General features: G+C 40.2%; 1 pseudogene; it reads right to left on the bottom strand.

Moving 5' to 3' along the window:
- Nucleotides 1-24,517: 24,517 nt before the first annotated feature.
- On the bottom strand, nucleotides 24,518-45,247 carry LOC145040734 (importin subunit alpha-like; annotated as a pseudogene).
- Between the last annotated feature and the right edge of the window lie 26,842 nt (nucleotides 45,248-72,089).

Below are 72,089 nucleotides of genomic sequence, written 5' to 3'. Positions count from 1 at the left end.
TCTTAAAACCAAGATTTGTATGGGTTTTTCTTTAGATGGGAAAACCCATCGACAATTAATATAAAGTTTTCCAACATGTTCTGAAGTATTTTGATGTTGGTATATGTAATATGTCAGTTTAAATAGTTAGATAAGAGATTGTAAATATGAATGTAATTGTTTGATTTGAAATGATCAAATGCTTTGTTTGTGGTCTCGGGTTACAATAAGTTTTTGCTAATTTTCTTCTATTTTTTGTGTTTGTTACAATATCTTTAAAGAACATATGCCGACAAAAAGATCAAGAAATTGAGTTCTTTGACATGGATTTGAATGTAAAGTTCACATTTTTTCGTATTCACCTTTATCCCTTTTTTATCTATGAAAAGCAAAAGTAAACAAAGAGAGCAGTAAGAAGTGTTGGATTTTCAGATCTTGATTAAAAAAATAAATGTTTTATTGTTTTAGTGTTTTAAAGTTGTATGTAGCGATAGGTTTGTATTTTAAATATTTTATATTTTTAATAGATTTGATATTTGTAGATGATTTCTTTTATTGTTATAATTTAAAGCTCGATTTTTAGGATCATTTATTTTGTATGTAAATTTTTGCAATATCAGACTTCATAAAAAAATATAACATGGCTTTACGTTTGTAGTCATACCTACATAAGAAAAAACAACTTCTTGCTTCTTGCATGTCTTTCAAAATAAAAATAAATTACATGTTAATCACATAAAAGGTAAAATTTGCTTATATATTATTATATCAAGTATTTCAAATCGTAAGTTATAACAAAAGTGTGACATCCCTAATTTCACGGCCAGAAAAGACCGATTTGTTTATGCTTTGTTTTATAAAATCAGAGTAATCGTTTAAAGAAAACGGTTGCGGAATTTGTTCCCAATACAAGATATGATAATAACTTATCAAAACATTTCTCAAAGAGAATGTATTTTCGTTTATTAATAAAATCTTGGGATGTCATGTTCCGATACAGATATATAAGCATAAACAGAACTTACATTCAATTACACTAATGATTTATATCTCCTTCAAATCTCTCTATGAAATATGCCTTCGTATTGATACATGTGATACAAAGGAAACTGAGTGGGTCAGGCTTGGGAACCTGGTGAGCATATAGGGTTTTCAACCCACAATAATATAATTATTATATTCAACCATCAAACAATCAACTCAATTACCCATCCCTATTATCTTCCTTAGGATTTTACCTTAGGAATTCAACTACCCGTCATTCTTTCATTCCTAAGGATTGACCTAAGGAATTAGCACAAACTTCCATTGCTACATAAGGCGCATCTGCCAACATTATCCTTTAAGCGCCTCTGCCAGGATTACGTCACTCACTATTAAGCACATCTGCCGATATTATCCTTAAGCGCATCTGCTAGTATTATGACATTCTCTATTTGGTGCATCTACCAATATTATTCCTAAGCGGATCTGCTAGCATTATGGCATGCTATTTCAGGTTCATCTACCAATACTATACTTAAGTGCATCTACTAGTATTATGTCATTCTCTCTTTGGTGCATCTACCAATACTATGCTTGAGCGCATCTGCTAGCATTATGACATTCTCTAATTGGTGCATCTGCCAATATCATTCTTAATCATCTTTCATACCTCATCATTTTGTCACATACCAACTATCTCATCTACCCATGTTCTACCCAACATATTTGTAGATATAAATACATATACAATTTAACCAATTTTAAAAACTATATAAAACATCCATTCCACACTCATCTCAAATAAACAACAATATATATAAAACCATAGCACGTGTTTTATAACAAATACTTCATATTTATGCGTTAGAAGAAAGTAACTACACACTCACACATATAAACAACAACATACTTAATACACTTAAACCATACTTGTATTATTATCGTGTTTACGAAAGGTAGTATACACTCACTTGATTAGAAGATGATCGGACAACACTACGGCTCGTAGGAGTAGTATTTCTCAGTAAATCTGGAAGATCTCTACAAAAACCGGACTCCTCGCGGGCAGAGCTTCGGCTCGGGAATCACACTTCTCGGGATCTTCGGGGCCTCGGGACTTGCTTCGAGGCTCGGGAATATTACCGGGGCTTTGGGGTACTTCTGGCACGCAAATTGGGGTAAAACAGGAGAGAGAAGAGAGAAAAATAGCAATTGAGTCGGCTGCCCTCGCATCCTATTTATAGGAGGCTGGAGCCTCGGAGTACGCGGGGCGTACAGGTCCGAAATCGTCACTGCGTTCGTCATCCGAAGCCACTTGATGCGAGTTTCGACATCCTCGGTGTACGCGGGGTGTACTTCGGATGAGTCCGATGACTCGTCCTCGGATAATACCGGATTTTTCAATTAAATTTAAATACAAATTATTTAATAAACTTCGGAAATTCATATCTTCTTCATACGAACTTCGTTTTCGACGTTCTTTATATCCACGCGAAGGTGAGACTACGCTCTACAACTTTCGTTTAGACTTCGTCGGCTAATTTTGACTTTATTTTTATTATTTATTTTTAATAGGCCGGGACAAAAACTTTCGTTATAAATTCATAACTTCTTCGTTTGACGCCCGTTCTTGTCTAACTTTTTATCGTTTTACTACAATTAATGAGATGTTCGATTTTTATTTAGATTGTTTCGGCTAAATATCGCTCTAACGTAAAATCACTTTTTACGTCGCGCTGTGTCGTGCCGGTTCTGTCGCGAAACTTCGACAGGTCATAACTTATTCGTTATAACTCGGATTTCGGCGTTCTTTATATGCACGGAAACCTTGTAACATATACTATAACTTAATTAAGATTATTCCTTCAAAATAATCTTCCATCAAAAAGTCATTTTTGACGCTTAACGTCTCTAAATTGACTAGCCCTGATATACGGGCGTTACAAAAAGTATAAACATATATAATATAAAATAATAAACGTTGTGAATGAATATTAGAAACAAATGTGATTGGGGTTATATACAATTAATTTGTGTGTATTTGTTACAAGATGATTGTATTATAAAAACATGATAGTATTTTAGTAATTAAAAAGAAAAGTTATATATATATATATATATATATATATATATATATATATATATATATATATATATATATATATATATATATATATATATATATATATATATATATATATATATATATAATAGATGTATATGAAATGCACGCATAGATCCCTCTAGCACCTAGTTTTTTTTTTTTGTTTTTTTTGTTTTTTTTTTTTTTTTTTTAATACCAACTATTACTTGATAATTACGATTTATATTTTTGAATTGATGTTTTTTTGTTTCACAACTAATTTAGGATTTAATTTTTATTTTTCTTTAATTGATTATTGATACAAAATTAAATATTGTATTGTTATTATTATTTATAAATATACCAAATTTATTATCAATCTCATTTCAAATACGAATATTAAAGATAGTAAGCGAAAACTTACGATAAACAAATTATTATCTGTTTTTAAAGTATGAGAGGTCAAATCTACAAAACATAACTTTTTCGGCCAAAATATAAATATAAATAAGAAAGTAAATTTGCGGTAAAAAATACGAAATAAAACTATTATATCAAAATGTAACATCCGAAAAAATACAACCAATTTAAAATTTTCAAAATAACCCGATTTTCATTAAATTGTTTACAAAAAGGTTTTCAATACAAATCATTTAGAGTATTCTCAGAATCACATTGCTACAAAATCATGAGGAGCGGTACGAACGCGCCTTCGCCTTGCCACAGTCTCCTGAAGAACCTGAAAAACATTAAACCACAACTGTAAGCCCGAAAGCTTAGTGAGATACCCCCAAAATACCAACCACGTATACGCCCTTCCAGGCTGCGACCTTCCGGTCCAAAACATATTGCCTTCCGGCCAAAAACATATAAAACATACATAACATAACAGAACATAGAACAGCCATGCATATCGGGTCTACTGTGTGACTGGTCCGCCGTATTGGGCCTTCAGTCCATCGGATCCATCCTCCAAGTCTAGTCATGTCCTTCGAGTCTACAGTGGGGTTGGTCCGCCCGCATCGGGCCTTCAACCCACCTGGTTCACTCTCTGAGTCTACAGTGTGACTGGTCCGCCCGTATCGGGCCTTCAGTCGGCCTGGTCCACTCTCCGAGCCTCGACACGTCTGGTCCGACCTCGTGGGGCCTACAGCCTATCCGGACCGCTCGCTGGGCCTTCAGAATGACCGGTCCGCCCTGGGTATCTTGGCCTACAACACAAAGCAGGACCCGCCTCAACCCATCTCCAGTCAAAACAACCATGTGCACAAAACATACAATCATATAACAGTCATAGTCAACAAACCGAGCAAGCAGATCACATAGCATATCATTACCCTAACCAGGTTGCCGACCTAACCGGTCACTAGCATAGCATCACTCTATATGTCGGGAAACTGACCTTAACAAGGTCTCCTAACATGTACCATCCTAGCTACCAGGATGCAGACACATCAAACAATAACATAATAACCATATCCGAATCTCAATCCAATAAAGGGTCGGCCTTGGTGCCTTAGACCCTGTTGATATAGTGAGGATAGCTCACCTCGAAACTGCCGGCTGAAAGGATAAGATCCCGCTGCTCCGAACTCTGACACGAACTCCTCCACTGAACATCAAAACATACAACTCAATAAATACCCTTGGAAGACAACTGGTCAACCTTGGACAAGTCAAAGTCAACCCCTGACTGACCCTACTCGCCGAGTCAACCCGATGACTCACCGAGTCCTTAAGCTCATAACTTCCCTCAATCAGCGACCCAACTCGCCGAGTCACCCCAAGACTCGCCGATTCATCGACTCAACCAGAAATATTGGGACTCCTCGACAAGACTCGCCGAGTCCAAGGCTATCTTCAACCTACTCGCCGAGTTGTTCTTCCAACTCGCCGAGTTCCAGGCCATCTTCAAGCAACTCGTCGAGTACCACCGGTCTGAATCCATACAGAAGCATCTCAGGCCATGCAATTGATCCAAAACATAGATCCAACCTCCTACAATCCATCCATCACTTAAAGTGGCAAACTTTACGTGAATCTAAAGAGATCTAGGCCTTATTCACCTTAGAACCAAGGTTTGGGACATGATAGCTCCATTAATAACACAAGAACAGGGGCTTTAATGCTCTTAAGATCTTCTCCACTCCAGATCTGAGGTAGCAACCTCAGATCCATCCTCCAACATCAAGATGCCACACAACTAAGCTCCCCACACAACCCCAAAATGAGAAACTAGGAAAACACAGCCCAAGAACGAAAGTATTACCTCCAAAGGATGCCTCAACAACAATGAAACTCGAATCCAAGCAAAGCCCTTTGATCCAAGCCACTTCTCTTCAAGATTTCTTCAACCAACACCTCTCCAAGCTCTAATTTGCTCAACAATGGGGCTCTCCACGAAATTAGGGTTTCTGGGACTCAAGGGGGGAATAGAGGAGGCTGTGGAGGGGCATAATGATCTTTATATAGGGCTCAACCCCGAAAATTAGGGTTTTCTCCACACAACACCTACTCGCCGAGTCCATCTTTGGACTCGCCGAGTAGGCCACTTGATACGCGACCATAGTCGCGACCTGACTCGCCGGGTCTATCCATGGACTCGCCGAGTCGCCCTCTGAAACTTACACTTTTAGCCTTCAACTCTACTCTTGCGATTCCGGGATGTTACAATTCTCCCCCACTTAAATTAGGCTTCGTCCTCGAAGTCTACGACATCTCATCTTCAAATTTCTTCCCACGACGCGCCACCTGACCTTGACCGAACCAAGTCCCTCAAGGTACAACCATAGAAACCAAAAGCTCACTTTCTCCTTCCATACGGTGTCCCAACCACCTACTCAAACCGGGCACCAGCTGTACCCTCCGATAGCCGCACTCAACAACTGAGAATTACCCATGATGCCTTACTACTCCAATTCTCATCTTTCACTTGACTCTTATGGCTAGAAAACCATGAACCATCGGATCCCCGATCCGAATCCCACTCTATCCATTCCATGACGACAAAAAGACCCATTCTTCAATTCCGGAGCAACTCCCCCGAGTTCTCCGCTCGCAATCACACCTGCTGATCTAGCTCTAGCACCCTCAGGTTTGGAAAACCTGATACACTGATGATATCCTCAAACCTCCTTCCAGGATGAACCGCTAATACATACCCAAAACCCTGATCAGAATCTCACTGAGAGCCCAAGACTCTCTCCCTGCATCCCTTCCGAACCCCTCTCCCTGGCTCTACGCCTGCGGAATTCCTTCCGCGCCCTGAGCAGACATCTCAAGTCGAATGAGCTTTTATTCCATTGCCGCAACACGCTACTCAAAACCATCGTCGGACCACTCCAATCATAACTCCACATTTCCGCTTTCACTTCCGTGAGTTGCACTTCCTTTCGGAATTCCATTCCTCCCTCTTTCCTTACCAAGGAAACCACTCGTCCGCCCCATCACCATGACAGGTACTATGGTGCTCACCCCACGCTACACCATCTCCTTAAAGCGCACCCGACATCCATACATCACCACTACTCTGACTCTCATCGCAGGGACTCTCAAGCCCATGTACTACCTTCACTGCTCAAGATCGCTAACCGGGGCCAGACCTCCCAATGTAATCACACTGCAACATACGCAACCCATAACCTCGAACCGATCTAACAGTACTCGCAGAGTCTTCATCATGACTGGACCGCCTCCCCAAGCCTTCAGCCAATCTGACTGGACCGTCCTCCGAGCCTTCGGCCTGACTGGTACGTCTACCGGCCTTCAGTCTATCCGGACCGCTCAACTAGCATTCATCATTCCGAGCTATCCCTTCGGGAAATCCTCCCGTGCATACCGTTCTAGCCCTCTAGGGGTTCCGAACTCTATCTCCATCATACATACTCGATCCCGACCTACTCCCATGCCTTCCACAATCAATTGCTCTAGGTCTGTATTCCGCCCCGCACGCCTGTTACTCACCCATACGAGCCTGCTCTCGGCTAATAGAAATACCGTTGAATTCCCCAAGCAGCTAAACAACCTCTCAAGCCCAACGATCATCCGGAGAATTTCCAATTCTCCCCCACTTAAGACACTGACAATTAATCACCGGTCGCCATCACCGATCTCCCAAAGCAACCTTACAAAAAAATCAACACTTACACGCAAAATGTTTCTCACCAGCGCTAACAACTTTCACAAAAATCATGTTTCCACACTGAACAACCCGCTCGAAAGGAACCCAATCTTCAAATATCCATCCCTCAGACTGCAGAGGCTACCTGACATTCAAACCAACGCCGCATCCGCCACTAATCCTCACAGAGATAATCCACAATAGCTCGAAGTACTAATCCATAACCATATCGATCCTTCAGGGAACAAAGGATACCAAAACGAAATCTCGATCAAAACTCGTCAAACCCTCAAGGAACAACGGATACCACACGAAAATCCGAAACGCAATTCCATAACCAACCAACGAAACTAGCAGATAACAATACTCCACAATAATCATAAATAATCAAAAACAACAGAAAGAAACATACCCGCAGCAGCAAGCTGAAAAACACAACCCTAAGCTCTTGGGGGCTCCGCTCCACCCTGACCTCCACCTGTGATCCTCAACGTAGCCGGTGCTGGAGCCTGCACCGGTCCAGCAGCAAGCTGTGGACAGTTGACCTTCAAATGTCCAACCTGATGACAATGATAGCATATCCTCAAATCCTGAACCGGCACTGACTGCCGACAATCCCTCGCATAGTGTCCCTCCTTTCCACACTTGCGGCATGCTCCACCGGACCGACAAACTCCGGTGTGACCCCTTCTACACTTTCCACAGACGTAGCTACCCTGATCTCCCATCCTGGAATCAACGGTCTTAGACCGTTTCGTTGCCGGCTGCGACTGAACCGGAGCTTGCCTCAGCTCACGCATCTGTAACTCAATCTCTAACTCATGCCGCCTGGCGGCCTCCTGCAACTCCAGCAAAGTCTCGCACCTCTGCGCAGACACAAACTGCCTGATGTCTCTCTTTAACATACTCAGATATCGGGATATCTGAGCCTGCTCTGAAGCGAACTCAGGGCAAAACATCACCCTCTCAGTAAACATCCTGGTGATTTCCATCACCGACTCCGAATCCTGTTTCAGCTCCAAGAACTCCTGAGCCAACCTCTCCCTCTCGACATGCGGAACATAACGAGTGCTGAACATCTCTCTGAACCGAACCCATGAAATCGCAACCCTCTGCGCATCCGAGTACGACCCCGTGGTCAATCACCACCAATCCTTTGCCCCGAGCCTTAACAGGTTCAGATCGCACCTCACCCTCTGATCAGTAGGGCATGAACACGTGAAGAAACATCCCTCCACATCTGATAACCATCTCATAGCAACGATCGGGTCCTGAACTCCATCAAAAGTGGGAGGCTTCGTATTATCGAAGTCCTGATACTGAAAACCTCTACTAGCTCCTCCCCTTGCCGCTGCTACAGCTGTTGTAGCCACCGCGGCAGCCGTCTCCGTGAGAGCCGCATAGTGCTCATCAAAATTCTCCACCATGGCGGTCTTGATCGACCCAAACAACTCCGGCAGCTCAGCCCGAAACAATGCAGCAACCTCATCATGCAGGATCTCACAAATCCTCGCATCCAACTCGTGCATACTCATCTGACTGACAACCTCGGGCTGTAAAGACCCACCCGGAACTCCCTCTCCCACTCCTGATCCTGACCCGGATCCACTCCCAGCGTGCCCTGAAATCTCCATGCTGAAAATAAAACACCAAAATCTCAAACATTTTCCACTATCCCGGGATCCAGCTCTCATCCCAACCCTAGAGGTCATGGTTTCCCTGATACGCGTATGAGTCCGTGCTTTCGGTAGTACGGGCCCATACTACCTTCCACACCTACCCACATTTGTATGAAGTACTTCCACAACACCCTAGCGACATACATAACAACACTCTATCCTCACAACTAGAGGAACACTAGAAATCTCTCACAAGGAACCCTAAGCTAGCAGGCATCATAAATCAGGCAACTCATCAAGAAATCCTGAAGATCCCTAGCCTAACTCTAGCATGCTGTTCTATCAAAGCTCAATAAAACAATTGTCATGTATGGTATTTTGGGGTTACTTACTGGCTCCGGCTGATCATACCTCCGCGTCCTCCTTTACTTACTTTGAAAACCATTTTAAATTTTCTTTTGAAAACCCTCCTCGATTTGAGACTGGAGTCACACAAGTGTTCCTCCAATTCACTCAAACCAAGGCTCTGATACCAACTTGTAACATCCGAAAAAATACAACCAATTTAAATTTTTCAAAATAACCCGATTTTCATTAAATTGTTTACAAAAAGGTTTTCAATACAAATCATTTAGAGTATTCCCAGAATCACATTGCTACAAAATCATGAGGAGCGGTACGATCGCGCCTTCGCCTTGCCACAGTCTCCTGAAGAACCTGAAAAACATTAAACCACAACTGTAAGCCCGAAAGCTTAGTGAGATACCCCCAAAATACCAACCACGTATACGCCCTTCCAGGCTGCAACCTTCCGGTCCAAATCATATTGCCTTCCGGCCCAAAACATATAAAACATACATAACAGAACAGAACATAGAACAACCATGCATATCGGGTCTACTGTGTGACTGGTCTGCCGTATCGGGCCTTCAGTCCATCGGATCCATCCTCCAGGTCTAGTCATGTCCTTCGAGTCTACAGTGGGGTTGGTCCGTGTGACATCCCCAAAATCACGGCCAGAAAAGACCGGTTTTGTTTATACTTTATTTCAAAATCAGAGTTATCTTTTAATAAAAGGGTTGCGGAATTTGTCCCAAAACAATAATATGATAAAGATTTATCAAAAGCATTTCCATAGAAATGTATTTCATTAAAAGACTCGGGATGTCATGTTCGTACAGATCAAAAGTATAAACAGTACAATATAAGCCTTACTACATTATTTCATATCTACAGGCCTATATCCGTAATCCCTCGTCCAAAACATCACACCTATGCTCATGCGCCACTACCTGTAATGCATAAAACTGAGTGGGTCAGGCTTGGGATCCTGGTGAGCACATAGGGTTTTCAACCCACAATAAATAAGTTTATTAATTTCATCAATCAACAATAACCCGATTACCCGTTCCCGTTATCCTCACTTTACGTCCCTAAACACCTATCATAAGGGACCTAGCCTAAGGATTATCATCGGGACGGACACTACTGCTAAGGGGATTCCTCAGCAATAAATGTCCTAATAGGCAACCATGTGGGGGATGGAGTACACCGGTGAACACATCGTTCACAACACCTACAGGTTGCGAACCTGCTAGTGTTCCACTGGACTGTCTAGAAGAGTCCGTGGTCGTCATCTATACTCCGCTAGATGACTGGATCAACAACAACAACATCGAGGCCTCTCATCATTTTATCACACATCACCTATTACATCTACCCATGTTTTACCCCAACATTTTCGTAGATATAAAATACATATACAGTTTAAATCATTGAAAACATGTATAACAACGTTCATCTAGCATAGATAGCAAGTATTCAGATAATATGCACACATAGCACGTAATTTATATAAAATACTTCATATCTATGTGTAAGTTGAAGGTAACTATGCACTCACAACACGTAAATTATATAATAAATACTTCATATCTATGTGTAAGATGAAAGGGACCATGCACTCACCGGAAAAGGTGGTGATTCCGAACTCAGACAGCGCTTCGCTTCTTAAAAAGAATTTTTCTTCGACGAAACCTAGTATTATTACCACTAGAGTTTAGTTTATTATTCATCGAGACTAATTAATAGTCTAGCTATTATTATTATTATATAAGCGTCAAAAAAATACTTATATAACCCATAATAATAGCCCAAGTATTTATTATAAGTTCCTAATAACGTTACTATAATTAAATAAAAGTTATATTAAAAATAGCGTAGGCGTAGCTCACTTACAGCGGGTTTTATAGAAAACCGGGCTTTGCTTGGAGCAGCGTTCCCGAGCCGAAAAGATATTCTTCTCGGAGCCTTCAAGCACTCCGGGGCTTCCGCCTCGTGCTAGGGAGGTTCCCTAGGCTTTTCGGGGGATTTCGGGGCTAGAGAGAGGTTCTAGAGAGAGAGAGAGAGTAAAGAGAAGAAAGAATGGGAAAGGTGTGAAGAAAATGAGGGTGGGAGAGGTGGTATTTATAGGGTGAAATGTGGCTGAACTTGGTGCCACATGTCACCATCTGGTGGCAAGCCTTGGGGAGAAAGCAATGGCCAAGATTGTGCCACATCACCCATTTTCGCACAGCACACTTCCGACTTCTAAAATCCGTAACTTTCACATACGACCTCCGTTTTTGACGTTCTTTATATCCACGCGTAGGTAATAATAAGATCTACAACTTTCATTTTGACACCGTCAGCTAATTCTCGACCGATCTTAAATTTAACAGTACAAGGAGATTATACTGTTAAACGTCTGCGTAAAATTAATAACTTCTACATACGGACTCTGTTTTTGTCTGTCTTTTTACCGTTGATTTCCTATTAATGAGATCTTCAACTCTCATTTATGTTGCGTAAGCCAAAAACCGCTCGAACTAAAATTCGAGTTTCAGGCCGTGCACTGCTAAGCCGAATCTTAGAAAAATCATAACTTCTTCATACGAAGTCAGATTTGGGCGTTCTTTTTATCGATGTTCTTAGTTTAACATATTCTACGACTTTTGTTTAGATTGCTAAGGCTAAAAAGTCTTCTATCGTAAATTCACTATTTACGTCTCCCGGTATCGTGCCGGTTTTGTCGTAAAACTTCGGCGGGCCATAACTTCTTCTTTATAGCTCGGATTTCGGCATTCTTTATATGCACGGAAACCTTGAGACATATTCTACAACTTTATGTAGAGATATTGGGATTATCTCACACTTTAATTTTGACGCTCATTTTTTATTCTTTATTAATTATACAATAATAAACACATAAACACACATAATTCACATAATACTCAAACATTTCTTATTTATTACTTCAAAAAGAGTTACAATAGTTGACCTAGACTATTACATTGACAAAAATGCTTAGCCCTGAAAACCCGGGCGTTACAATTCTCACCCCCTTAGGATGATTCCGTCCCGGAATCATGCATCAGCAAACAGATGTGGATAGCGACTCATCATGTCATCCTCTGTTTCCCAAGTGAGATTCGGCCCATTCGAATGTTTCCATCGGACTAGCACCAAGTCGACCATCTTGCGTCGTAACTTCTTAGTCTTACGGTCAATAATTGCCTCAGGCTCTTCGATCAGCCTTTTATTCTCATCCATCCTTAATTCCGAGATTGGAATTATGTCGGGAACATCTCCCATGAATTTCCTCAAATAACACACATGGAAGGTGTTATGAATACCATTGAGTTCTTCGGGCAATTCCAGCTTGTAAGCTTGGTTCCCAATCCTCTGAAGAACTTTGAATGGTCCAATAAACCTTGGACTCAACTTTCCTCGTTTCCCAAATCGTATAAGTCCCTTCCACGGTGAGACTTTAAGTAAAACGGAATCCCCAACTTCGAAGGTTACCGGTCGTCTTTTCTTGTCGGCATAGCTCTTCTGACGATCCTGAGCTGCTAACATTCTTTCCCTAATCACCTTCAATTTCTCAGCAGTCTCATGGACTATCTCGGGGCCCATAAACTGCTTCTCTCTGGCTTCAAGCCAACAAGACGGCGTACGACACTTCTGCCCATACAAGGCTTGATAAGGAGCCATCTTGATGCTCGAGTGAAAACTATTGTTGTAGGAAAATTCTACCAGAGGTAAGTGCTCGTCCCAATTCCCTTGGAATTCGAGGGTACATGCTCTCAGCATATCTTCCAACGTCTGAATCGTTCTTTCACTCTGACCATCAGTTTGCGGATGGTAAGCAGTACTCAAACACAACTTTGTACCCAACTCCTCTTGTAGACTCCTCCAAAACCTCGATGTGAAACGACTATCACGATCTGACACAATAGTAAGAGGGACACCGTGAAGTCTTACAATTTCCTTCACGTAAGCATTTGCGAGCTTATCCATAGACCACTTCTCGTTGGCTGCTATGAAGTGTGCACTCTTGGTGAAACGATCCACGACTACCCAAATCATGTCGTGACCATTCTTCGTTCTGGGCAGTTTAGTCACAAAATCCATGGTGATGTCTTCCCATTTACCCATGGGTATAGGTAAGGGTTCTAAACTCCCATACGGTTTTTGATGTTGTGCCTTAACCCTCGCACATGTTACGCACTCAGCCACATACTTCGCAACATCGAGCTTCATCGTCGGCCACCAGTAGTAGGGTTTTAGGTCCCTATACATTTTAGTGCTACCGGGATGAATCGAGTACATGGTCTTGTGTGCTTCTTCCATTAGAAGATCTCTTATTCCTCCCGTCTTAGGTACCCAAATTCGATCTTGGAATACCTTTAGTCCTCGACTGTTCGTACCGAACACTAACGTTTTTCCCAAACGTTCTTCCTTTCGGTCATTCTTTTCTAAGGCTTCTTCTTGAGCTTTCCTGATACTTTCCACAATCGTCGAGACGACTTCAATTCTTAACGCTCTCGGCCTTCTTCTTTCAAGATTGACTTTCCGACTGAGAGCGTCAGCAACAATATTTGCTTTACCTGGGTGGTAAAGTATCTCACAGTCGTAGTCCTTGAGAAGTTCTAGCCAGCGTCGTTGCCTCATGTTCAACTCCTTCTGATTAAAGAGATACTGGAGACTCTTATGATCAGTGAAGAGCTTGCACTTCGTGCCGTAGAGGTAATGCCTCCATATCTTTAAGGCGAATACTACCGCTGCCAACTCCAGATCATGAGTGGGGTAGTTCTTTTCGTGCTCTTTCAATTGTCGAGATGCGTATGCTATCACCTTTTCTCTTTGGGTCAGAACACAACCTAACCCGACTCCAGATGCATCACTATAAACTGCGAAATCTTCGACTCCATCGGGTAGAGAAAGTATCGGCGCTTCATATAACTTCTTCTTTAGCTTCTCGAACGCCTCATCATGTTTCTCACTCCATGTATACGTAGCTCCTTTATGGGTCAAAGCTGTTAATGGAGCAGCTATCAAAGAAAAGCCTTGGATAAATCGTCGGTAATATCCGGCTAATCCTAGAAAGCTTCGAATCTCCGTGGGATTCTTCGGACGTTCCCACTTCATTACAGCTTCGATCTTGGCAGGGTCAACCATTATTCCTTCTTGGTTAACAACATGACCCAAGAATTGGACTTCCCGTATCCAAAAGTCGCATTTGGAGAACTTTGCAAAAAGCTTCTCCTTCTTTAACACCTCCAACACTTCTCGTAGATGCTTGCCGTGCTCCTCCTGGCTTTTCGAGTATATGAGAATGTCGTCGATGAACACTATCACGGATTTATCGAGGAATGGTTTACAAACCCTATTCATCAAATCCATGAATGCTGCGGGAGCATTGGTTAGTCCGAACGACATAACCAAGAACTCGTAGTGTCCATATCTTGTTCTGAATGCAGTCTTCTCAATATCCTGCTCTCTCACCTTCAGCTGATGATATCCTGACCTAAGATCGATCTTTGAGAAGTAGCTCGAACCTTGCAGCTGATCGAATAGATCATCAATCCTCGGTAATGGATACTTGTTCTTCACCGTTGCCTTATTCAACTCTCGGTAGTCTATGCACATCCTCATGCTTCCGTCCTTCTTCTTCACGAATAACACCGGAGCTCCCCAGGGTGATGAACTAGGTCGAATGAAACCGCTATCCAACAGCTCCTGAAGTTGCATCATGAGCTCCTTCATCTCCGTCGGTGCTAATCGGTAAGGTGCCTTTGCTATCGGTGTTGTTCCTGGTAATAAGTCTATACAAAATTCTACTTGCCTATCAGGTGGTAATCCAGGAAGATCTTCGGGAAAGACTTCCGGATAATCGCACACAACCGGTATATTCTGCACCTCTTTCTTTTCTTTCTTAGCATCGATTACGAATGCCAAGTACGATGCACATCCCTTGGACAAACATTTCCTAGCTTTCATCAAGGATATGATTCCAGAACTCACTCTGCGTTTGTCCCCGTACACCATAAATGATTCCTTTCCGGGTGGGTTTATCCTAACTATCTTCTTTCGGCATAATATCTCGGCATCGTTGGCGCTAAGCCAATCCATACCCAAAACGATGTCGAAACCGTTTAACTCTATGGGTAATAGTTCCTCCTGGAATTCGTTTCCGTTTAGGTCAATGACGATGTTCCTAATACGATTACTAACAGGTACGAATTTGCCACTGGCAACTTCTACAATTAGGGCGTTATCAAGTTTTTCTACAGGTAATGCTAATTTCGCACTAAATTTATGCGACACAAAGGAGTAGTTGGCTCCGGAATCAAACAGTATATTTGCAGGCAAACCATTTACAAGAAAGGTACCTAAAGCGACGTCTGCTGCCTCCTTTGCAGCCTCGAGCGTCATCTGGAAGGCTCTCGCCTTCGGCTTTGGTGGTATGTTGGGTCTTCCTGCCTCCTTCTTCTTCGGGCAGTCCTTCAAAATGTGCCCTTCTTCATTACACCCATAACAGGCCTTCTGGTTAAGGGTGCATTCGTTGGCATAGTGCCCAGGCTTTCCGCATTTGTAACAAGTGACCCCTCCATCACACTTCCCAGAGTGCTTCTTCTTGCACTTGTCACACCACTTTGCTTCTGATCCTCCTCCTCTCGAACTAGACTTCGAGAATCTACCTTTCTTACCGGACCTCGAGGATCCGTCAAATTTCCGTTTCTCTCCTACTTCCGCTCTCTCCAGACCCTTTTCTCGTATCTGGGTCTCCACATTCTTAGCAGCCCAGATGGCAGCTTTTAGAGTGGTAGTTTGCTTGACCATTGGACCGAAGTCCGCTGGTATCCGAGGGCAAATTTGTTAACCTTGGAGAGTTCAGTTGGGACGAGGTGAGGAACAAGCTTCATTTTCTCAGTAAAGCTTGCAGCGTATTCAGTAACGCTCATTCTTCCCTTCTTCAGATTCTGGAATTCGTTGCTGATCTCCAGAAGATCCTGCTCAGAGCAGTATTGCATCTTCAACTGTACCAGAAAATCCTCCCACGACATTTTGCTTGCTTCACCTTTGGGCATTGAATCAGCTAATAGCTTCCACCAGCTTAGTACTCCAGATTTCAATAGAGGAACTGCAAGAGCAGTCTTCTGCCTATTGCTACACTCGCAACTCTCAAACATTGTCTCCATCTCAGAGATCCAGTTCATGACTTCCACCGGCGTCGGGCTTCCGGATAGACTCGGTGGCTTGGATGCCATGAAATCCTTGTATTTGCATCCACGTCCATCATTTCCTCCATCCTGGTGGTTTTGCCTAACTATCGGTGGGTTGGCTTGACCAATAGTCCCACTATAGTTTCCTTCTTCAGTCTGCCCTTCGTTCAACTCGGGCTGTTCGAGCTGAATAGTCGCTTCCTCTCGATTTTGCTGGAGCAAACGCCTGGTTTCCTCCATTTGACGATCCAACATTGCCTGGATCATCGCTTGCACTCCGGCCATCGTTATTGGTCCGGCAGCGGCTTCCACAACTGGTATTTGCTCGATCACGGGGGGTTGGTGTCCGTTCCCATTTGCGTTTACGTTTCCGCTACGGGTCCTTACCATCTTGATCTATATACCGAATAAGGTGGATTTAGATCTTTATTTAGGAGAGACGTTTTAAATCGTCCTTATCACTCCGAAACGTTTACATGCTAGTTCTAATATCGTAGTCGTACGTTTAGAATCCTAAACACATAAGGTTCCAGATCCGGTCGGCAACAGACCATAGATCCCGAACAAAATAACAGCATATCATGCATAAAACATTTAGCACATAAAAGCATTTTAGGCACAATTCCTAAAATAATCTAGTGCTCACACCTCACAATCATCGCTTAGCATTCTAAGTTTAAGTCTAGAAATCCTACAAATTCCTAGTTCGCTTAAACTAATGCTCTGATACCAACTGTGACATCCCCAAAATCACGGCCAGAAAAGACCGGTTTTGTTTATACTTTATTTCAAAATCAGAGTTATCTTTTAATAAAAGGGTTGCGGAATTTGTCCCAAAACAATAATATGATAAAGATTTATCAAAAGCATTTCCATAGAAATGTATTTCATTAAAAGACTCGGGATGTCATGTTCGTACAGATCAAAAGTATAAACAGTACAATATAAGCCTTACTACATTATTTCATATCTACAGGCCTATATCCGTAATCCCTCGTCCAAAACATCACACCTATGCTCATGCGCCACTACCTGTAATGCATAAAACTGAGTGGGTCAGGCTTGGGATCCTGGTGAGCACATAGGGTTTTCAACCCACAATAAATAAGTTTATTAATTTCATCAATCAACAATAACCCGATTACCCGTTCCCGTTATCCTCACTTTACGTCCCTAAACACCTATCATAAGGGACCTAGCCTAAGGATTATCATCGGGACGGACACTACTGCTAAGGGGATTCCTTAGCAATAAATGTCCTAATAGGCAACCATGTGGGGGATGGAGTACACCGGTGAACACATCGTTCACAACACCTACAGGTTGCGAACCTGCTAGTGTTCCACTGGACTGTCTAGAAGAGTCCGTGGTCGTCATCTATACTCCGCTAGATGACTGGATCAACAACAACAACATCGAGGCCTCTCATCATTTTATCACACATCACCTATTACATCTACCCATGTTTTACCCCAACATTTTCGTAGATATAAAATACATATACAGTTTAAATCATTGAAAACATGTATAACAACGTTCATCTAGCATAGATAGCAAGTATTCAGATAATATGCACACATAGCACGTAATTTATATAAAATACTTCATATCTATGTGTAAGTTGAAGGTAACTATGCACTCACAACACGTAAATTATATAATAAATACTTCATATCTATGTGTAAGATGAAAGGGACCATGCACTCACCGGAAAAGGTGGTGATTCCGAACTCAGACAGCGCTTCGCTTCTTAAAAAGAATTTTTCTTCGACGAAACCTAGTATTATTACCACTAGAGTTTAGTTTATTATTCATCGAGACTAATTAATAGTCTAGCTATTATTATTATTATATAAGCGTCAAAAAAATACTTATATAACCCATAATAATAGCCCAAGTATTTATTATAAGTTCCTAATAACGTTACTATAATTAAATAAAAGTTATATTAAAAATAGCGTAGGCGTAGCTCACTTACAGCGGGTTTTATAGAAAACCGGGCTTTGCTTGGAGCAGCGTTCCCGAGCCGAAAAGATATTCTTCTCGGAGCCTTCAAGCACTCCGGGGCTTCCGCCTCGTGCTAGGGAGGTTCCCTAGGCTTTTCGGGGGATTTCGGGGCTAGAGAGAGGTTCTAGAGAGAGAGAGAGAGTAAAGAGAAGAAAGAATGGGAAAGGTGTGAAGAAAATGAGGGTGGGAGAGGTGGTATTTATAGGGTGAAATGTGGCTGAACTTGGTGCCACATGTCACCATCTGGTGGCAAGCCTTGGGGAGAAAGCAATGGCCAAGATTGTGCCACATCACCCATTTTCGCACAGCACACTTCCGACTTCTAAAATCCGTAACTTTCACATACGACCTCCGTTTTTGACGTTCTTTATATCCACGCGTAGGTAATAATAAGATCTACAACTTTCATTTTGACACCGTCAGCTAATTCTCGACCGATCTTAAATTTAACAGTACAAGGAGATTATACTGTTAAACGTCTGCGTAAAATTAATAACTTCTACATACGGACTCTGTTTTTGTCTGTCTTTTTACCGTTGATTTCCTATTAATGAGATCTTCAACTCTCATTTATGTTGCGTAAGCCAAAAACCGCTCGAACTAAAATTCGAGTTTCAGGCCGTGCACTGCTAAGCCGAATCTTAGAAAAATCATAACTTCTTCATACGAAGTCAGATTTGGGCGTTCTTTTTATCGATGTTCTTAGTTTAACATATTCTACGACTTTTGTTTAGATTGCTAAGGCTAAAAAGTCTTCTATCGTAAATTCACTATTTACGTCTCCCGGTATCGTGCCGATTTTGTCGTAAAACTTCGGCGGGCCATAACTTCTTCTTTATAGCTCGGATTTCGGCATTCTTTATATGCACGGAAACCTTGAGACATATTCTACAACTTTATGTAGAGATATTGGGATTATCTCACACTTTAATTTTGACGCTCATTTTTTATTCTTTATTAATTATACAATAATAAACACATAAACACACATAATTCACATAATACTCAAACATTTCTTATTTATTACTTCAAAAAGAGTTACAATAGTTGACCTAGACTATTACATTGACAAAAATGCTTAGCCCTGAAAACCCGGGCGTTACAGTCCGCCCGCATCGGGCCTTCAACCCACCTGGTCCACTCTCTGAGTCTACAGTGTGACTGGTCCGCCCGCATTGGGCCTTTAGTCGGCCTGGTCCACTCTCCGAGCCTCGGCACGTCTGGTCCGCCCTCGTGGGGTCTACAACACAAAGCAGGACCCACCTCAACCCATCTCCAGTCAAAACAACCATGTGCACAAAACATACAATCATATAACAGTCATAGTCAACAAACCGAGCAAGCAGATCACATAGCATATCATTACCCTAACCAGGTTGCCGACCTAACCGGTCACTAGCATAGCATCACTCTATATGTCGGGAAACTAACCTTAACAAGGTCTCCTAGCATGTACCATCCTAGCTACCAGGATACAAACACATCAAACAATAACATAATAACCATATCCGAATCTCAATCCAATAAAGGGCCGGCCTTGGTGCCTTAGACCCTGTTGATATAGTGAGGATAACTCACCTCGAAACTGCCGGCTGAAAGGATAAGATCCCGCTGCTCCGAACTCTGACACGAACTCCTCCACTGAACATCAAAACATACAACTCAATAAATACCCTTGGAAGACAACTGGTCAACCTTGGACAAGTCAAAGTCAACCCCTGACTGACCCTACTCGCCGAGTCAACCCGATGACTCACCGAGTCCTTAAGCTCATAACTTCCCTCAATCAGCGACCCAACTCGCCGAGTCACCCCAAGACTCGCCGATTCATCGACTCAACCAGAAATATTGGGACTCCTCGACAAGACTCGTCGAGTCCAAGGCTATCTTCAACCTACTCGCCGAGTTGTTCTTCCAACTCGCCGAGTTCCAGGCCATCTTCAAGCAACTCGTCGAGTCCACCCATGTGACTCGTCGAGTACCACCGGTCTGAATCCATACAGAAGCATCTCAGGCCATGCAATTGATCCAAAACATAGATCCAACCTCCTACAATCCATCCATCACGTAAAGTGGCAAACTTTACGTGAATCTAAAGAGATCTAGGCCTTATTCACCTTAGAACCAAGGTTTGGGACATGATAGCTCCATTAACAACACAAGAACAGGGGCTTTAATGCTCTTAAGATCTTCTCCACTCCAGATCTGAGGTAGCAACCTCAGATCCATCCTCCAACATCAAGATGCCACACAACTAAGCTCCCTATACAACCCCAAAATGAGAAACTAGGAAAACACAGCCCAAGAACGAAAGTATTACCTCCAAAGGATGCCTCAATAGCAATGAAACTCGAATCCAAGCAAAGCCCTTTGATCCAAGCCACTTCTCCTTCAAGATTTCTTCAACCAACACCTCTCCAAGCTCTAATTTGCTCAACAATGGGGCTCTGCACGAAATTAGGGTTTCTGGGACTCAAGGGGGGAATAGAGGAGGCTGTGGAGGGGCATAATGATCTTTATATAGGGCTCAACCCCGAAAATTAGGGTTTTCTCCACACAGCACCTACTCGCCGAGTCCATCTTTGGACTCGCCGAGTAGGCCACTTGATACGTGACCATAGTCGCGACCTGACTCGCCGAGTCTATCCATGGACTCGCCGAGTCGCCCTCCGAAACTTACACTTTTAGCCCTTCAACTCTACTCTTGCGATTCCGGGATGTTACACCAAATTAAAAAAAAAAAAAAAAAAACTATACTATTTTTAAAGAGTTTATATATATATATGGGGCTCACTAAATTTTAAGACCAAAGTCTTAACAACAAAGAGTTTAATATTTGGTAATCCATGTGAAATGAAATTGACCAATAAAAAATAAGCTTCATTAGTTAGATTTTCTTATAATATGTTCTTAACCTACTTTTTTTTTTTTTTTTTTTTTTTTTTAATTTTCTAATGTTTTCTTAACACCTAGATTTGTATGGATATTTCTTTGGAGGGGAAAACCCCATCGACGATCACTATATTGTTTTTGCTACATGTTCCGAAGTATTTTGATGTTGGCATATGTAATATGTTTCTTTTAGTAGTACAATAAGAGATTGTAAATATGAATATAATTGTTTGATTGGGAATGATCAAATGCTTTGTTTTTTGTTTGGGGGCACAAGAAGTTTTTGCTAATTTTCATCTATTTTTTTGTGTTTTGTTATAGTATCATGGCAGAACACATGTTGACAAAAAGATCATGAAATTGAGCTCTTTTATATGGATTTAGATGTAAAGTTCAAATTTTTTGTATTCACTTGTATAGATCTATGAAAAACAAAAGTAAACAGAGAGCAACAATAAGTAGTGTTTGATTTTGTTTATTGTTTTAGTGTTTTAAAGTTGTATGTATACATCACTCTGGCAAAGTAGCGATACGTTTGTATTTTAAATATTATTTATTTTAAAAGATTTGATATTTGTAGATGATTTCTTTTGATGTTATTATTTTTTTATTGTTATAATTTGAAGCACAATTTTTAGGATCATTTATTTTGTATGTAGATTCACTACTAGAAAAACAGCCTTTTACGACGCTCATTGCGCGTCGTAAAAGGCTCAGACGACGCGCAAATGCGCGTCAAGGAAGGCCCTGTCATAAAGAGAGACGACGCGCTTTTGCGCGTCGTCTATAGACGACACGCATTTACGACGCTCATTTACGACGCGCATTTACGATACGCAATGCGTATCAAGGAAGGCTCTGTCATAAAGGAAGACGACATGCATTTGCGTGTCGAAAAGGAAGACGACACGCATTGTGTATCATTAAAGCCCCTGTCATAAATAAAGATGACACGTATTTGCGTGCCATAAACTTCAACAACCATTTACGATATACATTTGCGACGCGTCTTTACGATAGTCATTTACGTATAAGACAAAAATGTGGAAACAAATATAGATCAAAACAATCAATTTCATCCAATAACATCATATCAAAAAATTGTAATACATTAGTATTAAGGGGATCTAATTGTACATTGTTATTAAGAGGTTTTCCCTAACTATATAACCTAATACTACATTGCTAAGGGACACCTTGTTTCTACTTCTCATTGTTATGCTTCTGTTTCCACATGATACCTGTTTTCATAATTAACACATTAGTATTCAGAATAGAATTAACAACTCATTCCGTTACCCCTTTCATCATAATTCCATTCAATCCAACCAAACGGTTCCCCAAGTAATCAACACTTTCATACCTCATTCAAAAGGGAGTTTGCATCACAATGATTGATGGAGCACAACTGATTTGTAGGTCTTGATTCTGATCGAACTGAGAAAACAGAAAAAATTAATGTGAAAAAATAAAACTTTTAGTCTACATTACAAGTTGAAATGAACTTCACCAGAAGTGTGCATTAAGAAGAAAAGAAAAGTATATCTGTAATTATATTTTTTCACAACAAAATATAGAGGTGGACTAATTCTGAGATACTCTGGGACATTATTAAAATAACCCTACAAAAGAAATGATATTTTAAAAATGTTTTAACTGTTGACATATTACCACATAAGCTCAAATTTTTATAAATAGTTGTATCAGAAGCTTATCATACCTGAAGATATGAGTCTCGAGGCAGCAGAACTATTTGTTGTTCTCAACCAGGTTGAATCCTTGTACATAATACCTTATAAGTAATTAAGATGAAAAATTGAAAAATATTAGAGAGGTGTGAATTGAAAATTTATTTGAAAACAGACTAAGAATATTCGAATAAAAAAAACTTACAATGTTGGCCAATGATAATGCAACAAACAAAGCAATGACTACAAGTTTGACCACCCATAGACCTAAGATGGGTGGATGACCCCAAAATAGAAGTTTTCTTCACCAAATGACATGACCAAGTAGAGCTGACGATACAAATCTAACTCTTTCCAATATTCCAGCCGTAATTTGTACATGCCCTAAAAAAACGACATTATCGTAATTTTAGTATATGGAAAGGGATTTAAACTTCACATTGAAAAAAATACTCATCCCATTGGCCATTACCTGTATGAAATTGGGCATTAGGTGGTTCTTTATCTAGATCTGTTGTGGAAACAAAGACATCTACCCTGGAAGATTAGACTTTCCATGAAGAAACAATCGAAGAACGTCCATTTGAACCAAAACTAGAAGCCTGCATTAAGAATAATTTTCAAAATAATAAATAAATAAATTAAAGTTGGTTGCTATTTCTTGCATTTAAACACATAGATATGGACTTATAATAACAACAAATGTTTTGAGTTTACGAGTGAGAGGACGCCATCGAGTATATTCCCATCTATATTTATCGCAAGACCATCAATATATAAATCCCATCCACAATTGACAAAGATGAAAGATTGATTCCAACTCCTGCCATACAAAAACATTTTTGAAAGATTTTGTGAGGGTAAAACGGTCATTTGAACCTTGTATTGTGGTGCTGCTGTGGGACTGCAATCGATGTATACAGAAACGTTTCCTTTGTCAGGGGTTGAACAACTTGGTCTTCCTAATGTAGACTTCTATCAACAAAGTACAAACATAACAAAAGCTGATTACAACCTAGATAGAATTAATATCTAGTTATTTTCAGAAAATAATATTGTAAATCGATAAAAAAAAAAAGATCAAAAATATTAAAAAACTAACGGAATAAAAGAATCATCCCCAACTTAACAAAATGGAAAGCATTACCTTCTATAAAAAAAGATCAAATTCCATTCCATCAAGAAAAAAAACTTATTTTTCATTCCAATGGAATGAACCATTTTATTATATACTGTATATGTTATTTCAAATAGCAAATAAAAAAGCTCTTAAATGTTTATAAAAAAAAACTATATACCATAAAATCTTAACATAACATAATTAAATAATTGTTTTGACGTTAATTAGGAAAAAGATTGATTTGATTGAAACTTAAGAAGAAATATAAAAAGATTTTTCTTATTGAAGAAAAATAGATAATAGAAATAAAACTAATTTTTAAGTATAACATTATCATTCCTTTCCTTCAATGTATTAAAAAAACACCCCTCCCTCATGGAATGAAATTCAAACCAAACATGATGTTTTTTCAATTCCGACGGAATCAGTCATTCCATTCCAAAGGTATTCAAAATAACACATATTATTATTACCTACCTCAGTTAAAGTTGAATCCACCAGAAGGAACGGAAAATCACCACCTCCAAAATGGAAACCAGCAGGAGGCTGAGTTGCAACTGCATCGCCAAGTGGAATAGCATCATCCACTTCCTCCAACCAATAAGTCTCAAGAAGCTTCACTGCTTTCTCATAAATCTCACTGTTATCATGACTCTGTAAATTCTCAATCTTCTCCATCATCAATCATCTGTGCATAAAGATTCACATCCCCTGATCTTCCCAAATTCTTTTCTTCTTCACCAACTTTTAATATATTCTCGAGCCCCACTAAACAAACTGTCAATATTCTTGGGTCTGGACATATCAGTAAATCACACAAAAGCTTAATACATCCCTCACTTACCAAATACCTGCATCCACCATTTTATTATCAATAAATATATAGCTTTTGAGATGTAAATACTAAACAAATTATAATGAAAATTTAAGTTTATGAATCCCACTTGATTTGGTCATGGCTTCCACCAGAAGTAGCATTTGAGATAGCTGATGCAACCTCCTTTTTGATGTCAAATTCTTCATTTTGAACCAGATGAATAAGAGGGCCAATGATATTTGCTTCAATGAATGTCTGTAAAAATCATAAAGTAGATATATCAGTCGAGAAAATAATGTTTGATGTTTAAATCTTGATGAAAATTTCAAATTATGACCTGAATCTTCTCCTTGTTTCCAGCAGTGATGTTTGATATGGTCAACAAGTTGAGATGACAAGTCAAAGGCATGACTTCAGTTTTACCCATCTTCACTCTTGCTGAACCATATGCCTGTCATTAATTAAGCTCATTAAGAAGATAAACTAAGTGTTTTTATTAAATAAAAAATAATTTGAAAAGGTTTTTACCTGAGCAATGACTCCAGTTTCAACAGATATTGGGCGATAAGTTAATCTTTTACCAAAATCTATACATATAACTTTTTATCAACATAGGTTTCATCCAAATCAAAATCAAAGCATTAGAACAGTAAATATAAAAATTATACTTGACTGTTAAGAGAAAAAAGATAGAAAACCTGGTGATTCAGAAGGTAGATTGAATTTGTACATACATGGTATTCAAGAACTTCATGGAAACACGAAAAACAAAATAAAAATGATAAAAACACAAAAAAACATACATTTGATAGATTATATGTAGCCAATTATACATGCTTGTGCCTGTATTTTACTAGTTCTTCCTTTCCTCTCCTCAGTTTTCTGTCCCTGTTGCTTTGTTGCTGTCAAAAAGCTTACACGTTACACTTAGAGCATAGCATTGTGAGATTTTGCTTTTTACCATTTTTGGATGAAAAGCTTTGTGGGGACTAAGTTGTCGAAACGTATACAAAGTGGCCCACCATTATGGTTAAACTGTGTGTACATTTTTATTTTAGTATCTCCATCTTTTCTGATAACAGGGTCTTCTAAAATGGTATATAACCCTGCAAAAAGTTCGAATACAAAATTGCCTGCATGATATATTGTTCTGTTTTAGACATTTTATTCTAAATAAAAATCATATATACCCTTGACTTCCGATGTCAAACATAGGTAGTCAGGTATGTAATAGTGTATGGCGTTTTCTCAAGTTTTATTTAGTTTATTTCGTATTGATTCTTATAATTGGTTATTTAGTTTTGATTACTATGCTTTAGAAGTTTCAGAAATGATTTCAGTGTTTATGTTCAATGTTGGTTCATTTAACCATCAAAATTTAAAATCTCTTCCTTTTAATTTGGCGAATTCATTTGATATTTTTGTTAGAAAAGACGAACTATATTTCCAAATGACCAATTACACACATGTAATAACACAAAAGTCAGAGAATGTGAGATACGTAGGTCTTACCTGACATGAAGAAGTAACAGAAGACAGTCGATCCCCATATATTGCCAATCATCCGAAGATCTTGAGAGGTTACTGATACTTTCCATAACCTCTTTAGATTCTGAAACTCTTGTTCTTCCAACTGGGGTGTTTTGCACGATGTTTTGCATAGAATTAAGCCAAAAGAATTAGCTTAAAATATTTTCATGTACTTGGACCTGAGAAAACTTATCAACATCTGTGCCAAATGTAGAAAAGAACATGAAAGGGAGCAAACGATATACACATATCTATATATAAACATTCAACAACTAATTTCTGCATAAAGGTAATGTTTCTTTCACCAAACATACATCTGCTTTCAGAAAGAAAAAAAAATAAAGGGCTAGAAGAGTACCAGCAAGGGGGAGGAGAAGGGGTGGTCGGCAAGAGGGTTGGAGGAAAAAGAATTCGTATATGGAGTAACAGAATGCGTGGTTGGTGCTGCTTGATGTTGGAGAAGAACACGCCTGGTGGGCGATGGAGGAACTAATTAAGACGACGACGACTTAGGGTTTCCAACGGAAGGGTTTTTTGACCGGCTTAGGGTGGTCGGCGGAAGAAAACATGAAGAGGATAAGAATATGATGATTTTGTGTTTCTTTAATAACTTCCAGGCTCTAGCAACCAGAAGATATGAAATAGGGATGGCCCTAAATCGCCGGTGTGAGAGGAAGAAATAGAGACGCATAGTAAGCGTGAGAAGCTGCTGTGAACACCAAGGCTTTTGTGAGGTCCGGTTCAAAGCCCTAGTATCTTTGTTGATTATGTGAAGATGGGCCATATGTGAAGATAAAAGATGAAGGCACACCATATCTAAAGAATTTTGGGCAAAGGTATCGTTGGATCCGATTCAACTATAGATTTTAAAGTGGCCATAGAATTTGCAGAGCTTGATAAATTAGGTCAAGGAAAAGAAATGGGGCTTTCCGCTGGTAGGAGATGAGAAACAAGGCGGGGGTTTTAATTTTTTGGGATTTGATTTCCCCCTCATCTGTTAAAGATGGAGAACGTGTGTTTGATGAAAATTTTATAAAACGACATGCTTAGATGATACGCCTATTATGCTGAGTGTCTTCTGTGTTTTTAATTTTTTTTGTTCGTACACTAATTTTAAGGGCACGCAAAAATGCGTGTTCTAAATCCTTTAAATTTTAGAAGAGATGACATTATTTTTAGAACACACGCTATTGCGTATCGTAAACCACTGAGTGTCATGATTTGCGTATCATTAAAGGCCTATATTCTAGTAGTGATTTTGGCAATAATAGACTTTATAAAAAATACAACATGGTTTTACGTTTGTATTCGTACACACATAAGAAAAAAAAAAACTTGCTTCTTGTATGCCTTTCAAAAAAAAAATAAATTAAATGTTAATCACATAAAAGATAAAATTTGCTTATGTATAATTAAATCAAGTATTTAAAATTTTAAGTTATCACAAAGGTTTAAACATATATAATATAAAATATTAAAACCGTGTGAATGGATACTAGCAACAAATATAATTGGGGTTATATAGAATTAAAAATGTCTGTATGATTATATTATAAAACCATGACAATATTTTAATAATTAAAAAGAAAAGTTATACATATACATGAAATAAAATAAAAAGGTAAAAACACAGTTTCGTTTATTTAGAATGATTTTGTAGTTGGCCTATTGTCAAATATATAGTTATTTATTAACAGAAATGGATATATTTGAATTCAATTATATAGTTTTAACAGATGTTCTATGTATATGAAATGTATTCATTAATTTGGTTGGAGTTGCACGCATGGTTCCCTGCACCATGTCTAGCACCCAGTTTTTTGTTTTTGATAATTGTGTTGAATACCAGGTAAAAACACAGTTTCGTTTATTTAGAATGATTTTGTAGTTGGCCTATTGTCAAATATATAGTTATTTATTAACAGAAATGGATATATTTGAATTCAATTATATAGTTTTAACAGATGTTCTATGTATATGAAATGTATTCATTAATTTGGTTGGAGTTGCACGCATGGTTCCCTGCACCATGTCTAGCACCCAGTTTTTTGTTTTTGATAATTGTGTTGAATACCAACTATTTCTTGATAAATGTGATTTATATTTTCAATACAAAACGAACTGATGTCCTCGGGTTTCACAACTAATATCATAATTTGTCACACCCCCAAACCAGAACGGCGGAAACGTTCGGGGGCGGAGGATGTCATATTCAGTATCATAACAGTTCATAGTAAGGAAAATACACACCACCATACATATAAAGGTTTTAAAATGTTTACATAATTGTATTTGTTGCATGTTCAAAATATAAATACATAAACATCTTTCAAAAGAAGTAATTAACGTTAGAGATTTAATCCCCAAAATTTGGTTTCCAAACCTGCTTAGCGTTTCCCTGAGAATACAAGTTATTTCAAAGAAAAAGTGTCAGCAATTAAGTTGGTGAGTTCGTAAGCGGTTTTAAGAAAAATATAAGCCATTCCAAAGTTCGTGCGTTTTCCAAGAAAATCTCTTATTTTCTTATAAAAGTATGAAATGCATATGAATGTTCATGTTGTGAATTGTAAATAGTTGCACCAGGAAAATCTCTTATTTTTCTATTAGTTGATTGTTTTGGATACAGGAAAATCCCTTATTTTCCTAAAGTAACAGGCAGTCTCTAATGTCCAAGGCCGAATATCGCAAGCAACTGACGTGCTTAAAGGTTGAGGTATAGTTTTATATAGTAAAGTTATAAGAACATCACACTCGTTAGATAAAGAATAGTTTTAATAGTTACTCCTTCATAAATTCAGAATACCATAATAATTGTCTATCCGGTGATTTTTATAACCATACTAAACATAATATGCCTGTGGCGACGGTCTTCTGGCATGGAAACGTTATGACATACTGTCACCCAAAGGACTGTAGATAACAGTCAGGGCGCGGGATCATGATTTCCCGTATAGATTTATACACATTTGACATGCTCTACCAACGGGAGACTCTGGTTATAATAGACAGGACTACATGTAGTACATTTTAACAAAAAGGTAGCAATGAATATGTAATCGTCTCACGGATTCTCAACTAAGTCTGTATTTAAAGTGATAGTTTTGTATGCAATGTTTATCCTCTTTCACAATGTTTGACAAAGCATTAAAATCATAAGTTCTTTGAATGAAAAAAATAGTTTGATAAAGATGGCTACCCTGGATACTAAGCATTTTGTATAAATCTAATGCATGCAAGGTATAACAAAAGTTTTCATGTTTTCACTCGGGATTAACCGGGTGTTTACTTGTATTCTCCCCCAAAATGTATTAAAGTACATTATAAAGTATTTGAAGATGTATAAAAGGGGTACGAACTCACTTGATTGGAGTGGTTGTTTTGAAGTAGTCGAGAGAAGAATCGAGCAGAACTTCGACTAGAGATAGTTGAAATCTCGGGATTCTCGGGGATCTCGGGAGTGTAGAACTTCCTTCGGGACTCGAGTATGAAAAACCAGGGCTTCGGGAAGGCTTATCGAGGTAATCACGCAGAGTAACAACACTTAGATGGAAAGAGATGAGCACCAAACCCGACACACTTAAGTTTCTATTTATAGGGGCTGATTTGGGGTCTCACATCGTGAGTTTTGGATTGCTCACTGGTGGTTGTCGAGGCCAACACAAATAATAACCCTAAATGTTACACACTAAAATAGTGTATAGTGGTAAAGGGATCGAATCCACGGAGATTGGTTCAATTTCTAACTCTATGAAAAATCTCTTTGTAAAAATACTTGTAAAATAACAATAAAAATAAAATGGGGGGTTTTGGTGTTTTGAATACTTGATGCTAACTAGAATTAACTATGATTTAAATAGACAATTGCAACAAAAATAAGAATTTGATGTAAAATCAATAAGGGAAAGATGGTTGACTTAAAGTTTTCTCACTTTGACTTTTGATGAACATATCATTAGAATTCAATGGTGCAATACTTGTTTTAAATCCTCAATTTGGCTATAGTAATCCAAGGAGCTTGAGATTACCTAGACTTTTCTTAATTGTTGAAATGGCTAGAGAAGCTCATAACAATTTCCTTAGTCAAAGTCACTAATTCCAAATAGCATGTAATTAGTGAAAGTCAACTAGCATTAAGAACCAAAAAGTCACCAAATCCAAGAGGGGTCAAATGCTTTCACCACCATGTTGGAGGAAATGTTTTTATGATTGTGTGAAGTAAAAACAACACAAAAATCATTTGTTGCTTGCTAATTTGAGGATCCTTTACTTAATCAAGAAATTAGCCAACTAATCACCACAAACACATTTAAACTCATGAACTAAAACATACAAGTAATGATAAGATGTTAAAACACAAAACATTTCCATAAAGATTCAAGAACATGTTCATGGATTCTTCAACATTCAACAAAAGTTCAAAGGATTAAACAAAAGTCAACCAAGATTAGTTTAGCCAAGCATGGCTAAACACAAAGAAACAAGGTTAGAGAAATTTGTACCAAACATTAAGCAAGAATCAAGAGGTAAAAATATGATGTTCTTCAAGGGTTCTTGGCCTTCAAAAGTCCCCAAAACTCCAGAGAGAATCTCCAAAAATCGGGTGTGCAAGTGTATGCAAAAGATGGGCACCAACCTTCCTCAACTAGCTCAAAAGAAGGAATTCCGAAATTGCCCCTGCAGGGCCTTGCGCGACCCGCGTGCTGGTGCGCGGGTGGGTTGCGCGGGTGGTCCCTGGGTGTAGCATCTTTGAAGTTTTGGGCCTTCATAGCTTAGCCCACTTGGCCCAGGTCGATTCCAATCACCTCCTAGCCCATTTTCTTCAAGTTTTTCTTCATTTAAAGCCCAATTTGACCTCTCCAAATCCTCCAAAGCTCGTGAACTCGCCCGATTAATAATTTTCATACGCTTGAATGTTCCCCCGCATCTTTCAAATTTAAAGCTCAATTCTTCCAAGCCTTCAAGCAATTGACAAGTCCACCCCATGAATCACCTTCATAGCCATCAAGCATGAAATCTCCAATTCCCTTCAAGCCCAATCGCCTCGCAAGAGTGCCGCCCCGCTAGTTTCCAAGAAAAACTGCAATAATGCTCAAGAAACTAGAAAGTACCCCGAAATGGTCATAAAAATAACAAAAGGGAAAATATGCATGAAAGTTAACTAAAATGAGAATGAAATGTACTAAAATAAACTATAAAAATAAGTAAATAAAATGAAGCTATCAAATCACCCCAAGCTTAAACCTTACTTGTCCTCAAGTAAGACAAGACTAAATGAACTTGGGATGAACTACCCTAGAAATAAAAAGAATGGATAGAACCATGGAACCTGTTCGACGTTAGTCAACATGGTCAGAATTGATTTCGCTGCTATCTCACAACTTTTTCATCCGATGACAATGGAACCATAAACCACAGCCAGGACAACTCCTTTAGGTGAGTAAGGAGGGATGAGCAGTCGCAGCCTCAATGGAACATGTATACAATGAAGAACATCTGTAGTAGGGAGAAAGCAACTGGATGGGCTCGGGTGGAGCGCTTCTTTAAGTGTACACTCTGATCTCACATTTGCTGGTTTCTCTCATGTGTAACTAGGTTTAATCGCTCGGGCACCGTTGTAGGAATCAGTTCACTTAGTGTTGGCCCAAACCTCCCGTAGTATCCGACTCGACAGTCTCTCTAACATCACCAATTTGTGAGAAAGAAAAAAAAATAACAACTCGATCTATATACAATAAAACAGATCTATACAAATGAATATCAAATGTCGGGTGACCAAGATGTTGGGAAATTTGTTCAATAATCGAACCGGCCACCTATCTAAGATAGTTGCAACTGAAAATTTGCATGCTTCATTTTGTTTTTTTTTTTTTTGTTTTGTTTTTTTTTTTTTTTTTTTTTTTTTTTTTTTTTTTTTGTTTTTTGTTTTTTGTTTTTTGTTTTTTTTTTTTTTAAGATGTTAAAACCCTTTGACTCAAAATTTGGTTCCCAAAGGTGTGTAGGTGGAACCGAAAGGGTAATGATATAATCCGAATGGCCTAAGTGTGGAAATGACCATGTGTGGAGCATAAAGATGTAATGTAAGCTCCTTTTCAAACTTGTGGTTTTTCAAAGATAATGAAAATGTCCAAGTGTGGACTAAAAGACTCTCTAAGCTCTAAGAAAATCGCAAAAAGATATGGTGATGTAAAGAGACCGGATATGGATTCTACTCGGGGACAAGCACCAATGCTTCATCCTAACAGTTCAAACATGATCAAGTGTGATCCTCTCCGCGGTAGTGACCGCAAGGCTAAGAACACCCATTGCTATAGTATATCCTACAGTTGTTAGTATTGTATGCATAATTCTTCATGAAAACTACCTGTCCATGATCACTTACCCCTTTAAGCTACCAGCATCTGATCCCAAGTATGAAATCCCAAACTGCAGCTAGTGGTCCCAGTTCGATGGGTGAGATAGCAACAAGATCCTGGACCAATAATGATACAATAACTATGAACCTGTTCCATGGCATCCAAGAGAGGTGAGAATAAACAGACAACAAAAATGCATGAATGCTAATGTCTTAAGCTAAATGTTATGCAAAAAATAAAAAGTAGAAAAGAAGAAAATAAAATCTTTTTAAAATTTTATAAAATAAAAAAAAATGAATGCAAATTAACTTAAACTAATATGTTATGCAACCTAACTAAAAATGCATGAAAAAGAGTAAGAAAAAAAAGGGAAATGCCCCACCCCAAGCTTAAGAACAAGCATTGTCCTCAATGCTTAAGGAAAGGGCGGAAAGGACCTAAATCGGAGGGTCGGGCGGCGGGAAATGTCTGTGGCGGTGGTTTCGTGAAATTACGACCGGTAGAACTCCGCCAATCTTGAATTTTCAAGCAAGGTGGGTGCTGGAAGGTTATATGAGAGGAATGGAGTGGGAGGTCAAGATGATTAAATGAAGAAGAAGAGAAGCTGAACATTTTAATCTATGGGTCAAAAAGGGTCAATTTCGGTCAATGTTGGTCAAGAAAAGTCAAAAGGTCAACTCATTAAAACCTTTGGTCAACACCTGGTCAAATAATAGCCAAAAATAGCCCAAATTGCCCAGCACAGTGCGCGGGTCGCGCAGTGTAGCACGCGGGTCGCGCAGACCTTGCAGTTAAGTCTTGGGCCAATGTCGCTTCATCACACCTGGCCGCGCAACCCACCCGCGCAACAGCACGCGGGTCGCGCAACCCCCTGATCCTGATCTTCATTTTTGCTTCATTTTTCTTCGTTTTTCACCCGTTCTCGCTTTGGAAGGCCCCAAAAACCTAGAAACTCTTGATTTCTTCAAAAACAATTCTTTTGAATCCCAAAAGCATCTTCAAAAGTCATTTATTCAAATTAAATACACAAAAACACAATGCTTTCCAAAAATGCCATTCTTTAACGTCTTTGGCGAGACGCCTCCAAACTTCACTTTAACACTTTGGGGCGTCCAAATGGACGACATCTTGGACATTTGAATCAAAAACTTCATTGAATGGCTTCAATCGATGTCCATTAACCTTGTAAATTTTCCCCGTGTCGACATTTTTTAATTTCCACACCTCCATTGAGACTCTTTTCTTGTATTTGACTTTCTTTTTACGGGAGAACCATACCGGACTCAAACCTTTGATAATAGCAATCATCCAACCATATTTTTTCTTGTACTTGTTCATTAAGGTGACCAACTCTTCCTTCTTTGACATGGTTTTTGAGTAGGTGACCGGTTGGGCGTCTTCTTTTTTGTGATACGTATCCTTTGAAGAGTCCGACAAATTTATCGCTTCCATCTCTTGTGGTTGGTCTACCAATGGAGTTAGTTTCTTAATGGTAGTGGGCGGCTCAACCTCTATTTCATTAACCCCTATCACTTCCTCTATAGTTTCATTGTCAGCTTTTTCAATTTCTTCTTCTTCTTTGACAACCTCTTCCACTTCTACTTCTTCTTCCTCTTCTTCATATAACACTCTTGGGCCATCAAAAATTTTCTCATCATTCAAAGGAATGGAACATGAACTATGCGATGGGCTCTTTTCGGATGGTAATTTGTCTTGAGCTTCCATTAAACTAATTGATTGAGCAATTTGTGTTATTTGTTGCTCTAAGCTTTTGAGGCTAGCTTGGGTTGTTTCCTGAAAAATGTGGGTAGAAGTGGCAATGCTTTTAACAATGTCCTCTAAGGACATGCTTGGCGTTTCAGTTTGTTGAGGAGGGTAAGGATAGGGTTCTTGGAATAGTGGAGTTGGTGGGTATTGGTTATTTCCCCAAGTTTGGTATGGGTTTTGGTATTGGTTATTTCCCCAAACTTGGTTGTTGTCCCACCATTGATCATGTTGAGGTTGATCATAACTCGATTGGTTTGACAAATAGTAGCTTCCCTTCTCTTGCACGTCTCCCCATTCTCTTTGTAAATATGAACACATGTCGGAATGATGTCCATTTTGGGCACAAAAATCGCAAAGAAGAGGTGTGGGCTGCACACTTTGGTCACTTTCAATCATCATAACTAACTGAGCTAGCTCAGAAAGTCGCTCTTCGGTGCAAGGAGTGTTCATCTCCGAACCATACTTCTTTTTTTTTTTTTTTTTTTTCAGGAATTTAAATTTGAGTACCTGCACAATGAGATCTAGGCATAGAGAAACAAATTGATTAAAAATAAACCAATCCCCGGCAACGGCGCCAAAAATTTGGTGGTTGTCGAGGCCAACACAAATAATAACCCTAAATGTTACACACTAAAATAGTGTATAGTGGTAAAGGGATCGAATCCACGGAGATTGGTTCAATTTCTAACTCTATGAAAAATCTCTTTGTAAAAATACTTGTAAAATAACAATAAAAATAAAATGGGGGGTTTTGGTGTTTTGAATACTTGATGCTAACTAGAATTAAATATGATTTAAATAGACAATTGCAACAAAAATAAGAATTTGATGTAAAATCAATAAGGGAAAGATGGTTGACTTAAAGTTTTCTCACTTTGACTTTTGATGAACATATCATTAGAATTCAATGGTGCAATACTTGTTTTAAATCCTCAATTTGGCTATAGTAATCCAAGGAGCTTGAGATTACCTAGACTTTTCTTAATTGTTGAAATGGCTAGAGAAGCTCATAACAATTTCCTTAGTCAAAGTCACTAATTCCAAATAGCATGTAATTAGTGAAAGTCAACTAGCATTAAGAACCAAAAAGTTACCAAATCCAAGAGGGGTCAAATGCTTTCACCACCATGTTGGAGGAAATGTTTTTATGATTGTGTGAAGTAAAAACAACACAAAAATCATTTGTTGCTTGCTAATTTGAGGATCCTTTACTTAATCAAGAAATTAGCCAACTAATCACCACAAACACATTTAAACTCATGAACTAAAACATACAAGTAATGATAAGATGTTAAAACACAAAACATTTCCATAAAGATTCAAGAACATGTTCATGGATTCTTCAACATTCAACAAAAGTTCAAAGGATTAAACAAAAGTCAACCAAGATTAGTTTAGCCAAGCATGGCTAAACACAAAGAAACAAGGTTAGAGAAATTTGTACCAAACATTAAGCAAGAATCAAGAGGTAAAAATATGATGTTCTTCAAGGGTTCTTGGCCTTCAAAAGTCCCCAAAACTCCAGAGAGAATCTCCAAAAATCGGGTGTGCAAGTGTATGCAAAAGATGGGCACCAACCTTCCTCAACTAGCTCAAAAGAAGGAATTCCGAAATTGCCCCTGCAGGGCCTTGCGCGACCCGCGTGCTGGTGCGCGGGTGGGTTGCGCGGGTGGTCCCTGGGTGTAGCATCTTTGAAGTTTTGGGCCTTCATAGCTTAGCCCACTTGGCCCAGGTCGATTCCAATCACCTCCTAGCCCATTTTCTTCAAGTTTTTCTTCATTTAAAGCCCAATTTGACCTCTCCAAATCCTCCAAAGCTCGTGAACTCGCCCGATTAATAATTTTCATACGCTTGAATGTTCCCCCGCATCTTTCAAATTTAAAGCTCAATTCTTCCAAGCCTTCAAGCAATTGACAAGTCCACCCCATGAATCACCTTCATAGCCATCAAGCATGAAATCTCCAATTCCCTTCAAGCCCAATCGCCTCGCAAGAGTGCCGCCCCGCTAGTTTCCAAGAAAAACTGCAATAATGCTCAAGAAACTAGAAAGTACCCCGAAATGGTCATAAAAATAACAAAAGGGAAAATATGCATGAAAGTTAACTAAAATGAGAATGAAATGTACTAAAATAAACTATAAAAATAAGTAAATAAAATGAAGCTATCACTCACGTCATGAGGCTTGGTCAGCTTCATCCTCTTCGACGAGTGGAGGTTTCTGACACTCTAGAACCCATCAGTCACGATCTCACGTCGTGAGCATGGTTCCCTCACGTCGTGAGGCTGAGTCAGCCTCAGGTTTTGTGTCCCAAACTTGTAAAATCCATAACTTTCGCGTACAAGCTCCGGTTTCGACGTTCTTTATATGCATGTGTAGGTGTGAAAAGGATCTACAACTCTTGTTTAGATTTCGTCGGCAAATTTTGGCTTTATTTTTATTATATTACTTTTAACAGGCCGGGTCTGGAAAAGTCCGTTTAAATCCCATAATTCCTTGATCTGATGTCTATTTTCGTCAGACTTTTTACTGTTGTACTCCTATTGTCGGGGTCTTCAACTTTCATTTAGGTTGTGTCGGCTAAAGACCACTCGATCTATATTTCGAGTTTTTAGTTGTCTACTGCTAGGTTAGAAACTTCGAAAATTCATAACTTCCTCATACGAAGTCAGATTTGGGCGTTCTTTTCATGTATGTTCGCGGTTTAATGATATCTACGACTTTCATTTAGATATCTACGGCTAAAAAGTATTTTATTGAAATTTCTCGTTTTATGTTTAGCAACGCTTTACCGGTAGTGTTACGAATCTTTGATTGGTCATAACTCCTTCGTTATAACTCGGATTTTAGAGCTCTTTATATTTTTGAAACCTTATCACGACATCTACCACATAGTGTAATCAAACAGAGCTTTTCGAACATTTCATTTTCGATGATATTCTTATTACTTCACAAATAGATTACAAGACACGATTTTTAGACATTACATTAACCTGAAATAACGGGTTGTTACATAATTGTTTTAAGATTTAATTAATTTTTTTTTTTATTATTCATAAAAAATTAAATATTATATTGTTTATATATATATATATATATATATATATATATATGTTCACACACACACACACTACTTTATAATACATATATAACGTAGGGATCACCAAATTTTAAGACCAAAGTCTTAAAAATAAGGAGGTGAGATTTCATCCATCAGATCAAATTTGAATGGCTAGAGTTAATATTTGGTAATCCATGTGAAATCACATTGACGAATGAAAAATAAGCTTTTGAAAAAATGAGATGTATAAATTAGACACTCATTTCAAACCATAAATCTCTCTAAACATTCTTTCAAACCATAAAGCTCTCCAAATATTTTACGCATCTAAAAACCCTAATACCAACCGCCATCCTTCTCCACAACCATTCTAGCTACCGTTATTGTCGGCCACATCTGAGACCTTCATTCTGCGATCTACTCCAACCCTAGTGATTATACCTCATCGACAACTTCATCCGTACCACTTTACGTTACAATCACACAACAATTCGACCCCTACCGATCACCACCATTGCAGCACCAACGCCGTACATTAGGCACATCGCCCACCGTCGCCCTACCTATTTCCCGGGTATCCATAACATACGCAACATAACCTGCGCAACCTTGCTGCAGGTAACTTCTAGCTCTTGCTGCCAAACATAAAGTTGGTCCTCGTTGCGGCCACTCGCCCTGAATCACCAGCTCTCCCCCACTTGGGGTCCTGATTCACACCAACTGTTGCGCGCAGTCAATCACTGCCCCATTGGGGCTTAGCGAATCCATACCAATAATAACCTTGTTCCCTCGCAAAGGTATGGGAGCCAGATCCACCAGGTAGCGCTCCTCGAATAATCGCAGCACACAATCTCGGAATACCGTCAATGCTCGCACCGATCGGTCATCTGCAATCTCTACCTCTAGAGGGCAATCCAACATGCCCAAAGACTCGGAAAATCTCTTGCTGAGCGCAAGAGAAACTAATGATCTGGTAGCGCCCGAATCAAACAACACCTGAACTGGGATGCCGTTCACATGGAATGATCCCGTCACTACATCAGGTGCAGCGCGTGCCTCCTCGGCTGTCAGCTGAAATGCTCTGCTCCGCACCACTGGAGCCTCTGCCTTGACCTTCCAGCCATCTGTAACCCGCGTTGTCGCTGAGACTGGTGCCGCTACTGGCACTTCTGTCAATCCCAGGCAATTGGCCCTTTTGTGGCCCCTCTGATTGCAATGGAAGCATATCAGGTCTATCATCTGTACCGCAGGGGCGGGGCAGTACAATCCCACCAAAATACCCCACCTTGCCACACTTATAGCAGCCCGAACCCGGCCCAGTGCGACAAGCTCCCTCGTGTGACCGACCGCATTTCCCACAGTGGTCCCGTCCTACTTAGCCTTTCGGCCTACCATCAGATCCCTTGGGCTTCTTCCCTGAATCCCCAGTCGTCAGCCCCTCCACTGCCTTCCTCTTCTGGACGTGCTCCAGATCAATCTCCCTCTCCCTAGCCCTGGCAATAATGGAATCCAAGGTAGGGCAAGCTGAAAAGCTAACATGCTCCCGAATGCCATCTCGTAGCATGTCGTGGTAGCGGGTCCTCCTCATATCCTCATCTCCCGCATATTGGGCACCAGCAATGCCCTCTCCCAGAACTTGGCGATGATCTCTGTCATAGTCTCCGTAGTCTGCCTCATATCCAAGAACTCCCTGGCCAGCCGCTGAAGCTCCACATCTGGAGCAAACTCTGCCTTGAATCTGGTCACAAAGTCTGACCATGTCATAGCCTCAATAGTTGAGGCTCCCAATGAGTCACCAACAAATTCCCACCAATCTCTAACCCTATCTCGCAAGCATCCTGTTGCATATCTCACCTTCGACCCCACTCAATGTCTGCGATCCATCTCCTAGCGGTAATGGGGTCTCTCACCCCATGGAAATCTGATGCACCACTCCTTCGAAAGTCATTAAAGGACAGTGTGCGTGTACCCACCTGGCTAGACGCCATATCACTCCTGAATGCTCAGAGGCGATCCTCCATCAGCTCAACAATCCCTTCCTTGATCGACCCAGAAATGATAGGGGTCGACTCAAGGATGCCTCTCATGATCTCAGACGCGATGAACTCGCGCAGCCCGTCATCAACCTGAGCTGATCCCGCACCCGAGCCTGATCTCGATCCTGATCCGGAACCTCCCGCTCCATGTCGTGTAGTCACCATGCCGAAAATACACGCATAAATGTCAGGATCATATATACTCGAGAGATCTAACACACTCTCCAAGGTTCCCGGTTTCATCTAGGCCATCTGCTTTCAGTAGTACGGGCCCATACTACCTTCCACATCTACCTGTACTTTCCTCAAGGATTGCTTTGACTTCACCAAGTCCCTTTTACCGATACCCTTTTCCACTGACCTCATCCTAGGCTTCCCTAGGGCGCTCTCTGACCTACCTTCCGCCATCAGTTGCACTAGGAGCCCCTACTACTTCCCCCTAACTAACTTGCACGTACTGTTACATATCCGCTCCTTAGTTAGTTGGAAATAGCCAGAACCCCCATAGCACAAAGCAAGCAGCATTCGTGCAATTAGTAACCAAATCAGGCATAACCTGTACAGGCCATCCTACTGCTGACTAATCAGTCCTAGCATACAACTCATACAACAGGCATATAAGGCATCCTTATATATCCTTAGTCCTATTCTAGCATGCAATTCTGAATCAAAGCCACATAGCATAACATAACAAGTATGGGTATCTTGGGGAAAACTTACTTGAGCCCGGCCGGTCGCATGCATCACACACCTTGTCTTTCTTAAAATCCTTCCGTTTAGATTTTTAGAAACCATTTTATTGTAAAAATCTTTTAGCCCCTCAGTTTGAGTCTAGACACCCCCGAGGGTGTGTTCGAATCCCTCAAACCAGGGCTCTGATACCAACTTGTAACATCCTAAAATTCAAGTAAAAAAAAATTCATTTTTAATTAATTAACTTATAAAACATTCACTAGAAAATACTGTATAAACACGTCATCTCATAAAATCAAGTATCATGTTTGAAACCTACAACATAAATAAATATCATATCATAGTACAATCCCAGAAAACACCGTGCGGAAAATCAGATGTGTGTGTGATGCCATGCTACACCGCCGACTCCTTCCCCTTAGACGAAGAGGTATTTGAAACCAAAATCTGAAACTGTAAGCACAAAGCTTAGTAAGTTCCCCCATCATACCACATACCATACAATACCATCGGTATCTTTCAGCCGATAATCATCATCGGTATCTTTCAATTGGTAATCATCATCGATATCTTTCAACCGATAACTGGTGACTATTCCACCCCTTACCACTAGCATACAATAACAAGATATAAGCATACAGTCAAGCATATCCGGGTACTGATCTCCCCTTTGTCCTAAGGACCACTATCAGGGAAACTATCCCTATCATGCACGTAACATATCATACAAATATAACTCATAACCAAGCACATACCAGACCAAGATAATTACCACAAAGACAATCATCTTCTTAATACTCCTCATTAGTGGGCCGACATTGTGGCCTTAGAACTAGCCCAACTGGAAGGTAACTCATCTCGTATAGGTAGCTGCTGATAATCAGTGCAGGAAACCTCTATCCGCTGCTGCTCCGAAAATCCTCCGGCTACAAACTCCACAAACACTCAGTTAGAAACCGATTTCTATACTCTTAGGGTAAAATGACCATTTTACCCCCAACCAAGTCAAAGTCAAAGTCAAAGTCAACTTCCAGTTGACCCGACTCGCCGAGTTGGGACAACAACTCACCGAGTCCCTCACTCTCTACTCGTCCTCATCCGCAACCCTACTCGTCGAGTTGGGTCGTCAACTCGACGAGTTCTTCTCTCATTTGAATGCCCCATGGAAACTCATCCGACTCACCGAGTTGATGAACAACTCGTCAAGTTGGCCTTCATCTGATGAACCAGATCTGTCCTCGACTCGTCGAGTTGATGAACAACTCGCCGAGTTCCAAGGAGATTGCCTTGGACTCGCCGAGTCCAGTCTTGACCAATTCCATATAGTTGATTTAAATGAGATCTAACACACCAAAACCATAGATATGGCCTCCTAATGTCCACTTCATACGTAAAGTTCCAAACTTGATGCACATGCATGGGGTTTTTAGCTCAAAAATCTACATAAGGTGTCCTACAATGTGCATGGGGATTTCATGGCCCTAAAGTTGGCACCTTTATGCCATGAAAGCCCTCTTAAGGCCCATATTTGAAGTCAAATCCCACCACACACTCCCAATATCAAAATATGACTTAGCAATCTAAAGAAATCCCAAGTTAAAGATGAATAAACACATAGATGAGCCAAGACAGGGGCATTATACCTTGAAGTTGCTGAAGATGAAGTAAACTCCCTGAATCTATTGTCCCCAACTCAAGTTTCAAGCTCCTTTCTTCCTTCCAAGATTTACTATCACACAAGAATACCAAAAATGGCCTCAACAAAGCACAAATGGCTAGGGTTTCGATGAGAAGTGTTTGGGAGCATAAAGGGGGAAGGGAGGATGCATAAGGTTATTTAAATAGGGTGCAAACCTCTGGATTAGGGTTTTAGTCCAGGCAGCAGCTACTCGCCGAGTCCGGGAACTGACTCGGTGAGTCCATGACTTAAACTCCGCGCCTCATCCCGCTTCTACTCGGCGAGTTGGTCCTTCAACTCGCCGAATCCAAGAAAAAAAATGCAAAATAATTAAAGATTTAATAACAGAATACGTACCAAGAACCATGTGGTACAAATCTCCCCCACTTATTTTAGACTTCGTCCTCGAAATCTGCTGCTCGATCCTGGAACAGCTCTAGGTAATGCTCCATCATCTCATCCATCGGCTCCTATGTCCATTCTGAGCCCTTCCGGTGCAGCCATTGCACCTTTACCAGCTTTACCAATGGTAAGTGAACATCCCATGCTTTACCAAAGTTGATCACACATGCTCGCAACATGTATTCTAGAATTTGGATTGTTCTCTTACTCTGTCCGTCAGTTTGTGGGTGATAGGTTGTACTCATATCCAACCTTGTTCCTATGGATTTTTGCAACGATTGCCAGAATCTGGAAGTGAATCTACTGTCTCTGTCTGAGATGATAGACATCGGCATTCCATGAAGTCGCACGATGTCTCGGATGTAGGTTCTCGTTAGCCTTTCCATCTTATCAGTTTCCTTGATCGGTAAGAAATTAGCAGACTTGGTTAGTCTATCGACGATCACCCAAATTGTATCGTGTCCACCCTGAGTCTTGGGTACTTTTGTTACGAAGTCCATGGAAATCTGTTCCCATTTCCACTCAGGTATTTCGGGTTGATAGAGTAGATCTGAGGGCTTCTGGTGTTCTACTTTTATCTTAGCGTAAGTCAAGCACTTGCTCACATAGGTAGCAATTTATGCTTTCATGTTTGGCCACCAGTAGTGTTGTTTGAGATCCAGATACATCTTATATGAACCTGTGTGTATGGAGTATGGAGTCTTGTGTGCTTCGTTCATAACTATCTATCTGAACCTACCAAACTTTGGTGTCCAGATTCGGTTCATGAGGTAGCGCACTCCATTACTCTTGATCTCTAGATTCTTGTCCATCCCTCTAAGGGTTTCACCTGTCGCATTTTTGGGTTTCAATGCTTCTATTTGAGCTTCCTTGATTTGTGCTGACAGGTGCGAATGGATCGATATGGTTAATGACTTCACTCTTCGACCAGAGTACTCCTTACGACTAACAGCATCAGCCACTACATTCGCCTTTCCTGGATGGTAACGAATCTCAAATTCATAGTCGTTGAGCAATTCGACCCAACGTCGTTGTCTCATGTTTAACTCCTTCTAGTCGAATATGTGTTGAAGGCTCTTGTGGTCTGTGAAGATGATGCACTTGGTACTGTATAAGTAGTGCCTCCAGATTTTCAGAGCGAAGACCACAACTCCAAGTTCTAAGTCATGAGTGGTGTAGTTGACTTCATGTGTTTTCAGTTGTCGTTAGGCATACGCAATAACCTTTCCTCGCTGCATTAGCACACATCCCAACCCTTGATTCGAGGCATCGCAAAACACCACAAAATCTTTGATCCCCTCTGGAAGAGAAAGAATGGGTGCACTGCATAGGGCCTGTTTCATAGTCTGAAATGCAGCATCTTGCTTTTCTCCTCAGTTGTAGGTCACACCTTTTTGAGTTAGGGAGGTAAGAGGTTTTGCGATGCTAGAGAAGTTCTGTATGAACCTTCGATAATAACCAGCAAGGCCTAGATATTGGCGAATCTCAGTTGGTGTAGTTAGTGCAGACCAATTTTTGATAGCCTTAATTTTAGATGGGTCCACATGGATTCCTTCTTCGCTGACCACGTGACCTAGGAAGTCCACCTTCCTAATCCAAAACTCACATTTTGAGAACTTCTCATAAAGTCTCTCAGCTCACAATGTCTCTAAGACTTGTCTCAGATGTTGACCATGCTCTTCTTTACTATTCGAATAAATGAGTATGTCATCTATGAATACTATCACAAATTTATCCATGAATGAACGACATACCCGATTCATTAAGTCCATGAACACGATAGGGGCATTGGTTAGTCCGAACGACATCACTACAAACTCGTAATGCCCGTATCTTGTTCGGAAGGTCGTCTTGGGAATATCACTCTCCAGGACTCGTAGCTGGTGATATCCCGATCTCAGATCAATCTTGGAGAAGTAATTGGCTCCTTGGAGTTGGTCGAATAAGACGTCTATTCGTGGTAGAGGATATCGGTTCTTGATGGTAAGTTTGTTGAGCTCTCGGTAGTCGATGCACATCCTAAATGATCCATCCTTCTTTTTCACAAACAACATTGGTGCTCCCCAAGGCGAGAAACTCGGCCTGATGAATCCTATGCTGAGTAGCTCAGTCAGTTGGTTGATAGCTCTTGCATCTCTGTTAGGGCTAATCGATATGGCACTTTGGCTACCGGGGTAGCTCAAGAAATCAGATTGATTCTGAATTCGCTTGTCTCGCGGGTGGTATTCCTGGAAGATCTTCGGGAAAACATCGGGAAACTCGCATATGTCATGCACGCTCTTGATGTCCTGGACTTCGCATTTCACATCCACGACATGTGCTATAAGCGTGTGGCATTCCTTGCGTAGGTACTTCCAAGCTTGGATGCATGAGATAATACGAAGAGTGGTACTGGGTTTGTGGCCATAGACAATGAGGGTTTCTCTGGTTAGCAAATTAAGGCAAACGACCTTATCGTAACATAAAATGTCCACATGATGAGAACTCAGCCATTCCATGCCTATGATGACATCAAAACTCTTAATCGAGACTGGCATGAGGTTGATTGGAAAGGGATTATCGTTTAGAGTTAGGGTAAAGTTTAAGTATATCTCCTTAGTGCCATCTATTTTACCGTTGGCCATTTCTACTATAAACGGTTCACTTAATGATTGGGGTGTTTGTTTCAGCAGGCCTTTAAAATTATGACTCACAAAACTCCTCTCCGCTCTACTATCAAACAAAATGCATGCATACGAGTTATCGAGAAGAAACGTACCCGTAACAACAGTAGGGTCTGCAACGGCTTCATCCTGTCCCATTGCAAACACTCGGCCCCTTCCACCGGTATTCTTGTTGTTTGCCTTTGGGCAATCCCTACGGTAGTGCCCCATGGCTCTGCACTCAAATCAGGCGCGACTTACTCCGACATTAGCAGTGGGGGCGGCTTGTTGGGCTGGATCCTTGCAGAAGCGGGTCGTATGCCCATTCTTATTGCACCTGGTGCATTAGAGGTCACGGCAAAGACCCTGGTGGTGGAATAGTAATAGCGTGAGCCGCTACCACTTGTTGTTTCTTGGGGTTTCCCTGTAGGGTTTGTCCCCTTCTCTTGTTATAAGGCCTTCCTTGGCCATGTACCTCCTTTGATGGATTAGCAATAGTTGTAACAGTACCCTGTTTGACTCCATGGTCGATGAGTCGCTGATTCAGGCGCTTAGCGCTGTTGAAAGTGATAGGGTTGGAGGCCAAAACATGACCTTGAATCTGGGATGACAACCCCTAAATGTAACTCTAAACCTTTTTTGGTTCTGGGTTGACCATGGTAGGGCACAAGGCAGCAAGGTCGTTGAACCTGACCGTGTAGGTGACTAGGTTAGACCCAGTCATCTTCATATTCCAAAGCTCCTGCTCTAGCTTTTGTATCTATACCCTTGGTCAGTATTCCTCCAGTAGTAGGACCTTCAAATCCTCCCAAATCATGGTGTTGGCGACGGTGAGAGTTACAGACTTCACATGGCTTTTCCACCAGGTGAGGGCTCGATCGGTGAGGGTGCAAGCAGCGAACTTGACTTTGCTCGCTTCTCGGAAAGAGCAGATCTCAAAGACCGTTTCAGTCTTTTCGAACCATTGCATCAATGCAATGACTCCCCCAGTGCCATTAAAAGTTTTTGGCTTTGCGTTGGAGAACTCCTTGTAAGTACATTCCCTTACGTGACCATGACCAGTGCCATGGTTAGAATGATTCGTGTTGCTTCCTGCCCCTCCATTTCCATTGGAGTTTATTTGTGAGACGGCGGCGGTTACTGCTGCTGTGATAGCAGCCTGGACCATGGCCGGATCATAAGGTGGTGTTGGTATCGTGCCCGATCTGGGTCTTAGGTTTGGACGAGGAGGCATTGCGTTGCCAAGAAATAAAAATGAAAGATTATAAGTTTTGGTGGTTGAGAGTTGAATGATAATGGGTTAACTATCTCTAATAGTTCAAGAATTTGGTTTGACCTACACAAGGCTTTGAGTTTGATTTACAAATGGAGTTTGAATAGCAATAAATAGACTCATGAACTCGACTGAAATGCACAAAATTAACACACAAAAGATATATTCCTATATATATTAAACATATGGTTGCGTTACATCCGAAGTTAGAAGTTTTTTTGACCTTTCTAAAGGTCCCTAATTACAGAAGGTTAAAGAAAGTAAGACTTTTAGTCGATGTTCCTATTCTATATCAAAATTTGGGAGTTAGGCGAGCACTACTTGCTGCGCAGATTACGCTTGGAGCTTGACTCCGCATCCGATTGATTGGCTCCCATGAGACGCCTATCAAGGGCAGTTTATTGCTCCCTCAAATCCCTCATTTCGGAGAGAGCTGCAGTCATTTCCTCCTGGAGGGAGTGGGTGTGGATTTGAGCATTCCCTTGTAGCATGTCTAGGTGACGGATATCGGCTGCATTATCTTCCATCCTTATGTCCACCTCGCGAATCCGGTTTGCTTGGACTCCGGATTGATAAGCCTGATTGGCAAGTTTGCCTACCACAACTGGGAGTGCTCGACCAGCTGAACTTCCTCCGTTGACATCGTAGAAGTCCCGACACATACCGTAAGGAGGACGCAGTCCTTGCTGCTGGCTCCAATGGTGGATGTGGCTTCCCTAGACGGGAGTTGGTCCTTGAAATCTGTAACGCCTGCAGATCCGGGCTAGTCAATTTAGAGGCAATAGGGGTCGAAAATGACTTTTTGACAAAATATTATTTAGAATAAATAGTCTTAACCAAGTTGTAGAATATGTCACAAGGTTTCCGTACATATAAAGAACGCCGAAATCCGAGTTATAACGAAGAAGTTGTGGCCCGTCGAAGTTTTACAGCAAAACCGACACGACACCGGGAAGCGTAAATAGTGAATTTACGATGGATGACTTTTCAGCCTTAGTGATCTAAATGAAATTCTTAGAATATGTTAAACTAAGAGCGTCGATAAAAATAACACCCAAATCTGACTTCGTATGAGGAAGTTATGATTTTTCTAAGATTCGGCTTAGCAGTGTACAGCCCGAAACTCGAATTTTAGTTCGAGCGGTTTTTGGCTTACGCGACCTAAATGAGAGTTGAATATCTCATTAATAGGAACTCAACAGTAAAAAGACAGACGAAAATGGAGTCCGTATGAAGGAGTTATGAATTCTTCGCGGTCATTTACCAGTCTAAACGCCTCATACTATTAAATTTTAGATCGGTCAATAATTACCCGACGGAGTCTAAACGAAAGTTGTAGATCTTGATTTCACCTACGCGTGGATATAAAGAACGTTGAAAACAGAGCTCGTATGCGAAAGTTATGATTTTTCTAAGTTTGAAGGTTGATACGCGATAGGGGGTGACGTGCACCACCAGAATTGGACACGTGGCACCACCAGAAGGGTGCCACATGCACCAACTCGGCGAGTCATGACTCAGACTCGGCGAGTCCATCAGGTTTCTCCACTATAAATAGAGGTGTCGGGTTCCATTCATTCTCACACCTTCAAACCCTTCTTTCTCTCTCTAAACTCTCTCTCTAAGCCTCCCTAACCCCCCCCCCCCCCCAAAGCCTAGGGTAACTCCCTAGCACGAGGCGGAAGCCCCGGAGCGCCCGACGGCTCCAAGAAAAAAGCCTTTTGGCTCGGGAAACTCTGCTCCAGTGAAGCCTGATTTTGCGAAAAACCCGCTGTAAGTGAGCTACGCCTACGCTAGTTTTAATATAGCTTCTAATTAATTATAGTAACATTATTAGGACCTTAAAATAATTGTTTGGGCTATTATTCTGAGTTATATTGAGTGTTATTTAACGCTTATATAATAATATTAATAATAACTATACTATTAATTAGTCGCGGTTATCGTTAGACTAAACCCTAGTGGTATTGATACTAGGTTTTATCGAAGGAAATTGTTTTGAGAGTATCGAAGCGTTGTCCGAGTGTTGAGTCACCACCTATCAGGTGAGTGCATGGTCCCTTTCATCTTACACATAGATATGAAGTATTTTATTATAAATTACATGCTATGTGTGCATATTGTCTGAATACTTGTTGTCTATGCTGATGAAAGATTTTTATACGTGTTTTAAATGATGTAAACTGTATAAAGTATTTTATATCTACAAAATATGTTGGGTACAACATGGGTAGATGAATAATGAGCGATAAAAGTTGAAATAGAGGAACATTAGTAGCATGGACCTACTGCCCTATCGGTATACATTGGCAACAGTGGACCTAGTACCCTATAGATGAGCACTGGCAGCTGCGCCACAACCCGTAGATGTTTTAGATCTACGGTAAACGTCCTAGCAGCTGCGCTCTAAGGACAATATCGGCAGCTGCGCCTAATAGGGAGCCTTATGACCATGACAGTAGCGTTTAAAGGTCAATACCGGCAGAAGCGCCTCATAGAAAATGTCCCAATTCTGGCAGCTGCGCCTAAGTGACAAGATTAGCAGCTGCGCTTGACCAATGTGTCATTGGCAACAATGGACTTCATGTTGTTTCCTTAGGATGATCCTTAGGAATGAATGAATGAGAAATAGCTGATTCTTAGGGTAGACCCTTAAGAATAAAGAAGATAATGGGGATGGGTAATTGGGTTGATTGTTTGATTATTTAAACATAATAATTATATTATTGTGGGTTGAAAACCCTATGTACTCACCAGGTTTCCCAACCTGACCCACTCAGTTTATTTATATCATAGGTGTTGATATGAAGTCACATTACACTGAGAGATTAAAGAGATGTAGATCACTAGTGTAAATAAATGTAAGTTCTGTTTATGCTTATGTTCCTGTATTGACGATGACATCCCAAACGTTTTAAAATGAATAAAATACGTTTCTTCGAAAATGTTTTAATAACGTATTTATCGTATTTTCTGGGAACGAATTCCGCAACATTTTTATTAAAAGAAGAACTCTGATTTTTTATAAAGCATAAACAAAATCGTTCTTTTCTGGCCGTGAAAATGGGGATGTCACAAAATCCCATCCTGAAAGGAGGTCGGACAGATGGAGATCGGACGGCTAGCGGATTGATTATCTCAGGCTCTGAGGCTGAGCTATCTGAACTTTCCTCCTCCTCCTCGTCTTCCATGGGTTCCTCCTCGGGGTCATCTTCAATCCATTCCCTATTACCTTGGTTGGGGTAGTAAGGGTCACCAGGGTGATGGAATCTAGCCATTGAGTATATACGATAATAGGGTTAAGAATTAACTATAAGCTAAAGCACGTAAAATTTACCCTTAAGTTTGACGGTTGAAGGTACCCAAATACTCCCATAGTATTCTTAATGATATGCTCTTGGTAAGTTTTAAATTTGTAGTCCACTACAGACACTCCTTGGCATACGTTAGTCGACTCTCGGACAAATATAGTTGATCAGGCTATATTCAGCCCAATTCCGATTACATGTCCCAAGGCACACCTTCACTGCACAATTTATTTATGATACTTCTATATTGATCTAATTATGACACTGTTATTAATATGAAATGAATGCATGCCTACTTTACAAAAATTAAATAAATTTAATTTTAAAAGTATGACTCTTACTCAAAGTGTTTTTGCCCAGTTGTGTTTATAGTTGTATACCAAAAATGGTTTTGATATACTTAATTCACTATAAACTACGCTCTGATACCAATCTGTCACACCCCCAAACCAGAACGGCGGAAACGTTTCGGGGGCGGAGGATGTCATATTCAGTATCATAACAGTTCATAGTAAGGAAAGTACACACCACCATACATATAAAGGTTTTTAAATGTTTACATAATTGTATTTGTTACATGTTCAAAAGATAAATACATAAACATCTTTCAAAAGAAGTAATTAATGTCAGAGCGTTAATCCCCAAAAGTTGGTTTCCAAACCTGCTTAGCGGGCCCCTGAGAATACAAGTTATTTCAAAGAAAAAGTATCAACAATTAAGTTGGTGAGTTCATAAGCGGTTTTGAGAAAAATGTAAGCCAAAGTTTGTGCGTTTTCCAAGAAAATCCCTTATTTTTTATAAAATTATGAAATGCATATGAATGTTCATGTTGTGAATTGTAAATAGTTGTACTAGGAAAATCCCTTATTTTCCTATTAGTTGATTGTTTTGGATACAGGAAAATCACTTATTTTCCTAAAGTAACAGGCAGTCTCTAATGTCCAAGATCGAGGATCGCAAGCAACTGACATGCTTAAAGGTTGAGGCATAGTTTTATATAGTAAAGCTATAAGAAGACCGCACTCGTTAGATGAAGAATAGTTTTAATAGATACTCGTTCATAAATTTAGAATACCATAATAATTGTCTATTCGGTGAGTTTTATAACCATACTAAACATTATATGTCTGTGGCAACGGTCTTCAAGCGTCGAAACGTTATGGCAAACTTTGACCTAAAGGAATGTAGCTAACAGTCGGGGCACGAGATCATGACTTCCCGTATAGATCTATACACATTTGACACGCTCTCCCAATGGGAGACTCTGGTTATAATAGACAAGACTTTACGTAGTACCTTTTAACAAAAAGGTAGCAATGAAGATGTAATCGTCTCACAGATTCTCAACTAAGTCTATATTTAAAGTGATAGTTTTGTATGTAATGTGTATCATCTTTCACAATGTTTGACAAAGCATTAAAATCATAAGTTTTTTGAATGCATAAAATGGTTTAATAAAGATGGCTACCCTGGATACTATTCATTTTGTATAAATCTAATGCATGCAGGGTATAACAAAAGTTTTCATGTTTTCACTCGGGATTAACCGGGTGTTTACTTGTATTCTCCCCCAAAATGTATTAAAGTACACTATAAAGTATCTGAAGATGTATAAAAGGGGTACGAACTCACTTGATTGAAGTGGTTGTTTTGAAGTAGTCGAGAGAAGAATCGAGCAGAACTTCGACTAGAGAGAGTTGAAATCTCAAGATTCTCGGGGATCTCGGGAGTGTAGAACTTCCTTCGGGACTCAAGTATGAAAAACCAGGGCTTTGGGAATACTTATCGAGGTAATCACGCAGAGTAACAACACTTGGATGGAAAGAGATGAGCACCAAACCCGGCACACTTAAGCTTCTATTTATAGGGGCTGATTTGGGGTCTCACGTCGTGAGTTTTTGATTGCTCACGTTGTGAGGCTTAATCAGCATGATCCTCTTTGACGAGTTGATGTGTCTGACACTCTGGAACCTATCAGTCACGAGCTCACGTCGTGAGCGTGGTTCCCTCACGTCGTGAGGCTGAGTCAGCCTCGCGTTTTGTGTCCCGAACTTGTAAAATCCGTAATTTTCGCGTACGAGTTCCGATTTCGACGTTCTTAATATGCACGCGTAAGTGTGAAAAGGCTCTACAACTCTCGTTTAGACTTCATCGTCAAATTTTGATTTATTTTTATTATATTACTTTTAACAGGTCGGGCCTGGAAAAGTCCGTTTAAATCCCATAACTCCTTCATCTGATGTCTATTTTTGTCAGACTTTTTACTATTATACTCCTATTGTTGGGGTCTTCAACTTTCGTTTAGTTTGTGTCGTCTAAAGACCGCTCGATCTATATTTCAAATTTTTAGCTGTCTACTGCTAGGTTAGAAACTTCGAAAATTCATAACTTCCTCATACGAAGTCATATTTGGGCGTTCTTTTTATGTATGTTCACGGTTTAATGATATCTACGACTTTCATTTAGTTACCTATGGCTAAAAAGTATTTTATTGAAATTTCTCGTTTTATGTTTAGCAACGCTTTACCGGTAGTGTTACGAATCTTTGATTGGTCATAACTCCTTCGTTATAACTTGGATTTTAGTGTTCTTTATATTTTTGGAAACCTTATCACGATATCTACCACAAAGTGTACTCAAACAAAGCTTTTTGAACATTTTATTTTCGATGATATTCTTATCACTTCACAAATAGATTACAAGACTCGATTTTTAGACATTACATTGACCTGAAATAACGGGTTGTTACATAATTGTTTTAAGATTTAATTTTTATTTTTTTAATTGATTATTCATACAAAATTAAATATTATATTGTTTTTATATATATATATATATACACACACACACACACACAACTTTATAATACATATATAACGTGGGGATCACCAAATTTTAAGACCAAAGTCTTAAAAATAAGGAGGTGAGATTTCATCCATCAGATCAAATTTGAATGACTAGAGTTAATATTTGGTAATCCATGTGAAATCACATTGACGAATGAAAAATAAGCTTTTGAAAAAATGAGATGTATAAATTAGACACTCATTTCAAGCCATAAATCTCTCTAAACATTCTTTCAAACCATAAAGCTCTCCAAACATTTTACGCGTCTAAAAATGTTAATACCAACCGCCATCCCTCTCCACAACCATTCTAGCTACCGCTATTGTCGGTCACAACTGAGACCTTCATTCCGATGATCTACTCCAACCGTACCGATTATACCTCATCGAGAACTTCATCCGTACCACTTTACATTACAACCACACAACAATTCGACCCTTACCAATCACCACCATTGCACCACCAACGTCGTACATTAGGCTTCATCTGTTATATTTTCTTATAATATGTTCTTAACCTACTTTTCTTTTATCTTATGTTTTCGATTTTCACATGTTTTCTTAAAACCTAGATTTGTATGGATTTTTCTTTAGTTGGGAAAACCCCATCGACAATTATTATAAAGTTTTGCTACATGTTATGAAGTATTATGAAGTATTTTGATGTTGGTATATGTAATATGGCATTTTAAATAGTTGGATAAGAAATTGTAAATATGAATGTCATTGTTTGATCAGAAATTATCAAATGCTTTGTTTTCGGTTTGGGGTTGCAGGAAGTTTCTTCTATTTTTTGTATTTTGTCACAGTATCATTGCAGAAGAGATGCCGACAAAAAGATCAAGAATTTATCTCTTTGGTATGGATGAAGATGTAAGGTTCACATTTTTTGAAATAACCTTTATCACTTTTAGATCTATGAATAACAAAAATAAATAGAGAGTAGCACTAAGAAGTGTTGGATTTTTAGATCTTGATAAAAAAAAATTTGTTTATTGTTTGAGTGTTTTAAAGTTGTATGTATACACCACCCCAACAAAGTAGCCATATGTATGTATTTTGAATATTTTGTATTTTTTTAATAAATTTTATATTTGTAAATGATTTCTTTTATTGTTATTATTTTTTTATTATTATAATTTGAAGCATGATTTTTGGGATCCTTTTATTTTGTGTCGTAGATTTTGTCAATATCAGACTTCATAAAAAGATACAACATGGTTTTACGTTTGTAGTCATACATACATAAGAAAAAAAACTATTTGCTTCTTGTATGTCTTTCAAAATAAAAATAAATTATATGTTAATCACATAAAAAGTAAAATTTACTTATATAATATTATATCAAGTATTTCAAATTGTAAATTATAACAAAAGTACAAACATATATAATATAAACTACTAAAACTCTGTAAATGAATATTAGGACAAATATGATTGGGGTTATATACAATTAATTTGTATATATTTGTTACTAGATGATTGTACTATAAAAACATGACAATATTTTAGTAATTAAAAAGAAAGGTTATACAGAAAATAAAATAAAAAAAGTAAAACCATGGTTTTGTTTATTTAGAATGATTTTATAGTTGGCCTATTGTCAAATATATATAGTTATTAATCAATAGGAATAGACATATTTAAATTTAATTTAGATATATTTTTAAGAGATGTTCTATGTATATAAAATGCATTTATTTTGTTTGGTTGGGGTTGCACGCATAGATCCATACGACATGTCTAGCACCTAGTTTTTTATGTTTTTGATAATTGTGTTTAATACCAATAAATTCTATATAGTTGTGATTTATATTTTTAATACAAAATGAACCGATGTCCTTTGGTTTCACAACTAACATCATCATTGTTTTAGTATTTAATTTTTATTTTTCTTTAATTGATTATCGATACAAAATTAAATATTATATTGTTATTCTTATTTATAAAGGTACCAAATTTCCTATTAATCTCATTTCAAGTACGAACATTAAAGATAGTAAGCAAAAAACTTACGATAAACAAATTATTATATGCTCTATTCTTTGAAGTATGAGAGACCAAATCTAAAAAACGTAAATTTTTTGGCATATATATATATATATATATATATATATATATATATATATATATATATATATATATATATATATATATATATATATATATATAAAGAAGAAAGTAGATTTGCGGTGCAAAAATATAAAATAAAAACTTTTGTATCCCAGCTAAAAAATACTATACTATTTATAAAGAGTATATATATATATATATATATATATATATATATATATATATATATATATATATATATATATATATATATATATATATATATATATATATATATATATATATATATATATATATATGATGCAACCTTGCTCCTGCTATAAGAAGGCTCTGGCAACAGTCCTAGGGTTGCTCCTGCAAGATCACAGAGAAAAGAGGCCGTTAGCCGTTCCCGAAAAGACGCTCCGACGGTCAATTTAGTTAGGATTAAGAGAGTGTGCATAAGTGTGACTTGGGGAAGGTGATCTTACCTGCGGGTGTCATGAGCCTTTCCTTTTATACTCAACGATCGTGCTCGTCCATATAAGACAGGATCTCCTGAGCCGATAGGATCTGGGTCCCTGATTGAAGGATTGTGCTCCTCTACTTGTCAGAGCGCTGCTATTGGTCATGCTGGTAATGCTCTGATCCCTTGCTTTGTCCACTGACTGTATCTTTTGTCCTGAAGCTCTGGGCGCCCTTGGCGGACGCGAGCCTCTTGCAAGGACGCCTTTGACGGACGCTTATCCTTTTACCAGAGCGCCCTGCCCTTGGGAGCGTTGGCGGGCGCTAAGCCCGCCGGGCTTGGTCTGTCGGATGCACCAGCCTTCTGAGCTGGGCGCAGCCTTTTTGTGCTATCTAGGGCACGCTATCAAGTCCCACTGTCCGATAAACATAACATTGTTGTGCTAGCTACGACGTTCTGGACTTAATTGCTCTTATACAAGCCTTTTTTTTTATTTTCCCGTCGTGTGTCAGGGATTTTGAATATCCCGCTTGTCCTCTTCTCATATAAGGACACTCATCATCATTTTTCTTTTCCCTCACGTTTCCTCTTCTTTTGTTTCCTTTCCTTATTCTATTCTTTCTTTCTCTTGTTTTATGGCTGGTTCATATGGAAATCTTGCTTCTAGCGTTTATTATCAGTATTTGGAGGAGACATATGGTCTTTCTTCAGCAGATGGGGTCGAGTTCCCGTCGCGTAATTCGTCTATCACGTCTCCCCCTCCTAGAAAAGTTGGGTTTTATCTAAAATCTCTTGACGCTGGGTTGCGACTTCGTATTACCGATTTCTAGGAAGAAGTCTTGCAAAAAAAAGGTTGCAACATCCAGATGTTGACTCCTAACCTTGTGAACAAAGTGGTAACGTTTGTGATGATATGTCGTGCCAACGACGTTCTCCCCGACTATTTTGTTTCTAAATACTTCTTTCGGTTTTGTTGCACTGGTGACAAGTGCACTTTCTCCGTCCGACGAGGGGGGCATACTCTGGTTCGTGATGGAAAGACCCCCAAGAACTAGCAAGACAAGTGGTTATGGGTGAATCAGGTTTGGCAGGTAGTGGGAGATATCGTGCTAACTCCTTCGTTAATCTTACTCCCAAACTGTTTCCGCACAACCAAAGTGTTGCTGATCTTTTGAAGAATATTCAGGTTACTCCCGAGGAATATTCTGAGGTGCTGTTGTAGGTGTGAGAATGAGTCCATCTTGGAGGCGTCGGGGGGAAGATGGCAGTCTTCTTCTCTGTTGTTGATGGTAAGTGTGTTCTGTTGCTCCTTCTCCCATCCCCCTTTTTATATATTTATTTCCGGTTAGAGTTTTTGTTTTGGTTGATCCATACACCCTGACGATATGTTTTCCTCGTGTCCCTTCGTTTTGTAGGTGTTGAGTCTTCCTTATCTATGGAGGAAGTTTTACGAAAGCGTTATCGGGGGAAACTGGAACACCGAGAGGTACATCTGATCGATTGCCTTCCTCCCTCTAGACGAGTTGACTAGATTGTCTTGGCTACTGCCACCTCTACTGCTCCTGTGCCTAGTAGGGTTCCGACACCAACTGTTGTGGTTGCTTGTCCCGTTACCGCTGTTGCACCTTTAAGTGGCACTTGCTCTAGTTATGTTGGGGTAGATGAGGACAGCAAAGATGGGATTATTTCTGATGCCCTTCATATGAAAGCCAAGCGAAAAGCCATCTTAGCTATGGGTGGGACGGTTACTGGTGCTCCTAATGTTGCCAAGTGGGTTCAGACGAAGCGTGGCTTTGCCCCCCTTTTGAATTCCTTATCTTCAACACCGTCTGCACTTATTGTGATCCCTGATGACGACGTTCAACAGTCCGAGGGGACCCAAGGGAAGTTTGAACAGCCCAGTGCTTCTGTTCCAGTCATTTCTGAAGTTCTTCTAAACTCTTCTCCGGTCAAAGGTTATGGTAGTGTGGAGCGGGGCTCAACTTCCCCTGGTGGGGGTATTGGTGAGGTTCCCTCTGGTCCTCCTACTTTTGTTCCTACTTGGAATCTCAATAATGAGTCTCGCCTCTCTGTGCATACCAACGCAATAGAGTTCGCCCATCACACATTTCCTCCTGCTGCAGTTATCGACATGGAGGCCATGGTCAGTCCTGTTCTTTCTCATAACATATCTTACGCCGCTGCACAAGCTATGTTCTACCTTGTTGCAGGTGCTCAGTGCATCCAACTGCTCACCGAGATGGAGGCGGTTCATGCGGGGGAGGTTAGTTTGAAGCGTCAAGTGTTTGAGTTCGGAGGTGATGTGCAAGGTTTGGAGCAGAAGTGACAGCTGCTTGCTACTAAGAAGGTTGTTGTGGAGGAGATCAGGGCTACTCTGGAGGCTAAGGTGGATTCCCTGACTCAGGTAAACGAAGTTTTGATGATTAGAGTTGAAAGTTTAGAACGCGATGTTGCTGATCGAGATAGGTTGATCGCCGCCGTCCAGGCGGGTGCCAAGGCTACCCAACGTTATTTGGACTGGTTGTTGCATGTGGGCATTGTACGGGCTGTAGATAAGCTGATTGAGCATTAGAATTTTACAAATGCTATACGTCTCATCCATCATGCTTCTTTTATTGTTGGGGCAAAATTCGGTCGCAATGTTTCTGATCCTGCGGCGGGTTCTGATTTTGTTGATCCTTTTAATAGTGTTCCCTCTGCGAGTGTGAATGAAGCCTTGTTGTAGTTTGCTAGCATGGACCATGCATCTTTGTTGGGGTTAAGGGATTTGGATGTCTAGGGTATCCGTGAACTTTATGTTTTCGCAAGTTTTGAAGGGACTCCTAATGGTGTGTCGGCTGGTATTGTGGATGATGATGTTGATAGGACCGAGAGTGGTGGAGGGGGTGCTGGTGGTATTCACGAGGGGATTGGTGATAGTGGCAAGGTTGTTGGTACTAGTAATGGGGGCGCGGTTGGGCCTGTTGGTCAGTCTGATGTTGGTGATGCTGAAAAAGGTGCTCATGCACCATATGCTACCCCATCTGGGGCGTGAAAATCTTTTATTTTACATCTTTGTTGTCTTTTGAACCAGTATTGTTGAATTCTTTTTTTGCTTGGTGTTGCAATCGTTAGGCCTTATTGTAATGGATGTGGTATTTGATGTATGTTGGATTTCCTTTATTATTGTCATGTGCATTATCAATTTGGTCTACTAATTTGGTGGATGGGACCATTCCTTGGTGGTTTTAGTGTTGATCGATGGTTGATACAACAAATTTCTTGCCTGTTATACTTTATATCAATACTGAGTATGCTCCTGGTGCGTTGGGCGCCTTGTGCTACTGAGCATTCTACTTATTAATGCATTGAGCATGAGAAATTTCACGATTTTAATATATCAGGTGTTAACATGTTGGGCATGCTCTTAATGCACTAAGAATTTTGTCGGCACCACCCCGGGTTCAGGGACTTTGCGCTGAATACACTAGATATTTAATAATGAGCGCTTAATACACTAGGTATTCAGTCATCAATACGCTAAGTATGAGAGTTTTACGCCTAATACACTGAGTATTTAATAATAATGTGCGCTTAATACACTAAGTATTCAATCAACAATACACTAAGTATGAGAGTATTGCGCCTAGTACACTGAGTATTTAATAATAATGTATTGATCATGCACTTAATACACTAAGTGTTTTGAGCGTGGGAAGTTTTCTCTATGATGCATTAAGTACTCTCCGAGTACTATGATTGTATGATCTGCCTTAGATGTGTTGGGTGCAAGATCCGGGCTTGCGGGCTTAGGTGCTAGCCGCCCGTGTTCTTCAGAAGTAGAATTTCCTTAGGTTTCTTGCGTTCCAAGTTCTTGGAATTTGCCTTCCCTCCATTGTTTCCAATGCATATGCTCCGTTGCGGTTTGCCTCGATAACCTTGTATGGTCCCTCCCACACAGGGCCCAATTTTCCTTCAGGTTGGGCTCGACTTGCTTCTTTCCGCCTCAGCACTTGATCTCCCACTTTGGATGCCTTTTCCTTGACTCTCTGGTTGTAGTATTTCTCTATGGCGTGCTTGTACACAGCCTGCCGCACCCCTGACCATTCTCGTCGCTCTTCGAGGAGGTCTAGATTCAGCCTTGGATCTTGGGAATTAGTTTCTTCCTCCACATGAATCGTCCTCAATGTTTCTATCATTACTTCTACTGGGAGCATCACCTCCGCTCCATATGCTAAGATGAACGACGTTTCCTATGTTTATGTTCTTGGCGTTGTCATATATGACCATAGCACTGTGGGCAATTCTTCAGCCTAGTTCCCTTTAGCTTTCCCCAGTCACTTCTGTTTTCCCGTTTGACTGGGAGTGTTCTACTGATGTAAATCGTTGGGTGATCTCTTTGCTAGCACACCAGTCTCTGAAAGGGTTTTCTGCAAACTGTAGCCCGTTATGACTGATGAGTGTCTTGTGTGTTCTGAATCTGGTTAGTATGTTCTTCCACACGAATTTGATCATGTGCTTTCCCGATATGCATGCGACTAGCTCGGCCTCGATCCATTTCGTAAAGTAGTCGATCACGACCACCATGTACTTTGGTTTCCCTGGAGCTTCTGGGAACAGTCCCACGATATCTATCCCCCATTGATAGAACAGCCATGGGCTAGAGATGCTAGTCAGGGGGTCCGGGGGATTTCCTTGGACTGGTGAGTATGTCTGGCATTCCACGCATTTCCTTGTCAGTTCCACTGCGTCTTGGTACGTGGTAGGCCAATAAATTCCCATGCGAAGCACCTTTCTTCTTAAGGCGCATGCTCCTACATGCGCGCCCGCCTAGCTAGCATGCACCTCGTAGATTGCTTATTTTCCTTTGGTTTCATCCACACACTTCAACAAGGGCGTTGTATACCCTTTCCTATACAACTCCCCGTTCACAAGTGCATATGATGGCACTTTTATGCGTATTTTCCTTGCCTCTCCATGGTTTTCCGACAAGATGTCGTGTTGTAGGTATTCTGTTAGTGGGGCCATCCATGTGTCTCTAGCTGTTGCCAAGGTGTTTACCCGTTGTTCATTTATGCTTCTTTCCTTGAGTACTTCGACTAGGACCTTCTTGGACAGGTGGTCGAAACATGTTGATTCCAACTTGCTCAGGGCGTCCGCGCTCCTATTTTCACTTGTTGGTATTTGTTTGATTGTGAACTATGTAAAAGATTTTGGTGAGTCGTTGCACCATTTTGACGTATCTTTCCATCCTTTTATCTTTTGCCACAAAACTCCCATTAACTTGGTTGGCAGTCATCCTTAAATCTGTCAGCTCCGTTAACGCTTCCGCTCCCATCTGCTTGGCCAGTCGTAGACCAACGAGTAAAGCTTCGTACTCTGCCTCATTATTCGAAGTGTAAAAATCAAAACAGAGCGCGTATGTGACTTCTTCTCCTTCCGGGCTGGTTAAGATCAAGCCTACCCCCAAACCTTCTCCGTTGGACGCCCCATCTGTATATAACGTCCATTTTCGACTATCCTTTTGGGTTTTCCCAACTATAGATATCTCTCTTTGGGTCGTGTTCTTTCCTTCTCATGGGATTTCGAGTAAAAAGTTTGCAAGTGCCTCGCCCTTGATGCTTGTTCGTGGGCGATAACTGATGTCGTGCTTGCCCAGTTCTATCACCCATTTTGTCAGTCGACCAAAGCTTTCTGGTTTGAGCCATATCTGTTTGATTGGGCAATTCGTCAAAACCTCGATCTGGTGTGCTCGGAAATATCGCGTTAGTCTTCTGGCGGCGTAGATGAGTGCGAGCACCAGCTTTTCGAGAGTGGGTAGTTGAATTCAGGGCCCTGTAATGCCTAACTGACGAAGTAAACTGAATTTTGTTCTCCTTCTCTTTCCACAACCAGCACAGATGAAATGCTTCGGCCGAGGTTGATAGGTATATTTGTAACGTTTCCCCTAGGATAGGGTTGGCCAACGTTGGCAATTTGTGCAAAGATTCTTTGATTTGATAGAGGGCCGCTTCTGCCGCTGCCGTCCTCTGAAAGTTGCTTTTCTTAATGCATCCCTTAAGCGTATGGAAGAGTGGCATGGCTTTGTCAGTTGACTTCAAGATGATACGGATGAGCGAGGCGAGCTTTCCGTTGAGGCCATGTGCATCCCTTAAGGTACTTGGCAGGGGTGTTTCCATCAACTCGTCGATCTTTATTGGGCTGGGATTGTATTCTTTGCCTAGTTACATAGTACCCTAGAAATTGCCCTTATTCCACCTCGAAGGTGCACCTCCCTGGGTTCAGCTTCATCCTAGCTTTCTCCAGCGTCTTGAAAGTTTCTTCAATATCTTCCAGCAGATTCGTTTCATTTGGACTCTTGACGACCATATCATCGATGTATACTTCTATGTTCCTTCCAATCTGCTTAACGAATATGGAATCGACTAGCCATTGGTACGTCACTCCCACATTTTTTAACCCAAATGACATATCGGTGTAGTAGAAGGTCCCATGATCTATGTAAAGTGTTGTCTTCTCCTCATTTTCCTTGCTCATCAGGATTTTATGGTATCCTTTATATGTGTGACAACCCGTAATTTATTCTGTCACTATAAACCGTTCCCGTTAATAAAACCGTTCGTATTCCAATTTTTCCGTTAACTTTTGGTTTAAATTAATTAAAGTGGGACTTTTTATTATGAAATCATGAGTGTCCAAAACCATTAGAAACGCGTAAAAATACCCTCGTTATTTATTTTGAAAATTTTAGTTACGACTAAGTTGTAATTACGGCAATTTAATCGGGTAAATATTTTAAACCCCGTTTAACGTCGGTATCGGGTAGATTTCCAACGGGTCTCAAACCTAACCCCTATATAAAGTTTGAGTGGTCATCTTTTGAAGACTTTTTACCCACCTCGTAACTTTCTCTCTCCACTCTCTCTCTCTAAAACTCGAGTTTGAGCCAACAACACCCCTTTCCAGCTTCAAATTGGTAAGTAATCTATCCTAGCATGTTTCTAAGCTTGTTTATCATGAAAACTCATGTTTAAACCACCCAAAACCATTAAAAACTTGTGTTTACGGTTTGGAAACACCTCCCAAAACCGTAAACTCACTTAAATGGGTTTTGAAGCCCCAAAACCCTTCCAAATACCTTCTAGTGCTTAGATATGGCTTAAGGACTTGCATGTATGAGATTTGAGCACCAAAATCACATCATTTGAATGGTAAACATGAGTTTATGGCCCAAGAACATTCTTGGACCGTAAACACATCTTCAAGGACCATAAACACCTTTTAAGGTGTTAAATTGCCCCTGAAACCCCTCCAAAGGCTTCCATGAGTGCCTAGAACCTTATATTCCTTCATGAGATGCACAAAAACATATACAAATGTGTCACACTTGATTTTACAGTTTGGGAAGGTCTCCCATAACCGTAAACACCTTCAATGGGATGTTTAAGTGCCCTTAACACCTTGTATGACTTAGATTTGGGTTTAGAACCTTGTATGTTTAACCAACAACCACCAAAACACATGATTCATGGACAAACATGAGTTTACGGCTATAAACTCATGTGTTTACGGTATTAAACTCCCCAAGTGCCATTCAAGAATTGTAAATTCCTTTTCCAAGGTCAATTCAAGTCCCGATCACTTCCTAAGCCATGGAATCAACCCTAGAACCTTCCTTTGTGCGTTATAAGGCCGTTAAACATCCAAGAACACATCACCCATGAGTTTATGGATGTAAAATCATGGGGAATTGGTCATTGGATAGTAAAAAAACTCTAAGGGATTACTCTTGAAGAGTAAACTTCTATCTAGGCCCTACACATCCTTACGTGCTACCCGGATCACTCCTAATACTTGAAATGAAGTGTTTTCATGCCTCGGAGTGTATATTCTTATCTAATTAGTAGTTCAAAGTATAAATAGATACAATTATGTATCTCTTCATATTACATAGGAACCTCACGTGTATTCAAGCCCCGAACTGACACTTAACATCCTAGCCGACACATTTCTCGACTGGTGAGTTCATACCCCTACACTTTTTCCATGTTTTCAATGTTTTCAGGGGGGAATACAAGCAAAAGTACAAGAATATCTTGTACTCAAACTTATGATTTTTGATGAAATGTTTCATATTCCGTATGCTTTTAACACTGGAAACTGTATTAACCAACCGTTTAACTTATAGAGTTAGTTTTCAAACTATTTGTGAAACTCATTATAAAATGTTATATTTTATATTTCACAAATGATTTCCACATAATTATTGTTAAAAGCATCAACTTTAGAACTTTTGTAACATCCTCGGTAACACTCCCCTGGATACGAGAGTGGAGGACTAAACAACTAGATTGTCTAACGTTCTCGGTAACACTCCCCTGAATACGAGAGTGGAGGACTAAACAACCAAATTTTCTAAACGTACTTGGTAACACTCCCACACGATACGAGAGTGAAGGACCAAATTTCATTAATCTTAATATTGGAGACACGTCCTTGGTAACACTCCCCCGGATACGAGTGTGTAGGACTACCCCGGTGACCAGAATCTCCTGGAGGGAGAACGTGACTTGAGTGTATAGATTTATACGGGATTGACTACCCCGCACCAGGCTGCTAGCTACTGTCGGACCAACAGGTCTACGGGTGACAAAAGTCATACCAACGATATTGGCCTAGTACGAGCCTTATCCAGTCTAATGTATGGTTACGGAACTCGCAACTTAGATTATGAAAAATTTTCTACTTACTTATTAGTGTTATATACGTGTTAACACTAATGCACTTTCAAGTATAACCAAGTTTTCAGAATACTTATCTTAACACTGCAAGTATGGTAGATACTTGTACATTGCATTCCGAATTGACAACCAACTACAAACTTTTAAGGAAAAGAAGGTTTTTTCTTGGGATAACTGAACTGTTCTTAACCAGATTGTGTAACAAACAGATAACTAAACTTTTCTTATAAGAAAATATGGGATTTTCTTGGATTACAACTTTTCAGAAAACTAAAGGAAACTTGTTCATTTTCAGAAACAAAACCGCTTATGAACTCACCAGCTTTATGGTGATTTTCAAACTGCTTGTATTCTCAGGTCCACATTAGACAGGTACCCGCGATCTTTTGGAGAAGACGGAGTGTTTTAACAGACACGTCTTTACTTTTTTTCAAACTAACGTATTGATAAAACATGTATTTCTTTACTTTCAAACAAATGTAAATACTTCTATGTAATGTAATGGTTGTGTTTACTATGCTTACTATGTACATTGGTTGTGATACTTTACATGACATCCTCCGCCCCGGAACGTTTCCACCATCGGTTTCGGGGTGTGATAGATTGATATCAGATCCCTTGTTTATAGTGAACTAAGTATACCGAACCTTACATGGTATAAGACTATAAACCCTAAGGGCCGAAGTGCTCTGAACTAAAAGTATACTTTAAAATATAAGTATTCTTCAAAAGTATACAAGAATAACTAAACGTCAGAGACCGTAACCTCGAGTATAACAAAACATAAGTAATTGGGTGTTGTGCGTTGCGGTTGAACCTAGGCAGTTATGTAGTCGTGTCTAGGGTCAATATAGCATGATCAACTATATTCATTCGAGACACGGGCAACATGTGCTTGGGAGTGATTGTGATGTACAGCGTGCCTAAAAGTTACCTAATACCCAAACAATGATTCATCGCTGTAGCGAAACATAAAATACTATGGGAGTATTTTAGCCAAAGCCGATTGCATTGTAGAAATTCATTCCGAGTGTTGCTACTCGTTCTATCCTTAGCGATAATATATCTGCTTTGATACCTCTTTCCTGTTTATCGCTTAATAGAACACTATATCCGTCATAATGAGATATCTCTTGTTCCATATCTCTTGATTCAATTCAGAGGACTTATGATCCTCTATTTCCTAGCTATTTTAGATCAAGATGCCTCCAAAGAAAAGACTCAGCTCAAAGAACAACAATCCTCCTCCACCACCACTTCCCTCCCTATTTGATCCCACCATGCTCCAAGCAGTTGTTACTATGTTGTGGCTGTTGCCATGTCACAAATGAACCCCGATGGTTCAGGCGGGCCAGGAGGTGGAACTCATCCTGAAAACCAGGAAAGTAGCCAGGGACACTGGAAAGAGTGTTCCTACAAAGACTTTATGAACGCAAAACCCACGCCCTTCAATGGCACTGGATGTGTCATTACCCTAACCCGATGGTTCAAGAAAATCGAATCGATTTTCGAAATCTATGCCTGCTCTGAAACCGATAAGGTGAAGTTCACCGTCTGCACTTTCACCGACAAAGCCCTGACTTGGTGGAACGGCCGAGTCAAATCCTTAACCCTACCTGTAGCCAATGCTATGGGTTGGGAGAACATGAAGGAGCTTCTACTTGCAGAATACTGCCCTCGGGGCAAAATGCAGAAGTTAAAACACGAACTCCGGAACCTGAAGGGTTATGATATTGCCGCTTACACTTCCAAATTTGATGATTTGGCACTTCTCTGCCCGAGAATGGTTACCCCGGAGAGTAAAAAGATTGAGAGATTCATCTGGGGGTTCACCCAGACAACCAAGGGTAACGTTTTGGTTGCAAAGCCAAACACCTATGACAGCGCCAAATGCCTAGCGCAAACTTTGATTGAACATGGTGACGACCTCGAGGAAGTGACCACTACTTCTGAACCGGCTAGAGGGAGCAGTGAAAATAAAAAGAAATCCTGGAGCAAACGGAAGAGTCAGTGTTCACAAGGATCTTCCAAGAAGCAGCAAACTGTGGCAGTCCACGCTGCTACTACCCCCGTTACTGTTTCTGCTGCAGCTTCTACAGCTCAAACACCTACCCGTAGGTATCCTGGTACCCTTCCTCGCTGTGACAAGTGTAACTTCCATCATAACCCCGGCCCATGTCGTGAACCGTCATGCTCCAACTGTGTCAAAAAGGGGCACACAACACGAAGCTGCAAAACACCAACCCAATCAGCCAATCAATCTTCCGAAGCGGGTGTCGGATAGGCCTGCTACAGATGTGGTGAAGTAGGGCATTTCAAGAGAAATTGCCCCAAGACTGCGACAATTGGTAACACTAGAAGAGTCCTAGCTATGGGACAAGAGGAGACAATCGCCGATCCCACCGTTGTCTCGGGTACGTTCCTTCTCTACAACTCTTATGCTAGTATCCTTTTCGATTCTGGTGCTGAAAGAAGTTTTGTTAGCCATTAATTCAAACATCTTCTTAAACATAATCCCCAACCATTAACCGAAACATTTACTGTTGAGATGGCTAACGGTGAGAAAGAAAACGCTAATGACATATCCATAGGTTGTACCCTTACCCTGAACGATCATTCGTTTCCCATTGACCTAATACCAGTTTTCATAAAGAGCTTTGATGTTATCATTGGCATGGATTGGTTGAGTCCCAATCATGCTGGTATCCTTTGTTATGAAAAGGCCATCCGTCTCAATATCCCATTTGGCCAGACTCTCATGATCTACGGCGATAAACTTAGTTCCAATCTTCGCATCATATATTGCATCAAAGCTCAAAAGCTTCTGCGAAAGGAGTGTTACGCATTCCTAGCTCATGTAATCAACAAGAAACCGGAAGTTAAAGACCTCGAGAGCATTCCCGAAGTCTGCAACTTTCCTGATGTCTTTCCCAAAGAGCTCCTGGGAATTCCTCCCGAACGTCAAGTCGAGTTTCACATCGACCTAATTCCTGGAGCTAATCCTATAGCCAAGTCTCCGTATCGCTTAGCTCCAGTAGAAATGCAGGAGTTATCCAGTCAGCTTAATGAGCTGTTAGACAAAGGGTTCATCAGACCGAGTTCCTCACCTTGGGGAGCCCCGGTACTATTTGTGAAGAAGAAAGATGGATCCTTTCGGATGTGTATAGACTACCGCGAGTTGAACAAATTGATAGTAAAAAACCATTATCCTCTTCCTCAAATAGACAACCTCTTTGATCAACTTCAGGGAGCCAGTTACTTCTCAAAGATAGACCTCAGATCAGGGTACCATCAGCTTCGAGTTCACGAGAATGATGTTTCCAAGACAGCATTCAGGACTCAATATGGATACTACGAGTTTGTGGTGATGTCCTTCGGTCTAACCAATGCACTGGTTGTGTTCATGGACCTGATGAACCGGGTGTGTCGCCCCTTTCTGGAAAAGTTCGTTATCGTGTTCATTGACGACATACTTGTCTATTCCCGAAGCGAAGAAGATCACAAAGAACACTTGAGATTAGTGTTGGAAACTCTTAGAACGGAGAAGTTGTACGCGAAATTCTCCAAATGCGAATTTTAGATTCAGAAGGTAGCTTTCCTTGGTCACGTGGTAAGCGAGGAGGGTATACACGTGGACCCGTCCAAGATCAAGGCGATAGAGAATTGGCCAGCACCAAAGACACCCATAGAAATCCGTCAATTCTTGGGTCTCGCTGGCTATTATCGCAGGTTCATCAAGAATTTTTCCAGAATTGCCAAACCCCTAACCACTCTGACACAAAAAGGTGTACCTTTTTGTTGGAGTGAAAAGCAAGACGCAATATTCCAAACATTGAAGCGAGCCCTGTGCAGCGCGCCTATCCTGTCCCTGCCTGAAGGAACAGAGGATTTTGTTGTCTTCTGTGATGCGTCTAATCAGGGTTTAGGTTGTGTGCTTATGCAGAGAGGAAAAGTTATTGATTATGCCTCAAGACTGCTGAAGGCACACGAAGTTAACTACACGACTCATGACCTGGAGTTAGGAGCAGTGGTCTTCGCACCGAAGATTTGGAGACATTATCTTTACGGAACCAAGTGCACAATCTTCACTGACCATAAAAGCATGCAGCACATCTTCACTCAGAAAGACTTAAACATGAGGCAACAACGATGGGTAGAGTTGCTCAGTGACTACGAGTGCGAGATCCGCTACCATCCCGGCAATGCCAATGTGGTAGCAGATGCCCTGAGCCGAAAGGAGAGTTCAAGCCGCAAGGCAAAGACACTGACGATGACCATCCATTCCCACTTATCTGTACAGATCCGAGAAGCCCAGTTGGAAGCCCTAAAACCAAAGAACGTGTTGAACGAAGCCTTGAGAGGAATGGATAAGAAACTTGAGATCAAAGGTGACGAAGTCTACTGTTTCATGGACCGAATATGGACCCTAAAGTTCGGAGGTTTCAGAGAAGTTGTTATGATCGAAGCTCACAAGACCAAATACTTTGTTCACCCAGGTTCGGACAAGATGTACCTAGATCTCAAGAAACAGTATTGGTGGCCAAACATGAAAGCCGAAATCGCAACCTTTGTGGGCAAGTGTCTGACTTGCGCCAAGGTAAAGAGAGAGTACCAGAAACCTTCGGGTCTGCTCTAGTAGCCCGATATACCTGAGTGGAAATGGGGGATGATTACCATGGATTTCATCACCAAGTTACCCAGATCTCCGATTGGGTACGATACAATTTGGGTAATTATCGATCATCTGAAAAAATCCGCTCACTTCCTTCCGATTAAGGAATCATTCAAGATGGAAAGACTTACGCAAACCTACATCCAAGAGATAGTCCGACTGCATGGTGTGCCTGTGTCCATTATCTCCGATCGAGATAGCAGGTTTACTTCAAGGTTTTGGCAGTCCCTTCAGAAAGCTCTTGGAACTAAGCTGGATATAAGTACAACTTATCATCCTCAGACTGACGGACAGAGTGAAAGAACTATCCAAACCCTAGAAGACATGTTGAGAGCATGTGTCATTGATTTCGGTAAGTCGTGGGACACCCATTTACCCTTGATCGAGTTTTTGTATAACAACAACTACCACACCAGTATCAAGGCTGCCCCCTTCGAAGCCCTCTACGGTCGCAAGTGCAGATCCCCTCTGTGTTGGGCCGAAGTAAGGGACACGCAGCTAGCTAAGGGTCGAGTCCCTGACAATGCTCTCACTGGTCCTGAAATCATCCGTGAAACCATCGAGAACATCATCTAGATTCGAGAACGACTGAAAGCTTCACGAGACCGATATAAGAGTTACGCTGATAAACAACGAAAATCATTAGAATTCTAGGTAGGAGAACGTGTCCTGTTGAAGGTCTTGCCCTGGAAAGGCATGATACGCTTTGGAAAGCGTGGAAAACTTAACCCGAGGTACATAGGACCTTTCAAGATCCTCGCTAGGATCGGTCCTGTAGTCTATAAACTACAACTACCTCAAGAACTTAGCAACATCCATCCTGTCTTCCACGTCTCTAATCTTAAAAAGTGCCTATCCGATGAAATCCTCGTGATCCCTCTTAAAGAGATTGAGGTCAACAAAAACCTGAACTTCGTGGAAGAACCCATCGAAATCATGGATCGAGAGATTAAACGTACGAAACAAAGTCGCATCTCGATAGTGAAGGTTTGCTGGAATACCAAGCGGGGACCCGAATTCACTTGGGAGCGCGAAGACTCGATGAAACAGAAATATCCGCATCTCTTTCAAATTCCATGATTTGTATCATAATTTTAAATTTCGGGACGGAATTTTCTCTGACGGGGGGATAATGTGACAACCCGTAATTTATTCCGTCACTATAAACCGTTCCCGTTAATAAAACTGTTTGTATTCCAATTTTTCCGTTAACTTTTGGTTTAAATTAATTAAAGTGGGACTTTTTATTATGAAATCATGAGTGTCCAAACCCATTAGAAATGCGTAAAAATACCCTCATTATTTATTTGGAAAATTTTAGTTACGACTAAGTCGTAATTACGGCAATTTAATCGGGTAAAAATTTTAAACCCCGTTTAACGTCGGTATCGAGTAGATTTCCAACGGGTCTCAAACCCAACCCCTATATAAAGGTTGAGTGGTCATCTTTTGAAGACTTTTTACCCACCTTATAACTTTCTCTCTATACTCTCTCTCTAAAACTCGAGTTTGAGCCAAAAACACCCCTTTCCAGCTTCAAATTGGTAAGTAATCTATCCTAGCATGTTTCTAAGCTTGTTTATCATGAAAACTCATGTTTAAACCACCCAAAACCATTAAAAACTTGTGTTTACGGTTTGGAAACACCTCCCAAAACCGTAAACTCACTTAAATGGGGTTTAAAGCCCCAAAACCCTTCCAAATACCTTCTAGTGCTTAGATATGCCTTAAGGACTTGCATGTACGAGATTTGAGCACCAAAATCACATCATTTGAGTGGTAAACATGAGTTTACAGCCCAAGAACATTCTTGGACCGTAAACACATCTTCAAGGACCATAAACACCTTTTAAGGTGTCAAATTGCCCCTTAAACCCCTCCAAAGGCTTCCATGAGTGCCTAGAACCTTATATTCCTTCATGAGATGCACCGAAACATATACAAATGTGTCACACTTGAGTTTACAGTTTGGGAAGGTCTCCCAAAACCATAAACACCTTCAATGGGGTGTTTAAGTGCCCTTAACACCTTGTATGACTTAGATTTGGGTCTAGAACCTTGTATGCTTAACCAACAACCACCAAAACACATGATTCATGGATAAACATGAGTTTACAATTGTAAACTCATGTGTTTATGGTAGTAAACTCCCCAAGTGCCATTCAAGAACCATAAACTCCTTTTCCAAGGTCAATTCAAGTCCCGATCACTTCCTAAGCCATGGAATCAACCCTAGAACCTTCCTTTGTGCGTTATAAGGCCTTTAAACATCCAAGAACACATCACCCATGAATTTACGGTCGTAAACTCATGGGGAATTGGTCATTGGACAGTAAAAAACTCTAAGGGCTTACTCTTGAAGAGTAAACTCCTTATCTAGGCCCTACGCATCCTTACATGCTACCCGGATCACTCCTAACACTTGAAATGAAGTGTTTTCGTGCCTCAGAGTGTATATTATTCTCTAATTAGTAGTTAAAAGTCTAAATAGATACAATTATGTATCTCTTCATATTACATAGGAACCTCCTGTGTATTCAAGCCCCGAACCGACACTTAACATCCTCGCCGACACATTTCTTGACTGGTGAGTTCATACCCCTACACTTTTTCCATGTTTTCAATGTTTTCACGGGGGGGAATACAAGCAAAAGTACAAGAATATCTTGTACTCAAACTTATGATTTCTGATAAAATGTTTAATATTTCGTATGTTTTTAACACTGGAAACTGTATTAACCAACCGTTTAACTTACAGAGTTAGCTTTCAAACTATTTGTGAAACTCATCATAAAATGTTATATTTTATATTTCACAAATGATTTCCACATAATTACTATTAAAAGCATCAACTTCATAACTTTTCTAACGTCCTCGGTAACACTCCCCTGGATACGAGAGTGGAGGACTAAACAACTGGATTTTCTAACGTCCTCGGTAACACTCCCCTGAATACGAGAGAGGAGGACTAAACAATCGGATTTTCTAAATGTCCTTGGTAACACTCCCACACGATACGAGAGTGAAGGAGCAAAATTCATTAATCTTAACATTGGACACACGTCCTTGGTAACACTCCCCCGGATACGAGAGTGTAGGACTACCCCTGTAACCAGAATCTCCTGGAGGGAGAACGCGACTTGAGTGTATAGATCTATACGGGATTGACTACCCCGCACCTGGCTGCTAGTTACAGTCGAACCGACAGGTCTACGGGTGACAAAATTCATATCAACGATATTACCCTAGTACGAGCCTTATCCAGTCTAATGTATGCTTATAGAACTCGCAACTTAGATTATGAAAACTTTTATACTTACTTATTAGTGTTATATACGTGTTAACTCTAATGCACTTTCAAGGATAACCAAGTTTTCAGAATACTTATGTTAACACTGCAAGTATGGTAGATACTTGTACATTGCATTCCGAATTAACAACCAACTACAAACTTTTAAGGAGACTAAGAGTTTTTCCTGGGATAACTGAACTGTTCCTAACCAGATTGTGTAACAAACGGATAACTAAACTTTTCTTATAAGAAAATATGGGATTTTCTTGGATAACAACTTCTCAGAAAACTAAAGGAAACTTGTTCATTTTCAGAAACAAAACCGCTTATGAACTCACCAGCTTTATGGTGATTTTCAAACTGCTTGTATTATCAGGTCCACATTAGACAGGTACCCGCGATCTTTTGGAGAAGACGGAGTGTTTTAACAGACACGTCTTTACT

This window comes from Lactuca saligna, chromosome 4, assembly GCF_052625555.1.
Source record: "Lactuca saligna cultivar CGN05327 chromosome 4, ASM5262555v1, whole genome shotgun sequence".
In the NCBI taxonomy this organism is placed as follows: Eukaryota; Viridiplantae; Streptophyta; class Magnoliopsida; order Asterales; family Asteraceae; genus Lactuca; species Lactuca saligna.
The sequence above is the reverse complement of the archived record's forward strand: the minus strand, read 5'-3'. Positions and strand labels throughout refer to the sequence as shown.